The sequence below is a fragment of the Anomaloglossus baeobatrachus genome (assembly GCF_048569485.1).
Source record: "Anomaloglossus baeobatrachus isolate aAnoBae1 chromosome 5 unlocalized genomic scaffold, aAnoBae1.hap1 SUPER_5_unloc_21, whole genome shotgun sequence".
Taxonomy (NCBI): domain Eukaryota; kingdom Metazoa; phylum Chordata; class Amphibia; order Anura; family Aromobatidae; genus Anomaloglossus; species Anomaloglossus baeobatrachus.
In genome coordinates, this window is record NW_027441797.1 from 323340 (window position 1) to 395428 (window position 72089).

At 46.5% G+C, this 72089-nt stretch overlaps 2 protein-coding genes across 2 annotated transcripts; both read left to right on the forward strand.

Moving 5' to 3' along the window:
- Window positions 1–26921: 26921 nt before the first annotated feature.
- On the forward strand, window positions 26922–35189 carry LOC142259001 (gastrula zinc finger protein XlCGF66.1-like). Its single transcript, XM_075331540.1, has 5 exons — window positions 26922–27061; window positions 27191–27370; window positions 27452–27575; window positions 27659–27756; window positions 35163–35189. Exons 1-5 carry the CDS (start codon window positions 26984–26986, stop codon window positions 35187–35189), a joined length of 507 nt encoding a protein of 168 aa, XP_075187655.1. The 5' UTR covers window positions 26922–26983.
- LOC142259002 (uncharacterized) lies at window positions 34988–59260 on the forward strand. Its single transcript, XM_075331541.1, is given in 7 exon segments — window positions 34988–36326; window positions 43488–43565; window positions 49592–49686; window positions 49828–49995; window positions 50078–50201; window positions 51449–51562; window positions 55075–59260. Coding segments are annotated over 7 exon segments (3747 nt in total). The 5' UTR covers window positions 34988–35461; the 3' UTR covers window positions 57378–59260.
- The last annotated feature ends 12829 nt before the right edge of the window (window positions 59261–72089 follow it).

The following is a 72089-nucleotide window of genomic DNA, read 5'->3' on the forward strand; positions in this document are numbered from 1 at the left end:
CGCACCTATCAGGGACTTCCTAGCAGGGACTTCCTTAGACTGGGGAGCGGTGTCTGCTCTGGCCTTGCAGGCCGGGGTAAACAATGGTACGTCTGTCTTTTCTTGGCGGGCCGCGCCCTGCATGGCGGCGGCCTGGTCTTGGCGGGCCGCGCCTTGCATGGCGGCGGCCTGGATCAGCGTCGCTGTTGCAGCTGGCGTCTTAGCGGGCTTCGCTACTATGGCCGGTTCTTGGCGGGCCGGGCTGGGCGTTGCTGCCGTGGTCTGGGCTTGGCGGGCCGGGCCTAGCATGGCGGCGGCCTGGGTCAGCGTCACACCTGCGGCGTGGATAAGGGTCGCGGCGGCAGCCGGATCTTTGCGGGCCGGACTGGGCGTTGCTGCAGGGACCGGGTCTCGGTGGGCCGAGCAGGGCATCGCTGCGGCGGCCTGGGCTTGGCGGGCTGCACCTGGCGTGGCTGCGGCCTGCTTCAGCGTCGCCGCGCCGGACGCCTCTTCAGGGACCGCGGGCATGGCAGCAGGGATCGGGGCACTCACGCTGGCAGGGGCAACACTGGACTCACCCATCGTTGGCAGCATCGGGGTCTGAGTCGTCACCGCCCGGTCTGGCACTCGGCGCGCGGCTCTCCCCTCATAGGCCTGAACCGCCGCGGCCATTTCCAGAAACTCCGTACGTCCCTCTCTGATCTGCCTTCCGACCCTGGCCTCCAGTTGATCGCAAAACTCGGCCAGCTCCCGACACCACCAGGCAGTGGAGCCTGGCTCTGGGTCTCTGTGTTCAGACGCCATTTCCTCTAACAGCAGGCTTCTGGCTCCCTTTCTGTCCCGACGTCTCTGAACGCCTCCGCTCTCTTCACTTGCGAGGTCAGGACTCTGCAGGGGATCTCTGGGTAGCCACACCTCTTCGTGGGCGGTAACTTCTCCCAGCGCGGGCTGCTGTTGTTTTTCAGCGCGCTTTTCATGGTGGCAATATGGCGGCGCTTCCAATTTTTCAAGCGGACCGCCCAGGCACATGGTCACCTGTCTGAACAGGTCTAGTCCTTATCCTGTTCGTGACGCCAGATGTGAAGCCCCTCCAGTGTTGTGTCGGTGCATTACCTTCAGGGACTCCACTCGGCTGGATCTTTGTCACAGGTAGGAAATCTTCTATTTGTCGTGACGCCACTCTCAGAATTGCGGTCAGTGGGGACCGCCACTGCAGATTAAGGGATGCCTGGGGCTGATGGTGGGTGCAGTCGGTTGTAGTAGCCTCCTGAGAGTGAGGCAAGCCCCAGGGCCCTGTGTAGGTGTGTAGAACCACAAGGCGCAGAATAACTCCACACAAGCAGAATGTCTTTCAGGGGTTTTACTCACAGAAGGTGGCAGAGTGAGTAACCCGGGCGTAGCTGGGATGAACCAGGCTGGAACCAGGTATCCTTCAGGCTGACTGATGAGGGTGACTACCGACTCGCCTTCCTTAGCCCTTTGCGTTTTGGGGTAACCCCGACTTTTAGTCCCTATGGGGGTCACCCAGGGAAGTTGCTGAAGCCTCTCTCCCCTTCGTTTTGTCCGTTTGCTTGTAGCCTGGACCAGGACACTCCGGCTGCTTGCCTCCTGTGAACTATGGGCCCTAACTGTGGCGACGTGGCTGCGGACTTTTTAGTGTGTTCTTGGGGGTGTGAAATGCCCCCTCAAGCAGGTTTGGCAAGGAAAGGTGGATCTATCCCTGCACTGGGACCTACTACCCATTTGGGCCTGGTAACTCCCTAGCAGTCTCCTTACTTCCCACTCCGTTGCTCTCTCTATAGCTGGGTGTGGATTTCGGGTAGCACTACTAGGTGACCGTTCTCCCCCGTCGGTAGCCACTGCGCGGACGCTGTCAGACTGCAACAGCCCCAGGGGTCTGCTCCTGACGTCTGCTCCCCCTGAACTGCACACTGAACCGGCTCACTGCTCCTCCTCTCCTGTTCTTGCCTACGCCACCTAGCAACCAGGCTCTCCACCACACCCCTTGAGTGGAGATGGAGGCTTTTTACCCCCTCCACTATTCCAGTGGAGGTGAAGGCTTTGCCCCCTCCTGGGATCCCCAGGGGTCCTCCCAAAGGTACATGTGTGAGACCTGATCACTATGCGCCTGTGTAGTCACACCTCGGTCAGCCTTCTGGATTACCTGTATTGTACTGTCCCCAGCATGGGTGCAGTACTCAGTGGTGCCTGACCAGGTCAGGGGCGCCACACAGGCAGTTAAAGATAGTAGCTCCACGCTCCCTGTATAGAGAGGGCGTGGCAATCGCTCGTGATTGATGGTGGGCGGGGCCAGAATGGAGCTACCAGAGCCCGGCCGATGGTTCAGTGCACAGTTACTAGGGCATAGAAAGAATGGTGGAGGCGATGCTACTGCCCTCTGTGACTGACGGAGGAGCAGCCAGAGCAGACTATCAAGGCTGGGGAGGAGGAGGAGGGGGGTGAGTGAGGAGGTGCGCGCTGCTTCCACTGGGCCTTAAGCTGGTGTCACACACAGCGACAACGACAACGACGTCGCTGCTACGTCACCATTTTCTGTGACGTTGCAGCGACGTCCCGTCGCTGTCGCTGTGTGTGACATCCAGCAACGACCTGGCCCCTGCTGTGAGGTCGCCGGTCGTTGCTGAATGTCCAGCTTCATTTTTTGGTCGTCACTCTCCCGCTGTGACACACACATCGCTGTGTGTGACAGCGAGAGAGCGACGAAATGAAGCGAGCAGGAGCCGGCACTGGCAGCTGTGGTAAGCTGTAACCAGCGTAAACATCGGGTAACCAAGGGAAGACCTTTCCCTGGTTACCCGATGTTTACGCTGGTTACCAGCCTCCGCTCTTGCTGCCAGCGCCGGCTCCTGCACTGTGACATGTGGCTGCAGTATGCATCGGGTAATTAACCCAATGTATACTGTAGCAAGGAGAGCAAGGAGCCAGCGCTAAGCAGTGCGCGCGGCTCCTTGCTCTCTGCACTGTGACATGTAGCTGCAGCACACATCAGGTTAATTAACCCGATGTGTGCTGCAGGAGAGCAAGGAGCCAGCGCTAAGCGCGGCACCCTGCTCTCTGCACATGTAGCGACGTTATGATCGCTGCTTCTGCTGTGTTTGACAGCTAAGCAGCGATCATAACAGCGACTTACAAGGTCGCTCTTACGTCACCGAAAATGGTGACGTAACAGCGACGTCGTTGTCGCTGTCGTTTAGTGTGAACCCAGCTTTAGATGCAGGCAGGCACGCTGACCTCCTGCTGGCATGAATGGGAGCAGGAACAGGAGGTGAACCATCAGGAGGGACGGGACACCGGCCAGAGATCTGGGATGACAGCCATGCTTCCTCATCCCTCCTGATAGTCCGGGATGGCAGCGGTTAGATCGACTGCCTACTCACTCTCTCCAGGTGCACAGCAGGGACAGCTGCCTCCGGGTCCCACAGAGTGGGGAGAGATCGGAAAAGGCAGGGAATGAGATTATCAAGGGGAAAAGCAGGAGGAGGAGAGAAGAATTATTGGATGCAACAAACGGGGAGGAGACAGAAAATTACATGGGACGACCAGATTAACCCCTTATTACCGGGCACAGCAGTCAAGGGGCACCCAGTCAAATACTGGAATGCTCCACATATCCAAAACACATTCTCACTTCATGGAAAACTTCAGAATGTGACATGAGGTGTGAAACTGGCTTCAGCAGCGTCACTATGTGCAGAATATCCGATATGCCACATTCATTGCAGGCAATGGACGGGGGAATTCCGCAGCAGATTCCTTCTCTAAATCCGCCTGGTGCAGAGGCCACATCTGACGCTGCAGATTTGCTGCAGACTGTTTGCAGCAGACACAGCCCACAGCGAACTCGCCAAGTGTGAATGGGGCTCTACAATGTGGCGCTGACAATTAGGATCTTGTTGCTATTTTGCATGTTCATTTTGTGTTTGTTAAAGTTTTTACAGCAAATAATATAAAATCCGGATATTCTGGAAACTATTCTGTTTTATGTCATAAATTGGCACATGTGTAGATTTTTACTAAAAGGTACAATCATGGGTGAAAACATACCAGAATTTGGCTTCAAATTTAAAGCCAAAGGTAATAGGAAATGAAGAGCCGTTTTCGGAGCCAAAAGACACCAACCCCGAGTTAGCCCCCCCTTATTAAGAATTTGGGTAAAAAATGATTCCATTCGTTAGATCTTTGTTAGATCCGGTTTGATCAACCAAAACTAACGTTAGATCTCCTCTACAAAATTAGATATTTACGATCTTTTTCAGGGGGGGCTAACCCGTAGCTAGCCCCCCCTCTTTTGAAATTGTCCGTTTTTTGGATGGATTCTGATAGATATTCGTTAGATCCGGTTTGATCAGCAAAAATTAACGTTAGATCTCCTTTCGTTCCCGAGATATTGGGGGTGTCAGGTGGGGGGTTAGCTACGGGTTAGCCCCCCCTCTTTTGAAATTGGCCGTTTTTTGGATGGATTCTGATAGATATTCGTTAGATCCGGTTTGATCAGCAAAAATTAACGTTAGATCTCCTTTCGTTCCCGAGATATTGGGGGTGTCAGGTGGGGGGTTAGCTACGGGTTAGCCCCCCCTCTTTTGAAATTGGCCGTTTTTTGGATGGATTCTGATAGATATTCGTTAGATCCGGTTTGATCAGCAAAAATTAACGTTAGATCTCCTTTCGTTCCCGAGATATTGGGGGTGTCAGGTGGGGGGTTAGCTACGGGTTAGCCCCCCCTCTTTTGAAATTGGCCGTTTTTTGGATGGATTCTGATAGATATTCGTTAGATCCGGTTTGATCAGCAAAAATTAACGTTAGATCTCCTTTCGTTCCCGAGATATTGGGGGTGTCAGGTGGGGGGTTAGCTACGGGTTAGCCCCCCCTCTTTTGAAATTGGCCGTTTTTTGGATGGATTCTGATAGATATTCGTTAGATCCGGTTTGATCAGCAAAAATTAACGTTAGATCTCCTTTCGTTCCCGAGATATTGGGGGTGTCAGGTGGGGGGTTAGCTACGGGTTAGCCCCCCCTCTTTTGAAATTGGCCGTTTTTTGGATGGATTCTGATAGATATTCGTTAGATCCGGTTTGATCAGCAAAAATTAACGTTAGATCTCCTTTCGTTCCCGAGATATTGGGGGTGTCAGGTGGGGGGTTAGCTACGGGTTAGCCCCCCCCTCTTTTGAAATTGGCCGTTTTTTGGATGGATTCTGATAGATATTCGTTAGATCCGGTTTGATCAGCAAAAATTAACGTTAGATCTCCTTTCGTTCCCGAGATATTGGGGGTGTCAGGTGGGGGGTTAGCTGTGGGTTAGCCCCCCCTCTTTTGAAATTGGCCGTTTTTTGGATGGATTCTGATAGATATTCGTTAGATCCGGTTTGATCAGCAAAAATTAACCTTAGATCTCCTTTCGTTCCCGAGATATTGGGGGTGTCAGGTGGGGGGTTAGCTACGGGTTAGCCCCCCCTCTTTTGAAATTGGCCGTTTTTTGGATGGATTCTGATAGATATTCGTTAGATCCGGTTTGATCAGCAAAAATTAACGTTAGATCTCCTTTCTTTCCCGAGATATTGGGGGTGTCAGGTGGGGGGTTAGCTACGGGTTAGCCCCCCCTCTTTTGAAATTGGCCGTTTTTTGGATGGATTCTGATAGATATTCGTTAGATCCGGTTTGATCAGCAAAAATTAACGTTAGATCTCCTTTCGTTCCCGAGATATTGGGGGTGTCAGGTGGGGGGTTAGCTACGGGTTAGCCCCCCCCTCTTTTGAAATTGGCCGTTTTTTGGATGGATTCTGATAGATATTCGTTAGATCCGGTTTGATCAGCAAAAATTAACGTTAGATCTCCTTTCGTTCCCGAGATATTGGGGGTGTCAGGTGGGGGGTTAGCTGTGGGTTAGCCCCCCCTCTTTTGAAATTGGCCGTTTTTTGGATGGATTCTGATAGATATTCGTTAGATCCGGTTTGATCAGCAAAAATTAACCTTAGATCTCCTTTCGTTCCCGAGATATTGGGGGTGTCAGGTGGGGGGTTAGCTACGGGTTAGCCCCCCCTCTTTTGAAATTGGCCGTTTTTTGGATGGATTCTGATAGATATTCGTTAGATCCGGTTTGATCAGCAAAAATTAACCTTAGATCTCCTTTCTTTCCCGAGATATTGGGGGTGTCAGGTGGGGGGTTAGCTACGGGTTAGCCCCCCCTCTTTTGAAATTGGCCGTTTTTTGGATGGATTCTGATAGATATTCGTTAGATCCGTTTGAGCAACGGTCCTGAGGTGTAGATGGAGAAGAGGAGGGGTCCAAGGACAGAGCATTGGGGGACACCAACAGAGAGAGTGAAGTGAGGAGGTGGCGAGTGAGTGGGACATTCTAAAAGTTCGGTCAGTGAGTCATTCTCGTCCCCCGTGATGCCTACAGGCCCTCCTCTTCACAATCATCGCAGCACACTGCCCCCCTTCCCCCGCCACGACATATCGCCAATGAAGTCCTGATGCTGCCCACAATTCGCCCACGCCGAAGTCGCCGCTGCTCAAACGGATCTAGCGAATATCTGAATCCTTAAAAAAAAAGGCACATTTCAAAGTGGGGGGGCTTGTTTTTTGCATAGCAAGTTGTATTTTTCCTTTGCACCACTTTGGGTGCATATAATGTTTTGTATAACTTTTATCCTGTAGACTGTGAGCCCTCGCGGGCAGGGTCCTCTCTCCTCCTATACCAGTCTGTCTTGTACTGTTAATGATTGTTGTACGTATACCCTCTTTCACTTGTAAAGCGCCATGGAATAAATGGCGCTATAATAATAAATAATAATAATAAATAATATTTATTTTCAGGAGAGGGAAAATTAAAAAAAAATTAATTACGGTAATGTTTTTAAGTTTTATTATTAGTTAATTTCCTGTGCGGTAAAAGTAACAGAATACCTTTATTCTCCGGGTCAGGTCGGACACACCGATACAAAATTTATGACTTTTTTTTACTACTTTTAAAAAGTAAAACTTTTTTTAAATAATGAGAGAGGATTTTGCCTCGCCGCATGTGCAGCCCCGTAGCGCTTTTATTTTTCTGACTACGGAGCAGTGGGATGCCTCATTTTTTGCTGGAAGAGTTGTAGTTTTTATTCAGACCATTTTGGGGCATATTCGATTTTTTGATCGCGTTTTATGACTTCTTTTTGTGACACAAACAGTGAAACAAATAGAAATTCTGGCTTTTTTTATTTTTTTATAACGTTTACCCTGTGGAATAAATACTAAACTATTTAATTTTTGGAGGTTGGGATCCCAGCTGATGGTAGGACAGCTGGGATCTCACGATTGCTGACAGGGCTAGCCGAGGCTGCCATTCCCCCGCCCGACGTGAAAACTATGGCAGAGGAATAAGGCCCGACTAACTCCGTCGTCAAAAGTCAATGATCGGTCGTCAAGGGGTTAAAAATTCCTGTACATAGACTCTCATTTTTAGGTCCCATTTTTAATCAATTTAATTATCAAAACAATAAATCTTACTTATTAGTACAGTGAAAAACACAAGTAACAGTAATACCTTCCAGAAATAGAGATTTAACAATGGAAACCTGAACGTTTAGGACGCAAAATCCCTGGAATAGAAATAGGACACGTACATTGTAACATCTAGACGGAGGTCCTGAGTTATCGGTGTTTGACTTATACAAAAAAGAGAGAAAATTACTAATGTGACTAGATATAAATGTATTCCAATGATTAATATCATAGAATACCAATAATAATTTACAAAAAATATTCACGAAAGATGAAGGCTGTATCTAAAAAATAGGAGGACTGAAAACTCCCATGAGTGCAAAGCAACTCAAACAAAAGAAAGAAGAAGAACAGTAACACCCCAACACCGATCAGTAAGACCCCAACACCGATCAGTAACACCCCAACACCGATCAGTAACACCCCAACACCGATCAGTAACACCCCAACACCGATCAGTAAGACCCCAACACCGATCAGTAAGACCCCAACACCAATCAGTAACACCCCAACACCGATCAGTAACACCCCAACACCGATCAGTAACACCCCAACACCGATCAGTAAGACCCCAACACCAATCAGTAAGACCCCAACACCGATCAGTAACACCCCAACACCGATCAGTAACACCCCAACACCGGTGTAACACTCAACCATAAAACCCAACACTGGGGTGTTACTGTTCTTCTTTCCTTTGTTTGAGTTACTTTGAGTCACTCATGGGAATTTTCAGTCTTTCTATTCTTTAGATACAGCCTTCATCTTTCGTGAATATTTATTGTAAATTATTATTTGTATTCTATGATATTAAACATATTTGAATAAATTAATCTCCATTTCCCTAGTTTTTCTCCACTCATACAAAACCCTACTTATGAATGGAGGAACTGTCTTTGGATAGAATTGCGTGGCGGTCAGAGCGCTCCGAGGCTGGCTTAGCTGCTAGTAGATGCTGTAGCTGTGCTCAGCCTGTGAGGAGCTTGGCAAGCGCTGCTGTGTGTCACTGCCTCCTAAGCGTCCTGACCCAGACTGCAGATGTGGGATCAGTTTAGACAGCAGCAGCCCTCCTGTAGGTGAGCGGAGTGATGAGGGATCAGTTTAGACAGCAGCAGCCCTCCTGTAGGTGAGCGGAGTGATGAGGGATCAGTTCAGACAGCAGCAGCCCTCCTGTAGGTGAGCGGAATGATGAGCTCCTGCTGCCATGTGAGTCATATTGCTGTGCAGCAGGTGGTGAGCAGTGGGACTCAAGACACACAGGAGAGCAAAACAAATGCAACATTACTGACTTTGGGGGCATTATTGCTTAAGATGGGGGTATGTGAGGGTTATTATTTGTATTACATCTATTGTCATTTCGAAATCCATGCACATTTAATTTTTTTTGTTTCTTCTTGGTTGGTATAGTGTGGCAGTGAAAGCCACTGAGATTTGCATACTAACCTGTACTGTATTTATATGCAGAGTCTATAGACTATTGTAAGTGCCTTCAAATTGCCCCTTACAATTGCCACAGCTGTCCACTAGATTTCGTTTTCTTCCATGATCCGTGTGATATCACGGGCATGGCTAGCACTGCGGCCAAACTCCTGATAGAGCTAGCAGCCAGCCAATTAGGAGCACGGTCACATTGCTCTCCCCTTTTCTCCCTAATGCCAGTGAGCCAGATTAAGCGGAAGAAATAAAAATCCAGTGGATGGTTGTCGGGATAACTTGGGGGCACATACAGAATCTGTAGACCCTGCATCTTTATACAAGTAAATATATATGCACCCTCCCTGCCCACTTATGAAATAGAAAAGTTAAGTTACTCTTTGAGAATTAATTGATATTCCTCTTTTTTTTTCCTTATTGCTTTTGACATAGAACTAATTTTGAAATGTAGTTTGGTTTCAGTTACAGTATATGAGAATGGTCTGTAAATGCACTTAGTGTAGGTTGAGTTCACAAGGGCATCGTATAGTTATATTCAGCTTCTCTGTCCAAAGGAGAGGCTGGACAGAACCAAATAGAATAGTTTCCTTCCCTGTTTCCTTGAACGGGGCCAGTAACTTACTGAACTGCTAGTGCTCAAATATTAGCACGTTTTTTCATACCCGCAGGCCTTTTTCCCCCCTGTTTTAAAGCAGCCTTAACATTTATAGTGCGAGCAGTTCAGAAGGCTTGTATCCTTATTCAAGTTATCGGGGAAGCAAAAGTCTTTGTTTTGTTGTATTCAGCTTCTTATTTGTGACAGAGGAGCTGAATGAAACCCCCTGACCCCCAGCCTTAGCTTTATAAGAAGTGCTGTAAAGAATAGCTAAACTTTCAAACCAGTTTAACTCTATTGGCTTCCCCACCCTCATTATAACTTACCTTAGTCCTGCCAGTTGTGTGCTCCTGGACTGTGCTATCACCCATGGTTCTTGCCTTTCACACCCGCTCTGTCTCCCTGACATCCACCCAACATTTTCTCTGGCAAGTGTTTACATGTGTACTTACCCAAGATGGCATCAGCCCCAATCGGAGACTTCCTTTCCTCTGAAATCTGATTAGCAATAAGGAAAGGAAGCCTCTGATCCCTTCTGGTGCAATCTTGGGTGACTACATACAGTCTGTAGTCACCAGTAAGAGGAAATATCTGGTGGACATTGGGGAGACAGAGTGCGATGCAGCGGCCAGGAGCGCTGTACTGCTGCAGGACTAAGTAAAGTTATAACAACAATAACAACAAGGCCCAAGGAGACAATAGAGGTAAACTTGCTTAAGAGTTTAGCTACTCTTTACAGAGCGATTGTCTTTACTCATTTGTTATACCTGTAAACAGGAAAAACTACATTTTAACATATATTACAACTTCTGAATTCCCACATAGTTTGTTTGGGTCTACCGTTTTTACAGAGTAGCTCATGTCGTCATAAACTTCCCAACAACTGTCCTTTCTTCTACAATATGAAATGTAATGGTTTCCTTGAACATGCATTATAATGGCTCCTAATGTGTACCGTATATGTGATATGATCACTTGAGTGGGGAATTCAGAGATCCGTCGCTTTATCGGTAAACCAACACGTGGCTCTATTATAAGATGTGGTCCTGGTTTGTAGATAATTGTAGTACGTTCACTGCAGTTGGGTGTACATGGTTTATTAATGAGCTTAGATGAAATTTGCATAGCACGCTCAAAACCATGTTTTACATCATTAGTGTTGATTGGCCAAAAGATATTGCATCGTTCTTTGTTGTTTTTACATGTCACATTTTGACATGTAGATATTTCTGTTAAACTGGGGATGTCTTTTAAAAGCACTTCTACTGTATGGCCAATGTAATCTTCTGCATCCAAACTTGTAATTCCACCTAGAAGTGTGTAGCTTCTGTAATTTTCCAGTATCAACTGAGCTCTCTTTCTGTACATGTTTTGATTTGACCCAAATTCCACAAAATACTTAACAGCACCCAAAAATGGGTTTTCTGAGTTAGTTATGAAGTTTCTGTATGAGTCATAATCAACAAACATGGTTGACAAACTATGCAGCAGTGAGTCAAATGGGCAAGTATTATTGACCTTATAAACATTATTATTTATATTAATGGTGTTCAAGAGATTCCCATTGCGCAGGATACCTAAAGGTTTTCGTGTACAAGGATCATCAATTATTTGACATATATTTGGATACAGCGTTAAATATGTTGGTCTCTTCTTGAAAGGTATGTTCAGTGGGGAAAGTAAATCCTTGGACTTCAACGACTTGTTATCACCTTCATTTTGTGCTATGGGAGTATGTACAATTTTCAGTTGAGAGTTGGTTTTACCCCGCCAACATTCTTCTTCCCTAAGCTCTACCACACTCTGTTCTGTGTTCCTACTTTCAAAAACACTCGTGTCTTTCATAGCTTGTTGAAGGGGCAGGAGAGTGTCTGTCAGCTCCTTTATGTGTTCACTAACCACTTCTTTTTCATGACTTTTTTCCTGCTGCCCATGTTTGTCTTTGGCAGATTCATCGATGACCTCTTCCTTTTCCAATGTTACTAAACTGCTACTTTCTGTGACATGTACAGCAGCTGCTATTTTTGAGCGCCCACACAGAGCACTTAAATGCAATGCAACAAATTTGTCAACTCGCATTGGAGTTTGAATATGCTGAAGAATGGAGTTCTTCAAAAGGCCAAAATCTCCCTCAACTGATGCAGAAGAGGCTGTTTTATTTGGTGATTGAAAAACTGGTTGCATCACAGATGTCCAAATAGGAAAATACCTCAGAAGGTGAAGTAGTTTATGAGAAAAATCTGGACAGAAGTAAGGGTTTGGCTGTTCCCCCTGTTCTAGACTTGCAGTTTCTGCTTCTTGCACAATGTCATTTAGCCAACCTGACAGTGGCTCACTATAGCTCTTTTCATTTTCATCACTCAGCATTTCAGTCTCCTGACAATTCTCCATATACTCATCAATAATTCTCAAATTCCCAGTCTCTATGCAATGGCAAAGGTATGCCTTTGATGATTTATATTTTGATGTTTCACGATCACTGACGTTACCTGTTGTCTCAGATACACAAAGAATAAAGGTACTGAGAACAAGCTGTTTAAGAATGTCAAATGATTCACACTTCACCAGAAGTCCAACACATCGTATATAGAACTTCCTCACAAGTTTTGCATTTTTTGGAAAGCACTTCCACCGACATACAGTTTTAATCAGGTGGGCAACATCTCCTCGTATATAGCATTTTGGTTTTTCACTTTTATTGCCAAGTAGGAGGAACAAGCAAGTCCTCAAGTATGTGTTAAGGCTACAGTCATTTAGAGCTTGTGACAATGCACCAAGTAATGCATGAGAAAAGTCGCAGACACATTCTTTAGGCAATGTCTGTACATCCTTGATCCATTTTTCCAGCCAAAAAGTTATAGTTGGAGTATCTTGAGTTTCACTCAACATTTGAGATACACTCATTTGTGTATTCCCAAAGTTAATAACAATCTCATATAAAAAATATGAGCAGACAATTTATTTTCTCGTTTTATTTTGAATACCAAACTCCCTGTGGCATCTACTTGAACGCGAGGGAAGCAATGCTTTGAACCATACTTCTTAAAAATATATATTTGTTCCTTTGACCAATAATGAACAAAAAAATCCATCATATGAGATAGTATGAATATCTCCTGCATACTTATGAGTACTCTTCATCTGAGACAGTGATAAAACTGGATCTTTCAACTTTGGTGTACCAAACATCCTATCCATAGCTTCTTGCCTAGCATCTTGACAAATTCTTAGTGATGGTATGGTTGGTGGTTCCTTTTCTCCAAATGCTATTTCGGAATCAATTGTTTCTCGTCTCCAATTGTAGGGTAAAGTTTTTAACATTTCTTCTCCAAGTTTCCTTCTCTTCTCACCTCTCAACTGATTTTTTTTTGGAATGTGGTATGGGTCTTGTGTCAGGTGCTCGAACATGAAGAATTAAAGGGATTCCCAGATCAGGTTCCTCTTCTGCATAAATATGCACTGCTGCTTTGCACTCTGTGCAATGCCCATCTGCAGTTAAGAACTTTATTGCTTTGTTTTCACCCACACAAACTTTGTTCCTCTTAAAGGAGAAGGTTCATGGGAGTCCATGCTGTTTATAAAGAACCTCTGTGATAATAGAAGTCCATTCATGTTTTTTGACCACCATGCGCCTCTTTTTGCTGTCACCCTCATTATAGAACACAGTTTTGGGCTTGATCTCTAAAGGGGGCTTTACACGCTACGACATCGCTAATGCGAACTCGTTGGGGTCACGGAATTGGTGACGCACATCCGGCCGCATTAGCGATGCCGTTGCGTGTGACACCGATGAGTGATTTTGCATCGTTGCAAAAACGTGCAAAATCGCTCATCGGTGACATGGGGGTCCATTCTCAAAAATCGTTACTGCAGCAGTAACGAGGTTGTTCCTCGTTCCTGCGGCAGCACACATCGCTCCGTGTGACACCGCAGGAACGAGGAAGCTCTCCTTACCTGCCTTCCGGCCGCTATGCGGAAGGAAGGAGGTGGGCGGGATGTTAGGTCACGCTCAGATCCGCCCCTCCGCTGCTATTGGGCGGCCGCTCAGTGACGTCGCTGTGACACCGCACGGATCGCCCCCTTAGAAAGGAGGCAGTTCGCCGGTCACAGCGACGTCACCGGGCAGGTAAGTATGTGTGACGGGTCTGGGCGATGTTGTGCGGCACGGGCAGCGATTTGCCCATGTCGCGCAACAGATGGGGGCGGGTACCCACACTAGCGATATCGGGACCGATATCGCAGTGTGTAAAGCCTGCTTAAGTATTGGTTATAAGGGATTAATACATGCCATAGAAGTGTTGGTTCTTGTCCCTGTGTGCGCACAAAGCCCCCCTTTGAAGAGTGTTCCTCTGGAGAGTTTTCATCAGATGTGCTTGTGTCAGGCCACAACTCCTTAATTTCTGTATCTTTTGATTGAGGCAAGATGTTATGTTCCATACGTAAGTACATCTGCAAATCATACCTATTTTGAAATACATAGTCATGTATCTGTTTGGGTTTAATACTAGAACTACTGAACTCGTGACACCTATATAGAAATACATGGTGCAAAGTAGTCAAAATGACTACCTCAGTAGTTCTAGTGTTAAATATAGCCTGGGAAGTTTCTGATTCTTCCATCAAGGAGCTATATTTCTGCAAGGCGGGGTGAGAACATACTTCCCTCCAGATAGGATCAGAGGCTGACTTTAACTGTCCATTAGCATTGAAAATGCCAGGATAACATTTTAATGTTTTTTTTAATGTCTGACTATCAATAGAGGGTTTTCGTGGCATCTAAAAAAAAAAATAGGTAAACATTAGAATGGATAAGCTACTATGTTTTTTTATTGTCACTAATCAGATATTACAACCTATATGTCTAGTTTCAAATAAACATTACTGCATGTAACATGGAAAGTGATCCTCGCCAATACACCATGGACATCTCAGTGTTTTGGTTGGAATTTCATTGTAGTTTGAACTGTCATCAAAAAATAGATTTTGTTTAACAGGTACCGCAACCTTTTTTTTAATTAATTTATGTTGTTTAAATTCTGTCATGCTGTGCCTGCTGGCCACAGCATGACAGTAACGTATGTGTGGCAGTGCGGCGTGACATCTGTTCCCCAACGCCACTTGGCACATTTTCCTATTGTGCACTTATGTTCTTAAGGGCTAGAACACACAAATGAGTTTTGATGGGCGAATTCGTCCGTCAAAATTCGTTCTAAATTCGCCTGCAATGCTGCCCTATGGGGCAGCACACACGGCCGAATGTAAGCGGGCGTCACACACGGCGATATCGTGTTCAATATCGCCGCTATTTGGCCGTAGTGGCGATATTGCACGGCAATCGCCGCATGTGACATCCCGACGCCGACCGTCGCAAGGTTTTGGAAGTTCCAAAACCTTGCGAATGCGAGCGGGGCAAACCGCCGCATTGCCGCGTATGACGTGGCGATGCGACGGCAGCAGAGACTCCTCTGAGCTATTCCTATGGAGCTGAAGCTTCGAGGAGTCTCAGCCCCCATCGCGTGACGTCACACACGACCAGCCCGCCTCCATCTCCTCACCGTCGGCTTGCAAGGTGTCAGTGTGTGACACCTCGCAGCCGTCGGCGGGCCGATGCACGCGGCCGCGGCATCGCCTGCGATGCTGCGGTCGCGTCGCTATGTGTGACGCCCGCTTTAATTCTCGTCGGCACCCGACGAGGCGCCAACGAGAATTAAATCAGTTGCATGCAGCTGATTTCTCAGTTTGCCCAGCGCTGTGATTCAAAGTGCCGGGAGGCTCAGAAACGGCACCGGCAAAACGCCCGGCATGAGTGTCTGTGTTCGTCCAGCGTACTCGCCGGGTGAGTACGCTGGAAGAACACATACGCTCGTGTGTTCGAGCCCTTAGGTGGGATTTAATTTCCTAACACACAGCTCTCTACATCCATTCTCCTGCTGCCATCCATATCTGCATACATTGATCAACAGATCCATACACACTCATGCAGATAAAGATAGGACAATTACACACAGTAGATCAGACCTTCCTGAATAGAAATATGCCACACATAGGAAATCAATACCTACCTTCACATTTAGTGAACACACTTGTACCAGGATGTGTTTCTCTGCCTGCTCTTATGACTGAAGTGAAAATGAACATCCAAAGAAAAGGTCACACACAGGGTCAAAAAGAGGGTGGGATCAAAATCACTCAAAAGTTGATACATTGTGTTGATAAAACTACATGCACATGTAAAAGGAGCTAAGTGGGTTTTCAAGCCTTTGCCCCACCTGGTTTTTCCACATGTGGTTTTCAATGGCATCATGCAGTGCTTAGGCCATGTTCACACTTGTCGGATTTGATCCGGATTGCTCCGTCGGATTTTTCAGTCGGATTGTACCGTCACTGCTTTTAAACCCAGGATTAACCCATAGGCAGCAATGTTAAAGCAATGTTAAATTGTAAAATCCCTGTGCACACTTGCAAGCGGGATTTTCTGTCCGGATTTGGCCGCTTGGACGGATTTTTCATTCCGCTGCATGATCTTGATTTTTTCATATCCGTCGCGGAACTCCATTGGGGTCAATGTTAGGTCAAACTGCCACTCTCAAATTCATCCAAAAAACGGCCAATTTCAAAAGAGGGGGGCTAACCCGTAGCTAACCCCCCACCTGACACCCCCAATATCTCGGGAACGAAAGGAGATCGAACGTTACTTTTTGCTCATCAAACCGGATCTAACGAATATCTATTAGAATCCATCCAAAAAACGGCCAATTTCAAAAGAGGGGGGGCTAACCCGTAGCTAACCCGCCACCTGACACCCCCAATATCTCGGGAACGAAAGGAGATCTAACGTTAATTTTTGCTGATCAAACCGGATCTAACGAATATCTATCAGAATCCATCCAAAAAACGGCCAATTTCAAAAAAGGGGGAGCTAGCTACGGGTTAGCCCCCCCAGAAAAAGATCGTAAATATCTCATTTTTTAGAGGAGATCTAACGTTAGTTTTGGTTGATCAAACCGGATCTAACAAAGATCTAACGAATGGAATAATTTTTTACCCAAATTCTTAATAAGGGGGACCTAACTCGGGGTTGGTCACAGCCATTCACAGATACACACAGCCGATCACAGATACACACACACAGCAGATCGCAGATATACACAGCAGATCACACACAGCAGATCTCAGGCACGCACAGCCATCACAGATAGACACATCCGATCGCAGACACACACAGCCGATCACAGATACACACAGCAGATCACACACAGCAGATCGCAGGCACACACAGCCGATCACAGATACACACAACCGATCACAGATACACACAGCCGATCACAGATACACACAACCGATCACAGATACACACAGCCGATCACAGATACACACATCCTATCATAGGCACACATAGCCGATCACAGATACACACAGCCGATCAGAGATGCACACACAGCAGATCGCAGATATACACAGCAGATCACACACAGCCATCACAGATACACACATCCGATTGCAGACACACACAGCCGATCACAGATACACACAGCCGATCACAGATACACACAGCCGATCACAGATACACACACAGCAGATCGCAGATATACACAGCAGATCACACACAGCCATCACAGATACACACATCCGATCGCAGACACACACAGCCGATCACAGATACACACAGCAGATCGCAGGCACGCACACACAGCAGATCGCAGATATACACAGCAGATCACACACAGCCATCACAGATAGACACATCCGACCGCAGGCACGCACAGCCATCACAGATAGACACATCCGACCGCAGGCACACACAGCCGATCACAGATACACACATCCGAACGCAGACACACACAGCCGATCGCAGAAAAACACAGCCGATCGCAGACACACACACAGCCAATTGCAGACACACACACACACATCACATCACATCCAGTACTTACGGCAGCAGAGAATGAGAGCAAGTCACGTGTCCGGCCGCAGGTCCTGTTCGTCGCGCTGCACCGCACTGCCTCTCAGGATTCTCCCGGCGAGAAGAGATCGGTGTCACTGGATGAGGTGAGTGTGTATGCGATCCGATGTGTGTGCGATCCGATGTGTGTGCGATCCGATGTTTGTGTGTGTGTGTGTGTGTGTGATTTGTTGTTTGCGTGTGAGCCGATGTTTGTGTGTGCGATCTGACTGTGTGTGCGATTTGATGTTTGTTTGTGAGATCTGGTGTGTGTGTGAGATCTGATGTGTGCGGGTGTGTGATCACTGCAGGTCCTGCCGCTCAGTGTCGGGTGAGTGTAATCGCCGGGTGCCGCTGTCTATAATGAAGTGTCCTGCAGTATCTGTATCTTTTTTAGCTGCACGGACACTTCATTATTGATCCGGGACTAGGGCTTATTTTCGGGGGAGGGCTTATATTTAAGCCTTTCTCCGAAAATGCTAAAAATCCCTGCTAGGGCTTATTTTTGGGTGAGGTCTTATTTTTGGAAAAACACGGAATACCCCCAGAGTTGTATGTCCCCTCCACCCCGGTGATGTATACCCCCCCAGAGCTGTATGTCCCCCCCACCCCGATGCTGTATACCCCCTCAGAGCTGTATCTCCCCCCACCCCGGTGCTGTATACCCCCCAAAGCTGTATGTCCCCCCCCACCCCAGAGCTGTATACCCCAAGAGCTGCATGTCACACCCCACCTCAGAGCTGTTTGTCCCCCCACCTCAGAGCCACTGCCCCCCTCTAGAGCTGTATGCCCCCATTGCTGTATACCCTTTTCCTCAGTAATATGTATTCCCCTCAGTAATGTGTATGTCCCCAGCCTCTCTTGTGATGTATATACAGCAGTGTTAGTGTGCTCTATATGTGGCCATGTCTGTAAGTGACTGCCACCAAGGAGTGTGGTACAGACACATGCCCAGGAGGAGCTGGATGGAGACAAGCGGGGAGGTGAATAAGGCTGTTGCCGGCTTCCCAATATTAAAAATATACATAAAAATGTATCAGTGTGTGCATGTATGATCTGTATCTATGTATGTTAGTGTATATGACTGTGTCTAGATTTATGTCTGTTTATGTGTGTTTTTGTGAATTTCTCTTTAAATATACAGTATGTGTACGTATGCCTGTATGTGTGTGAATTTGTGCATCTCTATGTGTGGATGGGGCCCACTGAGACTCTTTCGCCCAGGACCCACAAAAACCTGGAACCGGCCTTGCATGTACCAGTCATGTATTCTCGTGTTCACTGTACAGGGACGTACCTCTGGGGGGCATGCGGCATATTTTCTCCTGCACAACAATCGGGGGCACCATTGGAAAGTGTGAGGCAGCAGTATGGTGGGAGAAAATTGTAAGTGGACAGTATTGGGAAAGTCTGCAGAGATGAGCTGTGGAAGTGAAAAGTCATCATGACGTCTGGACAAGATGGAGAAGAAAGAATAAGATGACTCCGATCAGAGAAGATGTCACCTGCAAGGTACCTGGATGTACAGTTAGGTCCAGAAATATTTGGACAGTGACACAATTTTCGCGAGTTGGGCTCTGCATGCCACCACATTGGATTTGAAATGAAACCTCTACAACAGAATTCAAGTGCAGATTGTAACGTTTAATTTGAAGGTTTGAACAAAAATATCTGATAGAAATTGTAGGAATTGTACACATTTCTTTACAAACACTCCACATTTTAGGAGGTCAAAAGTAATTGGACAAATAAACCAAACCCAAACAAAATATTTTTATTTTCAATATTTTGTTGCGAATCCTTTGGAGGCAATCACTGCCTTAAGTCTGGAACCCATGGACATCACCAAACGCTGGGTTTCCTCCTTCTTAATGCTTTGCCAGGCCTTTACAGCCGCAGCCTTCAGGTCTTGCTTGTTTGTGGATCTTTCCGTCTTAAGTCTGGATTTGAGCAAGTGAAATGCATGCTCAATTGGGTTAAGATCTGGTGATTGACTTGGCCATTGCAGAATGTTCCACTTTTTTGCACTCATGAACTCCTGGGTAGCTTTGGCTGTATGCTTGGGGTCATTGTCCATTTGTACTATGAAGCGCCGTCCGATCAACTTTGCGGCATTTGGCTGAATCTGGGCTGAAAGTATATCCCAGTACACTTCAGAATTCATCCGGCTACTCTTGTCTGCTGTTATGTCATCAATAAACACAAGTGACCCAGTGCCATTGAAAGCCATGCATGCCCATGCCATCACATTGCCTCCACCATGTTTTACAGAGGATGTGGTGTGCCTTGGATCATGTGCCGTTCCCTTTCTTCTCCAAACTTTTTTCTTCCCATCATTCTGGTACAGGTTGATCTTTGTCTCATCTGTCCATAGAATACTTTTCCAGAACTGAGCTGGCTTCATGAGGTGTTTTTCAGCAAATTTAACTCTGGCCTGTCTATTTTTGGAATTGATGAATGGTTTGCATCTAGATGTGAACCCTTTGTATTTACTTTCATGGAGTCTTCTCTTTACTGTTGACTTAGAGACAGATACACCTACTTCACTGAGAGTGTTCTGGACTTCAGTTGATGTTGTGAATGGGTTCTTCTTCACCAAAGAAAGTATACGGCGATCATCCACCACTGTTGTCATCCGTGGACGCCCAGGCCTTTTTGAGTTCCCAAGCTCACCAGTCAATTCCTTTTTTCTCAGAATGTACCCGACTGTTGATTTTGCTACTCCAAGCATGTCTGCTATCTCTCTGATGGATTTTTTCTTTTTTTTCAGCCTCAGGATGTTCTGCTTCACCTCAATTGAGAGTTCCTTAGACCGCATGTTGTCTGGTCACAGCAACAGCTTCCAAATGCAAAACCACACACCTGTAATCAACCCCAGACCTTTTAACTACTTCATTGATTACAGGTTAACGAGGGAGACGCCTTCAGAGTTAATTGCAGCCCTTAGAGTCCCTTGTCCAATTACTTTTGGTCCCTTGAAAAAGAGGAGGCTATGCATTACAGAGCTATGATTCCTAAACCCTTTCTCCGATTTGGATGTGAAAACTCTCATATTGCAGCTGGGAGTGTGCACTTTCAGCCCATATTATATATATAATTGTATTTCTGAACATGTTTTTGTAAACAGCTAAAATAACAAAACTTGTGTCACTGTCCAAATATTTCTGGCCCTGACTGTAAATGTATGTTTGTGATACTCAATGCTTCTCATTAGTACTGTGGTTCCTGTATGGTCAAAAAGTCTGATAAATACTAATAACAACTCCCAGCATTTTCTTACAATTGTTAAGGACTTACTGGGAGTTGTTAATGCATGTGATACAAATGTATATGTGGATATGACATTACAATATATTGTTGTAGTAAACTTGGTGCTGTAGTCATATATTGGTGGTTCTGGTGATATATTGCTTTACTGATGAGGGTGCTAGTGATGTATTACTGTACTGCTGGTGGTTCTGGTGATGTATTTATAAACCGTTTACTGATTCTGATCCTGTACACATGTAGCAAGCCATAATTTGTAAAATTACATGACCACAAGGGTTTCTATATCAGTATTTATGTTAATAGCATTAAAGGGGTTGTCCAGGTTTGTGATGAAAGTCTCTGTGACTGCAGACTTCTGAATCCTCACACGGCACACTGTCAGGACTCTCAGATGCCAGCAGTGAGAGCTTCAAAGCACTAACCACAAGTATAATCACAATTCACTTATATTGAGTGAGGCTGCACACGTCTAATTTGAATGTGGCCAGAAGTAGGCAAATCACATACTTGCGGTCCTCTGAATACTTGCTCATGGCATGGGAAAATCATGACAGCGTGCAGTCCTCAAGCTGTGAGAATTCAGTCTGAAGTCATATAGAATAACTGCAAATTTTTATTGTGGACCTGGACAACCCTTTTAATAATAAAATTAAGCCCTGTAGCATGCCCAATCCTAACAACCTGTAATATACTCAATGTAAGGATTTAGCTCTGCTTGCCAATTCCAGAAGTGGTCAAATGACCACTTGCAGGTAATTTTCATACTTCCAGTCACAATTAGCTTCTCTTTATGGGCTGTAGTATTTCACTGAACATTGAGAGAATCAGGAAGAGCAACTCATCGGCATGTGGCAAGTGTGAAAATGGAGTATGAGCGGTCACATGACGACTACTCAAACCGCATAAGCCGTGTATAGGAGGGGGCGCCAAACTGAATGATCCACCTCTGATACTGTATATGGTATACTGCACAGACATCAGCTGTTATGTACTACTCCGGAGATAATACAATAGAGAACACATTGTTATTTTTAGCAACCATTGCTGCCAGTGAGAACTTTCCCTTTCTGCATTTTTACTATTTCTTGACTGTTTTAACATTAGGATCAATAAAAAATGTCAGTAACTCTACTTTCTGTGTATATGTGACGGCTGTGAGTGATCCTGGACTGTGTGTGTATTGTAGTACTGTAAATATGAATGTGGCAGAACAGGATACGATCCATGCTCTCTGGATTTATATCTAAATGCTACAGTTCGCGCTCTACTGTTATGGCTAAAAATGTTAACGTTATTGGGCCCCCACCAGATTTTCTGCCCAGGGGCCCCCACCAACCTTAATCTGGCCCTGCGTACATAACGTACTAGAAGGAGTTCATATAAGCACACTTGGAGTATTGTGTGCAATTTTGGGCGCCGGTGCTGAAGAAAGACATTACTGAACTTGAAAGGGTTCAGAGGCGGGCTACTAAAATAATAAATGGAGTGGGTGCATTACAATACACGGAAAGGTTATCAAAATTAGGTCTATTTACTCTAGAAAAGAGAAGACTTAGGGGAGACCTAATAAATATGTACAAATATATCAGAGGGCCATATAGAGATCTCTCCCATGATCTGTTTGTACCAAGGACTATGACAAGAACAAGGGGGCATTCTCTTTGATTGGAGGAAAGAAAATTCCTACATCAGCATAGAAGAGGGTTCTTCACGGTAAGAGCAGTGAGGCTCTGGAACTCTCTTCCTGAGGAAGTGGTGATGGCCAACTCACTGAATGAATTTAAGAGAGGAATGGATGCTTTTCTTGATAGCAAAAGTATAGAAGGTTATAAATAGCATAATCTTACAGGTAGATAGAAGAGCGACCAAGATTATTAAAGGAATGGGTGGGCTGCAATACCAAGACAGGTTATTAAACTAATCACAATGTATAAATATATGAGGGGACAGTACAGAGACCTTTCCAAAGATCTCTTTACACCTAGGCCTGCGACTGGAACACGGGGGCATCCGCTACGTCTTGAGGAAAGAAGGTTTAATCATAATCACAGACGAGGATTCTTTACTGTACGAGCAGTGAGACTATGGAACTCTCTGCCGCATGATGTTGTAATGAGTGATTCCCTACTAACATTTAAGCAGAGCCTGGACGCCTTTCTTGAAAAATATAATATTACCAGTTATGTATATTAGATTTTATGACAGGGTGTTGATCCAGGGAACTAATCTGATTGCCGGATGTGGAGTCAGGAAGGAAATTTTTTTCCCATTGGAGCTTATTTGACACATTGGGTTTTTTTTGCCTTCCTCTGGATCAACATGTTAGGCTACGGGTTGAACTAGATGGACTTAAGGCTGCTTTACACGGTACGACCGATTGTGCGATTTCACAATCGATCGTACCCGCCCCCGTCCTTTTTGCGTCACGGGCAAATCGCTGCCCGTGTCGCACAAAGTTAGTAACCCCCGTCACACATACTTACCTCTCGTGCGACCTCGCTGTGGGCGGCGAACGTCCACTTCCTGGAGTGGGAGGGACGTTCGGCGTCACAGCGACGTCACACGGCTGCCGGCCAATAGAAGCGGAGGGGCGGAGATGAATGGGACGTAAACATCCCGCCCACCTCCTTCCTTCCACATAGAGCCGGCGGCGGCCGCGGGAGGCAGGTGAGCTGCTCATCGTTCCCGTGGTGTCACACGGAGCGGCGTGTGCTACCACGGAAACGATGGTCAACTAAATTAAACGATATTATGGAACCTAGCGAGCAGTACCCGACTCACGATTTGTGAGCGATACTGCGTCGCTAGGAGGTGTCACACAGGCCGGCATCGCCAGCGATGCCGGATGTGCGTCACAAAAACCGTGACCCCGACGATCTATCGCACGATAGATTGTCTGGTGTAAAGCAGCCTTTAGAGTCTCCCTTCAACCTTAAAACTATGAAACTATGAAGCACAAAAAGCAATATGGGTGAACATTAAAATTTCTTTTTGTATAAGGGCCCTAAACAGACCCAGTTAGAACCCACGGAGGTGGGGGTCCGCCTGCGGGTTTTAATGTTGTGTAAATACAGATGAAGCTGCTCAGGAAGCAATGAAGTAAAATCCATGGAGGAAAGTAATTAATGAACATTTCTTCAGTTTTAAAAACAAAAAGGAATGTTGAAATAATTAATTTTATTAGAATTAAATAATATTAGTTATTGGTGGGGAGTGTTGATGTGCACCATATATTTGTGTTCCTTAGTATAGTGATTCTAGCTGTGAAGGTTCAGAAAGCGAGTGCCAGAGCAAAGCAGGAGTGCGCATGCGTGAGGGGTAACAGGAGTTCAGGTCCGTGGGAGAGAACCACACCGCGCATGCGTGGGGGTTAAAAGAGTTCAGACCGTGGTAATTACCTCACTGCGTCTGTGCAGTTTATGGAAAGTTCACAAGCTTCAAACAAGAAGCCCTCCTGCATGACTACAGTGCGAAGGACAGTGCCGGAATAACCACACACAGGACCCCATAATCACGCACCCCTTCCCTCAATTAGAAACAGGAGTCATTAACATCAATCATATACAATTTATAGTTATATAAATGTATAAATATAAACATTATTAAAATGAAACATATTTAAAAGTCGGGACCTGAATTAAGATAATATAAAATTAATATAATATAAATACGATAATATAAAACCAAGAAATCTATTAAATTGAATACAAATATATTGATAAAATGATATTTATAAAACAGATCTGTCACCTCATTTAAACCTATAGGCTTCAAAGTGTTTAATTTGTATATCCAGAATGTTTCTTTTGTATTTAATACCTCCAATCTATTAGGGGTATTAGGAGGGATCTGTTCGATGGGGTCACCCTTAAAGCCATATTTTTATTATGCACTACCGTACAATGCCTAGAGAGTCCATGTAGTAAAAAAAAACTTGCCTGTGGGAATGAAGTCTGTTGTGGAGTGTCTGAGAGCTCCTGCCCACATACTGTTTATTACACTCGCATGGAGTGTTCGAGAGGTCCTGCCCACATACTGTTTATTACACTCACATTCTATCAGGTATACAATAAAATCAGACTGGCATCTGAGATGGCCCTTTATCAGAAAATCTTCCAAACTAGAGGAAGAGCAGAAGGATTTCCTCTTATGTTGGATGTTGGATTGACTTACAGCATAAGCAGTTTTTTTTCAAAGCATCAATATGAGCTGCTTGCAACACAGAGTTCATTGTACCCGTGGGACTTCTCAACTTGCTGGGGGCTACAATATTTCTCAGGGTAGGGGCCCTTCTAAAAGTGATACCCAGATGAGTAGGCATAACGTCCTTTAAAATAGTATCATTTGATAATATGTTCCAATATTTTTCCAAAACTTTTCTAATAAAAACACTGTCATTACTGTATGTGGTAATGAAATTAGGCGTGAAATCATGCGAATTACTGGATTCAAAAGTAGCAGTTCTGGATTTAAATTACCTTGGCTTATCTGTTACCTTACCTGGTAAGACCCTATTCTGCGCTTCTATCCACAGTATTTCCTACGTACACTGTGATGGTCAGGCACAGACTGAGTGAGTCGTGTGATGAGCTGTGAATGAACTGAGGTGAGATCACTGAAGTCACCTGAGGTCAAGTTACCTGCGGTCAAAAGTGGAGGACCATGGGAACCTCCAGCTGTGGCAGCAACTAACCTAATTGACGTAACCACTGATCTCTGCTCAGTGTCTGCCTGAATCTCAAAGCAGGTAGTCATGTGCCATGATCACTCGCTGTGACTTTACATGTAGCAGAGCTGGAATCGTTGTCTGACCTTGTCTGGATTATGTTGGACTTGCACAGGTGTTTTGGGGATTAATAAAGTAGTAAAAAGAGGGTAAAAGAGGGTATCCACTACATACACATCATGCACCCACGGCTCCGCTACATAGATATCATATATACACAGCTCTGCTACGTAGACGTTGTACATACATAGCACTGTTCCATACACATCATAAACATACGGCTCTGCTCCATATACGTCATACACACATTTTCAGCAACTTGTGATCAAGATCGATCAGGTCAAAATGTCTTTATTTTAAAGTTGTTCAACAAATCTTCTCCTCACCTGAACTTATCAATAAAGAATTCAATTAAGCAAAGATTGAAATAAGAGTGTGAACGGGTCACATACATACACAACAGGGGTCACATACATACGCAACAATGGTTTACTAAAACCATCCACTGACACCGCGCCTCAGTGTGTGCGCGCCAAAATAGGACTACACTGAGGAGCTGATCATGTGACCCCTGACTCCTCCCCTCCATGTGACATCATCACAGGTCCTGTAAGCACAGAGCAGCCATATATCTAGTGTGTGACTCTGCAGGTGGAGGTGTGTGGAGATTCCCCATTACTGGGGCAGGCGGCATTAACCCCTTCAGCCTTGAGACTTTCTTGGTGTTTTTCTCTCGCTGACTTCTATGAATCGTGAGGTTTTTATTCCTTTTCCTCTGATAGATACAGACGCCCCAACTATGAGAGGCCGGAAGTGAGGAAACCCGTCTGCCCTCAGTCCTCGGCCCCTTTCTGCCCTCAGTCCTCGGCCCCTTTCTACCCTCAGTCCTCGGCCCCTTTCTGCCCTCAGTCCTCGGCCCCTTTCTGCCCTCAGTCCTCGGCCCCTTTCTACCCTCAGTCCTCGGCCCCTTTCTGCCCTCAGTCCTCGGCCCCTTTCTACCCTCAGTCCTCGGCCCCTTTCTACCCTCAGTCCTCGGCCCCTTTCTGCCCTCAGTCCTCGGCCCCTTTCTGCCTTCAGTCCTCGGCCCCTTTCTGCCCTCAGCCCCTTTCTGCCCTCAGTCCTCAGCATCTTTCTGCCCTCAGTCCTTGGCCCCTTTCTACCCTCAGTCCTCGGCTTCTTTCTGCCCTCAGTCCTTGGCCCCTTTCTTCCCTCGGTCCCTTTCTGCCTTCTGTTCTCAGACCCTTTCTGCCTTCTGTTCTCAGACCCTTTCTGCCTTCTGTCCTTGGACCCTTTCTGCCCTCGGTCCTCGGCCCCTTTCTGCCCTCGGACCCTTTCTGCCCCCACATAGTATAATGTTCCCCCAGAATGTTCTCATTATGTTTCCCCTTATTATCTCCAGTAATTGTATTATTACAGTGGATTCTTTCTGATGTTACATCGTCATCTTCTCCCCATTCAGGTCCCTACAATATCGGATCCTCTCAGTGGAGATCTTATATATAAGAGAATTCTCCTGATTGCACCGTGAAGGATGGATATGGACAGGGACAAGATGGCTGAGAGGATATTACACCTCACCCTAGAGATCCTCTTCCGGCTTACTGGAGAGGTGAGAGATTCTGATGACGTCACATTACATCATTCTTATCTATGGGAATAACAGATGGACAGAACTGGAGAGGTGAGGACTCTGGAAATGTCTGGAGTGAGATTTATTACTGTGTCTCTCCATAACCAGGATTACACAGTAGTGAAGAAGACCTCTACTGAGCCCTGTCAGGACCCTGTGTCTGAGGGATGGAGAAGACCCCTGAGCCCAATCACGGGGCCTCCACCTCACCCCCCGATACATGAGGACATCAATGACCAGAAGATCCTAGAACTCACCTACAAGATGATTGAGCTGCTGACTGGAGAGGTGACACTGCTGGGAATGCTGGGACATTATACAGTAACGCTATGAAGGGATCGGGGGTGACGGTATCATTGTATGTGTCAGGTTCCTATAAGGTGTCAGGACGTCACCGTCTATTTCTCCATGGAGGAGTGGGAGTATTTAGAAGTACACAAAGATCTGTACAAGGACGTCATGATGGAGGTTCCCCGGTCCCTCACATCACCAGGTAATAGACAGGACTAAATACAAACGGCCTATAATTATCTGTATGTAAGGAATGAATTCAGTCCCTGTATGTGTCTCCTCCAGGTCTATCCAGTAAGAGGACAACACCAGAGAGATGTCCCCGTCCTCTTCTCCCACAGGACTGTAAACAAGAAGACCCCGATGTTCCTCAGGATCATCAGGTAGATGGAGAGAAGGTGCCATGAAATCTCCCTATGATGTGTAGACGGCTGTGAAGGTCTTGTGCTCAGTCTTGTTTTATCCTCCAGTATTATATGTGTTACTAGATGGTGGCCCGATTCTAACGCATCGGGTATTCTAGAATTTATTGTGTAGTTAATATATGATTTTTGTTATATATATAGATGTTGTGTGTAGTTGCCAAGTGTTTATGTAGGGCGCTGTAAATGTTCTGGGTGTTGCCTGGGTGTGGGGGGGTGTGAGAGCGGTGTTTGTGTGTTGCGTTGTTTGTGGAGCGCTGTGTGTCTGCAGCGTTGTGAAAGTGGTGCTGTGTGTGTTGGGCGGTTTGTGTGTGGGTGTTTGTGGGGTGTATGTGTGTGTTTTGGGGTGAGGTATGTTTTGTGCATTGTGTATGTGTTGCGCAGTGTGTGTGTATATTTGTCTTTGTGTGTCGCGGTGTTTATGTGTGCGTGGTGTTTTATGTGTTGGATGTTGTGTATGTGCGGCGTTGTCTGTGTGTGTGGGTGTGGTGTGTTGTGCGGTGCGTGTGTGGCGGTGTGTGTGTGTGTTTTGGGGTAGGTGTGCACCCCCATCGTGCTCCATCCCCCATGCTGCGCACCCCCCATCGTGCTCCATCCCCCATGCTATGCACCCCTCAGAGAGGAGTATAATAGGAGGAGTATAATAGGAGGAGTATAATAGGAGTAGTCCTGGGGGGAGAGGAGGATAATAGGAGGAGTAGTCCTGGAGGTGAGGGGAGAGGAGTATAATACAGGAGGAGTAGTCCTGGAGGTGAGGGGAGAGGAGTATAATACAGGAGGAGTAGTCCTGGAGGTGAGGAGTATAATAGGAGGAGTAGTTCTGGGGGTAGAGGAGTATGATAGGAGGAGTAGTCCTGGGGGGAGAGGAGTATAATAGGAGGAGTAGTCCTGGAGGTGAGGGGAGAGGAGTATAATAGGAGGAGTAGTCCTGGGTGAGAGGAGTATAATAGGAGGAGGAGTCCTGGAGGTGAGGGGAGAGGAGTATAATAGGAGTAGTAGTCCTGGGTGAGAGGAGTATAATAGGAGGAGGAGTCCTGGAGGTGAGGGGAGAGGAGTATAATAGGAGTAGTCCTGGAGGTGAGGGGAGAGGAGTATAATAGGAGGAGTAGTCCAGGGGAGAGAGGAGTATAATAGGAGGAGTAGTCCTGGGGGGAGAGGAGTATAATAGGAGGAGTAGACCTGGGGGGAGAGGAGTATAATAGGAGGAGGAGTTCTGGGAGAGAGGATTATAATAGGTGGAGTAGTCCTGGGGGGAGGTGTATAGGTGCCCAATGTATGTGGGGGGCTGAGCCGAGCGGCCAATGTGTGCGGGGGGCTGAGCCGAGTGGCCAATGTATTCGGGGGGGGCTCCATGTGGCATCCTCTCCCCTGCAGCGTCCATGTGGCCTCCTCTCCCCTGCAGCATCCATGTGGCCTCCTCTCCCCTGCAGCGTCCATGTGGCCTCCTCTCCCCTGCAGCGTCCATGTGGCCTCCTCTCCCCTGCAGCATCCATGTGGCCTCCTCTCCCCTGCAGCGTCCATGTGGCCTCCTCTCCCCTGCAGCGTCAATGTGGCCTCCTCTCCCCTGCAGCGTCCATGTGGCCTCCTCCTAGCCTGCAGGGTCCATGTGGCCTCCTCCTGGCCTGCAGGGTCCATGTGGCCTCTTCCTGTCCTGCAGGGTCCATGTGGCCTCTTCCTGGCCTGCAGGGTCCATGTGGCCTCCTCTCCCCTGCAGCGTCCATGTGGCCTCCTCTCCCCTGCAGCGTCCATGTGGCCTCCTCCTAGCCTGCAGGCTCCATGTGGCCTCCTCCTGGCCTGCAGGGTCCATGTGGCCTCTTCCTGTCCTGCAGGGTCCATGTGGCCTCTTCCTGTCCTGCAGGGTCCATGTGGCCTCTTCCTGGCCTGCAGGGTCCATGTGGCCTCCTTCTGGCCTGCAGGGTCCATGTGGCCTCCTCCTGGCCTGCAGGGTCCATGTGGCCTCTTCCTGTCCTGCAGGGTCCATGTGGCCTCTTCCTGGCCTGCAGGGTCCATGTGGCCTCCTTCTGGCCTGCAGGGTCCATGTGGCCTCCTCCTGGCCTGCAGGGTCCATGTGGCCTCCTCCTGGCCTGCAGGGTCCATGTGGCCTCCTCCTGGCCTGCAGGGTCCATGTGGCCTCCTCCTGGCCTGCAGGGTCCATGTGGCCTCCTCCTGGCCTGCAGGGTCCATGTGGCCTCCTCCTGGCCTGCAGGGTCCATGTGGCCTCCTCCTGGCCTGCAGGGTCCATGTGGCCTCCTCCTGGCCTGCAGGGTCCATGTGGCCTCCTCCTGGCCTGCAGGGTCCATGTGGCCTCCTCCTGGCCTGCAGGGTCCATGTGGCCTCCTCCTGGCCTGCAGGGTCCATGTGGCCTCCTCCTGGCCTGCAGGGTCCATGGGGCCTCCTCCTGGCCTGCAGGGTCCATGGGGCCTCCTCCTGCCCTGCATAGTCGCATCTTCGGCTCACAGAGCGCTTACCCGCTCCAAGTGCCGGCAGCCTCTTCTCCGTCTTCCTCCGCGGCACTCTGCACACTGACAGGCGGCAATATTTTGAGGTAATCTCACCATGCTCCCGTGACCTCTGCAGTGTCATCACGCCGCCAGATGCCGGGTCAGAGAGAAAACTGGCTCCACTGAACCTGGAAGTGTGGCTTGCACGGAGGTACGGGGATTCATTTGTATCGGCATCTTAAAGACGCCGATACAAATGAATACAGGGAACTGGATCGCCGACGCTGATTGTTGCCGGTTCGGCGCACCGGTTGTTATTTTAACAACCGGTTTGCCCGAACCAGACAGAACCAGCTGAATCCCACCCCTGGGCTGAGGCGAGCGGCCAATGTATGTGGGGGGCGGGGCTGAGGCAAGCGGCCAATGTGTGCTGAGGGCGGGGCTGAGGCAAGCGGCCAATGTGAGCGGGGGGCAGGGCTTAGCCGAGCGGCCAATGTGTGTGGGGAGCTGAGGCGAGCGGCCAATGCGCCGGTTGTCACTGTAATGATGTCATTTTGGAGCAAGACAGACAGAATAAAGGCTACTTTACACACTGCGATATCAGTCCCGATATCGCTAGTGTGGGTACCCGCCCCCATCTGTTGCGCGACACGGGCATATCGCTGCCCGTGCCGCACAACATCGCCCAGAGCCGTCACACATACTTACCTGTCCGGCGACGTCGCTGTGACGGGCGAACCGCCTCCTTTCTAAGGGGGCGGTCCATGCGGCGTCACAGCGACGTCACTGAAGCGTCACTGAACCGCCGCCCAATCGCAGCGGAGGGGCGGAGATGAGCGGGACGTAACATCCCGCCCACCTCCTTCCTTCCTCATAGCGGCCGGGAGGCAGGTAGGGAGAGCTTCCTCGCTCCTGCGGCATCACACGCAGCGATGTGTGCTGCCGCAGGAACGAGGAACAACCTCGTTACTGCTGAAGTAACGATAATTGGGAATGGACCCCCGTGTCGCCGATTAGCGATTTTTCACTGTTTTGCAACGATGCAAAATCGCTAATCGATGTCACACGCAACGGCATCGCTAATGCGGCCGGATGTGCGTCACGAATTCCGTGACCCCAACGACTCCGCATTAGCGATGTCGTAGCGTGTAAAGCCCGCTTTAGGCAATTATATATATAGATACTTGTGTAATGAGAGCGGTGGAGGTGGCAGGATTAGAGCTGATCATAGATGGGACTTCTCCATCTGTCTGTGACTTTTTTACAATATTTGTTTCAGGGTGAAGATCTGCCCCATATTAATACTACAGAGACATATGTGAGGGGTGATGAGCGGAGTAAAGAGGAGATTCCTACAGATAACCGCCCAGGTGAGTAGTGACCACTAAATGCAGAGAAGTCACAGATTCTTCTCAGTCACCGGCTGTGGCTGCTTTTTCAGGGTTGTAGTCCGGCCATATCAAATGGTCACCATTCTGCTGCTAGACCACCACATGTTCCTCCACCCAAAACTGCCCCCATTATTTTGAGCATTGGACGACCTTCTGTTGGAGTGAGACTTGTATCAGCCAGATCTTACAGGTAGAATCCACCCTATCCCCTGAAATTAGTGTACCGCCCCGCGCTCGGCTGCAGCCGAGCCGCTCGGATCCGGGCTCGTTGGTGGGTGGCTCAAGCGCCTCCGGACCCGGGGGTCACTTCGCTCTGAAAGTGTGCTGGCGCTACTTAGGGGGGAGGTAGGTAGGTGCACGGCCGGAGCCGTGTTTAAGTTCGTGACGCCACCCACGGGTTGTGGTGAAGGTGGACACCACCACTGCAGTTACGGGGCACCCGGGGGAGATGGTTATGCAGCAAGATGTTAACCCCTCCGTGGACAGGGATGATGGCCCCGGGACCCGTTGGGGGAGAGTAGCTGGGCGGTGCAGGGCGGTGCGCAGCCGGATGGCACTGTTGTACTCACTGTTATTGACACACACAAGTCTCTGATGAACAAAGTTGATGGTGGTCGGTGCCCGCAGCCAGCTGCGTCTGGTCCCCCATCCGGTTTGGTGGTCTTTGCCTTTCTCCTGCACCATGTAGTGTATGTGTAGACTGCCTGTGCTTCAGCAACGGGAGTCCGCTCCCCGGCTTTGTATATGTCAGAGGAGCCCGTTTGCCCGCAGACGCTGGCCCGTGGGATCTCTCTGCCTGTGCGGTGGCTTTCTATCCCCCTCGGTGGGCTGTTGTCTTCAGTCGGGACTTGGGTGGGAAAGGACCTAAGGTGCAGACCGCAATCAGTTGATTAACTCGGTCCAGTGGCTTCTGGACCTCGTTTCAGGGTCTGAGTAACCCCCTTTGTGCTCCGGTTTCCGAGTCGGTTCCCCGGGTCGATACCGGCGGGCCACTACCCTGTCCCGGCCCACCATGGTTCCACCGAGCCGTCTTCCCGGCTCCTGCAGGCTAGGCCACCATCTGCCTCCTAGCCAAAGGTGCCCGGGCTCCAACCCCGGCACCTGTCAGACTTCTTCACTCCTCACTCCACTCACAACTGAACTCAACTTGAACTCACTCTATTTTCCTGCCTCAGGCCCTCGGTGGGCGTGGTCAACCGCCTGGCTCCGCCTCCCTGGTTTGTCCATAAAGCTCTGCGGGAGGTGACTAGGGTTTATGGTTTGGCTGGTATTACCTTATTGGGGGACAGGTGTAATGCGGGGGTCTACCTGTGACTACCTGGCTAGTCCAGGGCGTCACATTAGAAAATCATGGCAAGAAAAATCTAATCTGTATGGTGGACCCCTAAGAGAAAGTGGAGGGTAATGATGCTGGTGACGTCCTAGATTGTTAGTTTGGTGCCGTATTCTCCAGGTGAATATAGATTGATTGCTCTCAGTGGGAGAAACAAAATAATAATCTTGTAGTTGATGAAGAGACCTCAGTAGTCTGGAAAGCTTGCTTTGTAACAGCATTTATATTAATTTTGTTCTCCATTAATAAGTATCATAACTACAAGATTCTTATTGTTTCTCCCACTGAGAGCAATGACTCCATCTTCCTAGAATCTCAGCATCTTATTGATGGATCTTCCTTCTCTCCCTTCTGATGAATGTGGTGATAGGGGCGTTTTTATCGAAAGTTGGGCACAGGGTAACTGTAACATATGTAGGGGGTTAGGATTATCCCACAGTGGGTACATAGAGGCCGGGCAGCCCACCCACATGATTTCCAACATTTAACCTCTTCACGCCATCTTCACATATTTTTCCTTTTTCCCTCCTTTTCTTCCAAGAAGCATAACTTTTTTATTTTTCAGTCAACATAGGCATATCATGGATTATATTTTTTGCGGGATGAGTTGTACTTTTAAATGGTACTATTCATTTTATCATATAATGTACTGAAAAATGGGAAAAAAATCCCAAGTTCAGTGAAATTGCAAAAAAGTGCAATTACACTTTGTTTTTTATTTACCATGTTCACTATGTGTTCCCATGTTCAGCCTCTGATGGTGAGGATAGGCTTGTGCTGGGAGGTAGCTGCCAGATGATATGCCAGGGAGTCTTTGTACTGTGATAGCTGACCGCAGGGATCGGTGATTGGAGACTGAGAGTCACTGATGTGGTTGGGTGCAGACAGGACGGCTGGTGTAAGCAAGTGTAGCGGATATGGCAGGCGCAGCTGGTATAGATAGATACAGCATGTACAGTGGATACTAGAAAACAGACACGTGTTAACATACACAGCATAAGACTCAGCAAGTGGCATGGTAACTGACAACTAGCAACGCGTCTCTAAGGATTGACCACGTTGCCCAGGCACCTCCCATAGGGGGAGGATTACTTAAATACCTATTGCCTCTCAGCCATAGGTTGTGAGGAACTTACGGATTAGGTGCACGCAGGCCCTTTAAGAATATATGAGCATGAACTAAACTCACTCCAGGGAGACCTGCACCAAGGAAAGGGTGCTGGACAGTGCGAAGATGCTGGTTACAGCGTTACAAGCTATTTTATAAATTATATCTTTAATATATAAAGCCTAGTGTATGTTTGTGTGTATGTCCGCTAAAGGAATCCGCACCGTTGCATTTACAATCACAAAATTTTGCACAGCCACCTAATTTGATTCAGGGAACGTCATAGACTATATTTTGAGAGGAAAATTTAACACCACGCTTTACAGTTATTGGCCAAACAAACCCTTCTTACATTAAAGTCAATGGAGCTCAGAGCTGCAGGTCATTAATAGGAGCTGTGATTGGTTGCTATAGGCAACAAAGGACATTCTTAGTATAAGAGTTTGTGTGAGATAATGATTAGTATAAGCAGCTTATGTGTGAGGTAATATGATATTGGCAGAGACACGCACAGACACATACACAGAGACACACAAACACAGAGACAGACAGAGACACACAGAAACTGAGACACAGACACATAGAGACTGATACAGAGACACAGAGACTGATACAGAGACACAGAGAGAGAGAGAGAGACAGAGACACACAGAGCCAGAGACAAAAACAGACAGAGACACAAAGACTCACACACAGAGACAGACAGACAGAGAGACAGAGATACAGAGACACACAGAGATACAGAGACAGACCGAGACACCCACAGACACCGAGACACACCCACAGACACCGAGACACACCCACAGACACCGAGACACACCCACAGACACACACACACAGAGACACACCCAGAGACTGATAGAGACACACGCCCAGAGACAGAGAGACACACTCAGACACACACACATAGAAACAGACATACAGAGACACACACAGACATAGAGAAAGACACACGCAGACACAGAGAAACTTTCCTGGGCAACCGCGGGTACTACAGCTAGTTTATATATATTATTGAAAATAATTTTTATTCTTGGCAGAGGACTGTACCAGGAGATTTGAGGCACAACTGACATCTTCGATTTTTAAAACAGATAACCTTGATATCACACAAAATTTAACTGAAGTGAATGCCTCTGTTCCAGATATACCATCATCTCTTCAAAGCAAAGATCTATCATCTGATTCTCTTAAACAAGTCCTACCTTCTGATTCATCACAGACTATTAAGAAAAATAAATGTCACAAAAGCAGCATTAAAAATCGAAGTGCTCTTGCAGCAAAGAAGCCATTTTCAACTTCAGAATATCAAAAAATTAATAAAAAAATTCACCCAGGGCAGAAAAGATTTTCTTCAGAATCTGTTAGTTACGAGAAAGGCCACACAGGGGAGATGCCAATTTCATGTTCAGAATGTGAGAAATGCTTTAACAAAAAATCACATCTTGTTGAACATCAGAGAACTCACACGGGGGAGAAGCCTTTCACATGTTCAGAATGTGAGAAATGCTTTAGCAAAAAATCATATCTTGTTTTACATCAGAGAACTCACACGGGGGAGAAGCCATATTCATGTTCAGAATGTGGAAAATGCTTTAACCAAAAATCAAGTCTTGTTACACATCAGAGAACTCACAAAGAGGAGAAGCCTTTTTCATGTTCAGAATGTGGGAGATGTTTTAACCAAAAATCACATCTTGTTACACACCAGACAATTCACACAGGGGAGAAGCCTTTTTCATGTTCAGAATGTGGGAAATGTTTTTCCAATCAATCATGTGTTGTTAGACATCAGAGAACTCACACAGGAGAGAAGCCTTTTTCATGTTCAGAATGTGGGAGATGTTTTAACCAAAAAAAAACTCTTGTTACACACCAGAGAACTCACACAGGGGAGAAGCCTTTTTCATGTTCAGAATGTGGGAAATGTTTTGCAGCTCAATCATATCTTGTTAAACATCAGAGAACTCACACAGGGGAGAAACCTTTTTCATGTTCAGAATGTGACAGATGTTTTAACCGAAAATCACATCATGTTACACATCAGAGAACTCACACAGGGGAGAAGCCTTTTTCATGTTCAGAATGTGGGAAATGTTTTACAGATCAATCATGTCTTGTTAGACATCAGATAATTCACACAGGGGAGAAACCTTTTTCATGTTCAGAATGTGAGAGATGTTTTAACCGAAAATCAAATCTTGCAAAACACCAAAGAATTCACACAGGGGAAAAACCCTTGACATGTTCAGAATGAGGGAAATATTAGACACACAAATGGATTATTTTTAAACATCACAAATCTTACAATGGTAAAAATAATTATCTGACCTAGAAGGTGAGAAATGTTATACTTAAAAATTATAATTTGTTGACCACTGATAAAATATTCACATGGGATACTAGAAGCCTTTTGGAAGTAGACATTAAACCATCTAATGCAATTTTTGACCTCCCTACCATCTTCTCTCTTTTGTATTGGTTGAGGAGGTGGGGTGAAGGGGATCTCTCTTTTATTTTATTTGATATTTCTATTAGATCCTTAGAAACCCTTACCCCTTATTTAAGCCTTGCTGATTGGGAAGAGTGTGGCATTTCTAAATCGGTGGCTATTTATAGAGATTCTTAGTTAAAGTCCTTTTTGTAGATGGTTGAGAAATTTCGATTACATAGAAACTGTCTTTATTAATAGCTCCAAGTGAGACATCTCCTTAGTGCTAGATCTGACTTTGAGTACAATTCACCTCCTCTCTCTCTACATAGACTTTATCAAAAAGGGAAATATAATATTAAAGGGGTCTCAATTTTATATAGTTTTCTAAACTCCTCGTTGGAAGATGTGAAGTTGTCATACATAATAAAATGGGAACAAAAGTTATCTTTTACATTCTTCCCTCAACAATGGTGGGCCGCCTCGGAATGGACTTATAGGATATCAGCTTGTATAATTCACCTAGAACAAATGAAATACATTTATAGTGGTATCTGTTTCCAGGCAAATTGGCTCACATGTTCCCTGATTATTTCCCTTTCTGTTGGACAGCCTGTCTTCAGAAAGGCACGGTGGGGCATGAATGGTTGTCCTGTCCTAAAGCTATGATATTTTGGGAGCAGGTGTTTGATCTAATTTCATCTGTAACTAGTCTTCGTGTAATTATGGATGATGCACTGGCAATCCTGAATATAGGACTCGATAACTTCCCTGAAAATGTGAAACCTGTTATTGCTGATATACTTACCTTGGCCAGACGATGTCAGGCTATAAAGTGGAAACTCCCTTCAGTTCCCTCGGTTGAGGAGCTTGTCAGGAAAATTAATACTCATTATGAATTTGCCCTTGTCCATAATATAGAGAGGAGAAAACAAATTCAGAAAAATTGGGGTATTTCCTTCATGGGCTATTTATCCTATGGGGCTTTGATCTCTATATATGTTTTTGTTATTGATTCCTACATATAGAATAGACCGGATTTGTGTTCTTCCCCATCCTCCTTTTTTTTTACTTCTTTTTCTTTATTTTGCTTAGTGGTGGTTGTTAATATTATCGTAGTGTTACGCCGATTGTGATTTGTATTGATTGTTGTTATGTGAAAAATTGAAATAAAATACAGTTAGGTCCAGAAATATTTGGACAGTGACACAAGTTTTGTTATTTTAGCTGTTTACAAAAACATGTTCAGAAATACAATTATATATATAATATGGGCTAAAAGTGCACACTCCCAGCTGCAATATGAGAGTTTTCACATCCAAATCGGAGAAAGGGTTTAGGAATCATAGCTCTGTAATGCATAGCCTCCTCTTTTTCAAGGGACCAAAAGTAATTGGACAAGGGACTCTAAGGGCTGCAATTAACTCTGAAGGCGTCTCCCTCGTTAACCTGTAATCAATGAAGTAGTTAAAAGGTCTGGGGTTGATTACAGGTGTGTGGTTTTGCATTTGGAAGCTGTTGCTGTGACCAGACAACATGCGGTCTAAGGAACTCTCAATTGAGGTGAAGCAGAACATCCTGAGGCTGAAAAAAAAGAAAAAATCCATCAGAGAGATAGCAGACATGCTTGGAGTAGCAAAATCAACAGTCGGGTACATTCTGAGAAAAAAGGAATTGACTGGTGAGCTTGGGAACTCAAAAAGGCCTGGGCGTCCACGGATGACAACAGTGGTGGATGATCGCCGCATACTTTCTTTGGTGAAGAAGAACCCGTTCACAACATCAACTGAAGTCCAGAACACTCTCAGTGAAATAGGTGTATCTGTCTCTAAGTCAACAGTAAAGAGAAGACTCCATGAAAGTAAATACAAAGGGTTCACATCTAGATGCAAACCATTCATCAATTCCAAAAATAGACAGGCCAGAGTTAAATTTGCTGAAAAACACCTCATGAAGCCAGCTCAGTTCTGGAAAAGTATTCTATGGACAGATGAGACAAAGATCAACCTGTACCAGAATGATGGGAAGAAAAAAGTTTGGAGAATAAAGGGAACGGCACATGATCCAAGGCACACCACATCCTCTGTAAAACATGGTGGAGGCAACGTGATGGCATGGGCATGCATGGCTTTCAATGGCACTGGGTCACTTGTGTTTATTGATGACATAACAGCAGACAAGAGTAGCCGGATGAATTCTGAAGTGTACCGGGATATACTTTCAGCCCAGATTCAGCCAAATGCCGCAAAGTTGATCGGACGGCGCTTCATAGTACAGATGGACAATGACCCCAAGCATACAGCCAAAGCTACCCAGGAGTTCATGAGTGCAAAAAAGTGGAACATTCTGCAATGGCCAAGTCAATCACCAGATCTTAACCCAATTGAGCATGCATTTCACTTGCTCAAATCCAGACTTAAGACGGAAAGACCCACAAACAAGCAAGACCTGAAGGCTGCGGCTGTAAAGGTCTGGCAAAGCATTAAGAAGGAGGAAACCCAGCGTTTGGTGATGTCCATGGGTTCCAGACTTAAGGCAGTGATTGCCTCCAAAGGATTCGCAACAAAATATTGAAAATAAAAATATTTTGTTTGGGTTTGGTTTATTTGTCCAATTACTTTTGACCTCCTAAAATGTGGAGTGTTTGTAAAGAAATGTGTGCAATTCCTACAATTTCTATCAGATATTTTTGTTCAAACCTTCAAATTAAACGTTACAATCTGCACTTGAATTCTGTTGTAGAGGTTTCATTTCAAATCCAATGTGGTGGCATGCAGAGCCCAACTCGCGAAAATTGTGTCACTGTCCAAATATTTCTGGACCTAACTGTATATATTGTAAAAACAATTTACATGTGGAGAAAATATAAATTTGAAAAAATTGAACAAGAAAACAAAAAAGAGACCGTGACAGTAAAGGCAAGTAAGTAAAGAAGAAAGGAAAGCAAGTTAGACGTTACATTAGAATTATAATATATACAGTTACTAATAGACGTCTATTTTCTAAAAATCAAATAAAAAGCAATATTCCATGTGCAGCTAACTTTTCCCATTGTTAGATATTTATATATTCATTATATTGACAAGAGTATTGCAATGTCCCCCCAAAAATACCCAACATTCCTCCTCCCTCTTCTTCCTAACTCCCAATCTCAGCGATCTGCCATTCATTACAGTTACTTTCAGAGCACAATCTCCATGTCTGATCAATGTCTGTAACTTCTCTATACTACAATAATAACCATGCTCATATTACACATTACTATTTCCATCTACGACCCATTCCTTCTTTGTGGGAACATCTGCTGTGATTGAGTGTCTAAAATAATCCATGATTATCTATACAGAGACGTCATGTACAGAAATATTAGGGCTACAGCAACATCACATATGTTATACAGAAGAATAGTGCTGCCTCTATAGCTCTTTATACAATGACTTCTAGATCAGACAAGTGTTGAGGGCGGGGGCCGCTGCCGCTTCTCTCTCTCGGGGGCCTGTTCGTATCCAGGTTTCTGCTACAGCTCGAGTGGTGACCGGACCCGGAAGGGGGTATTTACAGGGGAGTTGTTGTGTCTGTGACGCCACCCGTGGGTTGCGGTGAGGGATGGTGGCACCGCCGCTTCCTGGTGATGGGGCGCCCGGGGCTGTTAGAGCGGGGAAGCAAGGTGGCATCCCCTTCTCGGGGAGGTGGTCTGTGTTTGCATTGACAATATTTAATTATATATACAGTACAGACCAAAAGTTTGGACACACCTCCTCATTCAAAGAGTTTTCTTTATTTTCATGACTTTAAAAATTGTAGATTCACATTGAAGGCATCAAAACTGTGAATTAAAACATGTGGAATGAAATACTTAACAAAGTGTGAAACAACTGAAAATATGTCTTATATTCTAGGTTCTTCAAAGTAGCCACCTTTTGCTTTCATTACTACTTTGCACACTCTTGGTATTCTCTTGATGGGCTTCAAGAGGTAGTCACCGGAAATGGTTTTCCAACAGTCTTGAAGGAGTTCCCAGAGATGCTTAGCACTTGTTGGCCCTTTTGCCTTCACTCTGCGGTCCAGCTCACCCCAAACTATCTTGATTGGGTTCAGGTCTGGTGACTGTGGAGACCAGGTCATCTGGCGTAGCACCCCATCACTCTCCTTCTTAGTCAAATAGCCCTTGCACAGCCTGGAGGTGTGTTTGGGGTCATTGTCCTGTTGAAAACTAAATTATGGTCCAACTAAACGCAAACCGGATGGAATAGCATGCCGCTGCAAGATGCTGTGGCAGCTATGCTGGTTCAGTATGCTTTCAATTTTGAATAAATCCCCAACAGTGTCAGCAGCAAAGCAACCCCACACCATCACACCTCCTCCTCCATGCTGCAAGGTGGGAACCAGGCATGTAGAGTCCATCTGTTCACCTTTTCTACAAAGTCACGGTGGTTGGATCCAAAGATCTCAAATTTGGACTCATCAGACCAAAGCACAGATTTCCACTGGTCTAATATCCATTCCTTGTGTTCTTTAGCCCAAACAAGTCTCTTCTGCTTGTTGCCTGTCCTTAGCAGTGGATTCCTAGCAGCGATTTTACCATGAAGGCCTGCTGCACAAAGTCTCCTCTTTTTTTTTTTTTAAATTCTTTATTTTCCACACTTTTTAAATTTTTTAAAGGGAACCAGCATCATAACTAAGTACATTTGTTAGGACCATATCGGCCTTTTTGCAAATACATTCCATATGCCTTGGGTATAAAGCAAAATTTACATATTCATATATTATCAGGCAGTATTCCCGCAAATACCCTCACTTAGGCGTCCAAGACTTCGGGTTCCACTGAACTGTTTCATAAATAAGTAAATATTAAACAAATAACCATAAGTAATCAGCAAGAGTGCTTAGTAAGAGGAAGGGAAAGAGAGCAGAGGAAGAAGGAGCAAGCTAGTTTGAAAGAATAGAGAGGAATGAATACCAGGGAAAAAGGGGGGGGTGGAGGGGAGTGGGGGAGGTGAAGGGGGTGGGGGGGAAGGAATGGGGTGGGGAGGGAGGTAGGGGGTGCGGCTATGTGTTGCCTTCTGCGGTTCCCTCAGCGCCCATTGCGCCCCCCACTAGAACATCATAGTCCTCGGAATGCTGGAAATCCAGCCATTCCCGCCACGTAGCCCAGAATTTCTCATATGAATCGTGCAATGATGAGGTTAAATCCTCCATGAGCATGAGGTCATTGACCTTATTGATCCATTGAACTAATGTGGGAGATGACGTACTCCTCCATTTTTCTGGTATGCATACTCTCGCTGCCGTAATGAGGAATTTCCTCAGGGAATTCTTATATGTTTTTTCACGAATCCCGCAGTGATGCAACAGGGCCTCCGCCGGCCCCAATTCCTCATCCTTGTCAGTAACCTGTCAGATAGTGTCGGACACTCCCTTCCAGAAGGGCTGGATCATTTCACACCCCCAGAACACATGTGGAATGTTGCCCTCTGCCTTACCACACCTCCAACATATAGGGTCTATTGACGGAAACATGACATGTAGCTTGGAGGGAACTCTGTACCATCTAGATAAAAGTTTGTAGCTAGCCTCCTGGAACCTGGAACTAATGGAAGACGTGTGGGCCAATCTGAAGATTCTTTCCCATTGTGCTGGTGTCAACTGAATTCCCAAATCCCTTTCCCACTGTGTAGCGAAGGGGGGTAGTTGTTGATCTGAAGGTGAAGATAAAAGCGAATATACCGCCGACAGTGAGTGATGTATTATGCCTGATCCCATACATAATTGTTCAAACTGTGTCTTAGGTCGCTGAAAGTAGGACCTGGTGGGAAGACTACTGAAAAAGTGCGCCAATTGTAGGCATCTCCACTGGCCAAGCGGGGTAGGATCTTGTCTAACTGCCAAACTAGCTGCCGAAGGCCAGGATCCCCAGTCTCCAAACTCCTCCACTCGATCCATCCCGCCTCTAATCCACATCCGGAAGATCGGATCCACCCTACCAGGTTCAAAGGCAGGATGGCTCAAGATAGGCATTAGGCTGGAGTTCCTGGGAATCATTTCTAACTGTACTCTCCCGATGTTGCAATATGTCACGGTTGGGCCGATGGTTGGATGTGTTTTCAATCCTGCAGGGACCTCCGAGAGCACCTACGGCAATTTATTAAGGGGTATTGGGGGGAAGGACTGCTCAATTTGTATCCACTTCTTCTGAGACCCATTCCGGCACCAATCAATCTTTCTAGTAAGATGTCCCGCCAAATGATATCTTCTCAAGTCTGGCAGCCCAATCCCCCCCCACCTTTGGTCCTGTGCAAGATGGCTCTTTTTATACGTGCCGATTTACCTGCCCAGACGAACGAGGACTGAATTGATTCTAGGGATTTGAAAAATCCCGAAGGTATTTTAATTGGGAGCGCCTGTAACAAATACAGGATTCTGGTCATTAGCATATGCCGCTATTTTATGCGTGTCTTGAAGCACTCCTATACCTGCAATATCTGGGTTGGCTCGTACGTGTCTGAGGAAGGGCTCAAGCGTCAGGATGAAGATTAAGGGTGATAGTGGGCAACCTTGACGGGTGCCATTAGATATTTTAAATGGGTCCGACAGGATCCCATTCACTCGGACCCTAGCCGAGGGTACCGAGTACAGAGACATAATCCGACCCATCATTTCGTGTCCCAACCCCAGACACCCGAGCGTGGCTTCCATGAAAGTCCATCCCACTCTATCGAACGCCTTCTCGGCGTCTGTTGACAGCAGCATGGATGGATGGTATGCCCCCAGTTTTGGCTTTATGTATTATGTATTAAATTAATGGCCTTAACTGTATTATCCCGTGCCTCACGACCCACCATAAAGCCCGTCTGGTCTGGATGAATTATTCGTGAAAGTAGAGGTGCCAGCCTATTTGCTAGAATTTTAGCAAATAGCTTTGTGTCCACATTTAACAAGGAGATCGGGCGGTAGCTCGCACATTGTGTTGGATCTTTCCCTGATTTAGGTATGACTGTAATGTGCGCTCTCAACGAGTCTGCATTAGAGTTCGGGGTTCCTGACGCCCTGGAGTTGAATGCTGACAGTAGGTGCGGGGATAATATTTCTTTAAGTTTTTTATAATATACAAGGGGGAAACCATCTGGCCCAGGTGCCTTTCCTGTTTTGGACGACCCAATTGCATCAACTAGTTCTTGAATTAAAATTTGAGTTTCCAGTGCTGCTATCTCAGAGTCCTCCAACCTTGGCATTTTTGCTTCTCTGATATATTCTAAGATTTTCCTTTTTAGGGATGATTTTGGTGTTTGGGGATTATTTGTTTCTAAGTTATATAATGATTCATAAAATTTTTGGAACGTCTCAGCAATTTCTGTCGAAGAGTGAAGTATGGAGCCCCGAGAATGTGCAGGAGATATTTTTGGTATAAAAGTTGTCGCCTGCTGCTGCCTGAGTGCTCTTGCTAACATCTTACTACACTTGTTCCCGTGTTCGTAAAAATGTCTACGGCATCTATTAAGAACCCCTTTTGCCTTACTATTCAGTAATTTCCGTAATTCGTCCCGAACTTTGAATAGGGTACCCCCCAACTCCGCTGAGGGCATCTGCTTATGCCGTGTCTCCAAGTCTCTGAGTTGTGTTAGTAACCTGGTAACCTCCATTTCCCTTTCCCTCTTTCGTCTTGCCCCTGCTGTATGAAAACCCCTCTGATGACACACTTATGAGCCTCCCAGACCGTTGTTGGAGTAGTGTCTCCAGTCCCGTTTACTGTAAAATATTCTGTCAGGGAATTCTGTACTATTTGCAGGCTTCCGGGGTCCTCCAACAGAGAAGTGTTCATTTTCCACTGCCACTGCTGTGGGATCGGAGACTGCAATACCATGGACACCGTACAGAGTGCGTGGTCAGAGAAAGTTATGCTATCTATCTGAGCTTGTGCGATCCTCTCAAGATCTTTATGTTGTACAAAAAAGTAGTCCAGTCTAGAATATACTCCATGTGCATTTGAGTAGAATGAGTAATCCTTGTCAGACGGGTGCAGTAGCCTCCATGTGTCCACAAGCTGCTGCTCATGTAATATGCACCGCAGCTTGCGGAGAGCTGACCTGGGATGTACTGAAGCCCCTGATGAGGTGTCCTGAGCCGGGTTCACAGCGATATTAAGATCCCCCTCTAAGATGAGTGTCCCCTCCGAAAAGTCTTCTATCCTTTCCAAAAAGCCCGACAGGGCATCAATTTGCCCTACATTAGGGAGGTATATGGATACCAGCGTATAGATATGTGTGGCGATCCTGCCCTTCACCATCAATAGTCTACATGTGTCATCACTGCGAGAGTCCATGAACTCCCAAGGGATTGAGCGCGAGATGAGGACGCTAGTTCCTTGGGATTTCGAGTCAGGTGAGAAGCTATGGTATGCCTCCGGGAACCAACGTGAAGTCAATTTGAACAATTTGCCTTTGCTCAAATGCGTTTCTTGCAGAAAAGCAATTTGGACCCCAGCTTTTTTTAATGTGTTTGACAGGATAGACCTCTTACCCGGACTATGTAAGCCTTTTACATTTAACGTCCCACATTTCACCTCCGAGACCCCTGAATTATGCATGTTGAGCCCAAGACCGTTATTAACCCCCTACCAAGGAGAACGGGGTAAAGGAAAAAAGGTTAGGGACTAGGTGGATAAAAGAGGTTAAGAGTGCCAAGAAAAAGAGAGACGGCACAGTCTTTTAGAGCGAAAATCGGGTAGGTAGAAAAGAGCAGTAGAAAAGGATGAAATCAGCTGAGGAAGTGAGTTAGAAAAGGGATACAGAAAGTATTCGACAAGAAGGGAAAGTAAACAAACCAGCTGGCCTAAAAGAACGACCAGTAAATAACACACTATAAAACTTTACAGTCTCACGAAATTTGGAGACCTGGTGACCTTCAATCAGGAGAACCACCCTTGGGGTGCGTGGAAAACCAAGGGTGACAGCTGAGCAAGCTATAGGCATTAATGACATTATCCTACTAGGCTAAAAACTCACATCTCACCCCCCGATCTGAGACCGAACGGTGAGAGGCACAATTCTTAAACTTGTATGTCAAACTATCAACACAGTAACACAGTATTAAGGGACCCTGTGACTACCCAGAAAGGAAGAAGAGGAGAAGAGAGAGAGAGGGAAAAAAAAGGGGGGGGGGAAGAGGGGAAACAGACCCCCCCTGTCAGTGAGGAGAAAGACATAGATATAACCCACATCAGTGACCCATCATAATAGTGTCCTTCTCAAGTCCAATAATCCTACAGGGACTGCCAGATCTTCCTCCTCGACCCGCACCTCCCACCTCTGAATAAGGAACCACCTCCGATCTCGCGTCATCAGTCTGGCTCCTCCCGGGAGAACTCTCCCATTGGCCTGGAATCCTTGGAGCTCCTCTGGGGTCTTGCAAATCCGCGCCTATTTCCTCTTTGTCTTTGGGGTAATCCATCGGATCTGTCCAGATGTAGCCAGTTAGGGATTGCTACTGCAGGGGTTTCAAGGAACTGGAAAAGACCCTCCACCTCCTCCGGGCATTTCAGCAGGTATTGGACCCCATTATGCCAGACTATAAGGTGAAATGGGTGTCCCCATCTGTATGACGCACCTTTTTCCTTGATTTTTTGCAGTAAAGGCATAAGTTGGCGTCTCATGTAGAGGGTTCTAGAAGAAACATCAGGAAAAAGCTTAACTTCAGACCCTTCATATGTGACAGTCCCGTGGGTCCATGCATTTCGCAGCATGGCTTCTTTATCAGTATAATAGTGCAGTCTGCATAGGACATCTCTCGGCTGAGCATTATCCCCAGGGCCCTGGCGATATACTCTGTGGACTCTGTCAATCACAAAAGTGGTGTCATCAGCAGCTCCCATCACCTTGTTAAAGATTGAGGTTACAGTTTTAAGAAGAGCTGTAGCAGCGATCTTTTCTGAAATGCCTTTCAGGCGTATATTATTTCTCCTTCCCCTATTCTCTTGATCGTTTAACAGGATGGCGACATTTTGCAGATGTGTTCTGGAGTTGGATAGATCTTGCTCCAGTGTGTTAACTCTTTCAAATAGTGTAAGTACATCCTTCTCCACTGCTATAGTGCGTGTATCAAGAGCCTCTATATCCCCTCTCACAATGGACAGAGCCCTCTCATGTGCCGCCTCCATTTTGGTGACTAAATTGTCCAGGTCATTTTTAGTGAGGAGTGCAGACAGCAATTGCAAAATACGGTCTGTGTCCACAATAGCACCCGCAGGGTTAACTCCATGTGCACTCTGGCTTCCAATTTGTTTCCCCTGGCTGTTAGGGGGATGGTGACCATGAATCCCTGCAAGCCCCTGCTCCACCAAGGACACTCTGTTTTTATTGCCTCCAGGGTTAAGCCCATCCATGTCAGGACCACCGCTCTCTTCACTAACCTGACACCTCATGGTCTGCTGTGTGGATGGGACACTGCCACTGCCATCTTCCGGTGTACTCTGCTTCTCAGATCCTGTTCCTGTACACTCCTGCACTGCCAGCGTCTGAGATATTATCAGGGACCTGCTCTGGAGCAGTAGCACTCTGTTTCTGGCTCCCACGTGTCGCCTCTGCTTGTTTTTCAGCACCTCTGCTGTCCTTTGCAGCTGCAGCAGGTGCCTGCCTCATGACAACCGTCGCCATTACAGGAGGAGGCCTAGAGACTGGGGATAGTTTACCTCCCTGAAACAGGCGATCCACCGCCGCTCTGCTACTTCTCAGGGCCGGGGGTCCGCTCTGTGGTCCTGTGCTCCTCTTCCCTGGCATATTTGGGTGTGCCAGGTGAGTTTAAAGCTATGTTTTGTCGCCTCAGCCTACAGAGCTTTCAGTATGTACTTATGCCTGCCACCAGGGCCGGCTCCAGGTTTTTGTGGGCCCCGGGCGGAAGAGTCCCAGTGGGCCCCATCCACACACAGACACCGATACGAACATATACATATTTAAAGACAAACTCACAAAAATACATATAAACAGACAAATATATACAGTCATATACACTTACAGACACACACACACACACACACACAAGTCTGCTGCATACAGACAGACACACACAACTCTGCTACATACAAACACATACAGCTCTGCTACATACAGACAAACACACACACAAACTCTGCTACATACAGACAAACACATACAACTCTGCTACATACAGACAAACACATACAACTCTGCTACATACAGACAAACACATACAAGTCTGCTACATACAGACAAACACATACAAGTCTGCTACATACAGACAAACACATACAACTCTGCTACATACAGACAAACACATACAACTCTGCTACATACAGACAAACACATACAACTCTGCTACATACAGACAAACACATACAACTCTGCTACATACAGACAAACACACACAACTCTGCTACATACAGACAAACACATACAACTCTGCTACATACAGACAAACACATACAACTCTGCTACATACAAACACATACAACTCTGCTACATACAGACAAACACATACAACTCTGCTACATACAGACAAACACATACAACTCTGCTACATACAGACAAACACACACAACTCTGCTACATACAGACAAACACACACAACTCTGCTACATACAGACAAACACATACAACTCTGCTACATACAAACACATACAACTCTGCTACATACAGACAAACACATACAACTCTGCTACATACAGACAAACACATACAACTCTGCTACATACAGACAAACACACACAACTCTGCTACATACAGACAAACACACACAACTCTGCTACATACAGACAAACACATACAACTCTGCTACATACAGACAAACACATACAACTCTGCTACATACAGACAAACACATACAACTCTGCTACATACAAACACATACAACTCTGCTACATACAGACAAACACACACAACTCTGCTACATGCAGACAAACACACACAACTCTGCTACATACATACAAACACATACAACTCTGCTACATGCAGACAAACACACACAACTCTGCTACATACATACAAACACATACAACTCTGCTACATGCAGACAAACACACACAACTCTGCTACATACAGACAAACACATACAACTCTGCTACATGCAGACAAACACACACAACTCTGCTACATACATACAAACACATACAACTCTGCTACATGCAAACACACACAACTCTGCTACATACAGACAAACACATACAACTCTGCTACATTCAGACAAACACATACAACTCTGCTACATTCAGACAAATGCACACAACTCTGCTGCTCTGTGGGGCCCACACCCGCGGCTTGGCGGGGACAGCACCAGCGGCACTGGCAGCACCCGCGGCTCGGCAGGGCCCACACCCGCGGCTCGGCGGGGCCCGCACCAGCGGCTCGGCGGGGCCAGCACCAGCGGCTCGGCGGGGCCAGCACCAGCGGCTCGGCGGGGCCAGCACCAGCGGCTCGGCGGGGCCAGCACCAGCGGCTCGGCGGGGCCCACACCCGCGGAATCGGCGGGTGGGGGCATTGGCAGGGGCCAGGGCATACATCCAGGGGGTAGAAGCAGCTCACCGGGGCCTATAATGGGGAGGCGGGGAGGGCACTTACCCGATTAGGTCACGGTGGAGAGGGGGCCCACACAGCGCCGGACAGAAGCTCGCCTCCTTCATCTGTGGGACTGAGAAGGCGGTAGCTCCGCCCACAGATGAAATTCAAACGAGGATGTCTGCGCGCCTTAAAGTGACGGCGCCGCAGATTGCTGCCGAGGACTGCGGTCCCCGGAACTCGGCCGGGGACCGCAGAACTGTAAAGGCGAGTGGGCCCCGGCCAAGGGACAGGAGAACTGACGAGGCCGAGTGGGCCCCCCCGGCTCTCCAGGGCCCCGGCATTTGCCCGGGTTTGCCGGGTGCTGACGCCGGCCCTGCCTGCCACCATGCTCAAGCCACGCCCCAGGTGCAATACTTTTATGGGTCGGTTTTGCTACTTCATTCATGTTGACATTTTTTTTTTTTTCTTACCCAAATGATATGTTTCCTCTATTATCATCTCCATTAATTTTACATATCGGCTCATCTCCTTATCATTTTGGTCCTCATAATATCGGATTCTTTCAGTGGTTTTATTCTGTTTTCAGAAAATATCCTGTCCAGGATGGATATGGACAGGGACAAGATGGCGGCGAGGATATTACACCTTACCCTAGAGATCCTTTTCCGGCTTACTGGAGAGGTGAGAGATTCTAATGACGTCACATTACATCATTCTTATCTATGGGAATAACAGATGGACAGAACTGGAGAGGTGAGGACTCTGGAAATATCTGGAGTGAGATTTATTACTGTGTCTCTCCATAACCAGGATTACACAGTAGTGAAGAAGACCTCTAGTGAGCGCTGTCAGGCCCCTGTGTCTGAGGGATGGGGAAGACCCCTGAGCCCAATCACGGGGCCTCCACCTCACCCCCCGATACATGAGGTCATCAATGACCAGAAGATCCTAGAACTCACCTACAAGATGATTGAGCTGCTGACTGGAGAGGTGACACTGCTGGGAATGCTGGGACATTATACAGTAACGCTATGAAGGGGTCAGGGGATGACGATATCATTGTATGTGTCAGGTTCCTATAAGGTGTCAGGACGTCACCGTCTATTTCTCCATGGAGGAGTGGGAGTATTTAGAAGGACACAAAGATCTGTACAAGAACGTCATGATGGAGGTTCCCCAGTCCCTCACATCACCAGGTAATAGATATGGCAGGGGCCACAGAGAACAACACCAACACACCCCACACTCCCGGTCAGGCACACCTAAGTCAGACAAAACCCTTGTTGCCTTCCTCCAGGGGCTGATTATCACACCAGGGGGTGGGCCAGGCGGTTGGTCCCGCCCACCAAGGAGTTCACAGTCCTGGAGGTGGGAAAAGAGGAGAGATGAGTTTGAGAGTTGAAAGTGGAAGGAAGGAAAGTGGTAGTAGAGCAGACTGAAGTGGGTCCGGGTGTGTGGCCCGGACGGATCAGCAAGGTTGGCAGGCGGTGGTGACCGTCTGCAGGAGAGGCCTATCGGAGCTAACCGTAAGGACCGTGGACGGGCGGTGGCCCGGCGGTACCGGACCGGTACGCAAAGAGAAGCCAGCACCATCCGGCAGGGGCTTACGGACCCCGGCAAGGCTAGGAGTCGCCGTGAATTTGCCAAATCCGTTAGCGAAGGGAACCTCCTGGGTTTCCCAGCAGCCAAGTCCTGACAGAAGGCAACAGTCCAACCGAGACAGGGAAACACAGTCACCGCCAAGGCTAAAGTTCCCAGGGCCAGAGCCTGCGGGCAAAAGGGGCTCCTTCAGCAACCTTCAAGCTGGGGAGCGGGTTACCGGTGGGAACCCATTGGGACCGTTACACTACATAGGTGCAGGGAAAGACAGTCACCATCAACCGGCCGGGAGAAACAACACCGCAGCCGTCTGTGGGACCCGTCCATCCAGCCGTGTGTTTTACCGAGAACTGTGTCCTCATCATTGGCTGAGTACCACCGTGCCGTGCAGCACAGCGCTGCCCCCGCGACCCTGCACCTCACCAGGCCCCGTAACCCGCCTGCCATCCATCCCTACTCCATCACCGGGCCCCGGGACAACCAACCCCCTACCCACGGAGGGGAGAACTAACATCAAAGCTGCTCCCTGTCACCGCTCCCGGGATCCCCGTCCAGAGCAGCGGTGGTGTCACAACTTCACCACAACCGTCGGTGGCGTCACGGACAATATCAAATCCCCACAAACAATCCCCCCTTTCACTCACGGGTGAGGAACGCCGCTCGAGTCCCCGGGATCCGACCCACCGCTCGAGCCACCACCGAGCAGCAGCAGCAGCCGGACCCGAGCAGTGGGAGAGCGCAGCGTCCCCTCCTCCGCCCGCGACATAGACAGCACTAAATACACACGGCCTATAATTATCTGCATGTAAGGAATGAATTCAGTCCCTGTATGTGTCTCCTCCAGTTCTATCCAGCAAGAGGACAACACAAGAGAGATGTCCCCGTCCTCTTCTCCCACAGAACTGTAAACAAGAAGATCCCAATGTTCCTCAGGATGTGTTTCCTCCAGCTCTATCCTGTAAGAAATATCGACTCATTTTCTTTCTGCACTAATTTTGTGTTTACATCTTTAGGCTTTCTATTCTGTTTTTGTTTTCAAATGTATTGTCTTTCCTTCTGTTTGTTTCTAGTGCCTTCTCTATGTTGTTATGATGGCAACTCAAAGACCTGCAGAGGGTTCATAAATACCGTTTCCCTGAAAATTAAACATAGTCCAAATATAACACTTAGCACAATTTTATGTGATTGTTGAAGAATGCTTGAAATTTAAGTCCTACTCCATAAATAAGCCCTAGTTACAGTCAGGGCCAGCTTTAGGAGGAGTCAAACTGCGCAAATTCTCAAGACCCCACTCTCTTAAAGACCCCGTCAGTTTTATTCTGAGGTTGATTGTTTAAGGACCTTTGATGGCTTCAAAGTCATGTGACATGATGTAACCAAAGGTCTCTTAATTGCAGGAGTCTAAAAGAACTGAACAGAGGACAGGCTGGCATGCAGGACTGGCATTAGGGGAAAAGGAGAGCAAACTGGGCAATTGTGTACCGCCCTGAGAGGGGCCTGGCCGCTTCCTCCGCTTGCTCGGGCCGAGCCGCTCGAGGTCCGGGCTCGGGTTCTCGGTGGCACGAGTGCCTCCGGACCTTGGGCCACGTCGCTCTTGTTAAGGGGAGGCGGTGGGGGGGGGGTGGGTGGTTGTGTAATGGGTCGTGACGCCACCCACGGGTCGTGGTGATGGGGGATGCACCACCGCTGTGGCTGAAGTGATGGCGGGCTTGTCCGGGATCGGTGTTGCGGCCGCAGCTGAGATGTTTGCCCCTCCGTAGGTAGGGGCGGTGTGTCCCGGGGCCCCGGTGGGGGGATACGGACTGTAAGGGATGATGTTGTCGTCGGGGTGCAGGGCGCCGTGCCGCGGTGTAGCGTCGTGCCCGGATGGCACTGGTGTACTCACGATTGATTCACACTCAGAGTCACTGGTAAACCAAAGTTCAGTAGTGGTCGGTCCCCGCAGCCAGTTGCTGATGTCCCCTGTGGGGTTGATGGTGGCCCCTTTTCCTGTGCACCTCTGAATGTTTGTGTTTCGGCCCCCCTGCCTAAGCAGTGGTAGCCTGCTCCCCGGCGTTGAGCTGCCGGAGGAGCCCTCGGTTGCCCGCAGGCGCTGGCCTGCCGGGTGTTTGGCACTCACCCGGTCTCGGTGGGCTTTTGCCTTCTTTCGGGACATTGGGTGTGGATGAACCCGTGAGGTCCGGCCAACAATCAGTCAATTTGCCTATAATCAGTGGCTTCTAAGCTAGGACGGGGTCTGAGTACCCTCCTGTTGGTGCTCCGGTACACGGTTGACTCCCCGGTTTGGGACCGGCGGGCTCCAACCCAGGCCCGGTCCGTACGGTTCCGCCGGTTGCTGTACCGGTACTCCTGCAGACGGCCACTACCGTCTGCCTGCCTGACGTTCTCTAAGGGGCTCAGGCTCCTACCTGGGTCCCTGACAGCTACTCCTCTACCACTCACTGTCAACTCCAAAACTCAACTTGTTCTGTTTGAACTTCCTGCCTCAGGACAGTAGTCTCCTCGGTAGGCGTGTCTTTCCACCTGACTCCGCCCACCTGGTGTGCTCTACTCGCCCTGAGGGAGGCATCAGGTCTCCCTTTCGGGCGACATGTGTGTGACCTCACAGGGGATGGGGGGGGGTGTATGTGGTAGATGTTATTACCAGTGACCCCTGGGGTCCAGGGCGTCACAATTGCACAGGTCCCTTTCTCCCAGGGGCCCCAGTGTTTATATACCAATTATAGGACTGCTTAAGGACCATTTTGACATCACGTCATGTGACCAAACGTGTCAATTGGAGAAGTCTAAAGCTGAAAAGGAGACAGGCTGGTGTGTCTGTGTCTGTTCACGACAATTTTAACCAGCTTTGCCAAAATGGGCAGAGCTTGGCGAACAATGGTGTGATGCCACCGCTTCTCTAATTCATAACAAACTGCAATGTTCCCTATGCCAGAAATCTCACTCCAGTCCCTGACGTCATTTTTCAGTGTACATCACCGGTTTTGATGAATTTGAACCCTAATGTTTATCTGTACAGGCTGCAAGACCCTGCTACCTGCTTTGGTTACAAAGCCTAAGGATAGGCCATCAGCGTTACAGTCCCAGACAACCCAGTTGAATTTTCAGCATCTGTCTTTATTTTATTTTCGGCTTTAAAAAAACCTCTTTGAAATTGTCTATGTTGTGGATCAATGTTTCAAGCAGATGTTTGCAGGTTTTGCAAACCGTCATGGCAGCGTCAGGATCTGTTGAGATGATAGACTTTGGTACTTTGCATGTTAATTTCTCTGCTGTCTCTGAGCAGCGCAGGGAGACGCAAGCATCAAACTACAGGCTAGTAAGAGTTATTCTCTGCTGGGCTGCTTGTTAATGTCTGTGATCACATACTGTAGAGGAGAATGTATTGTTTGCTCCCGTTCTGTATATGCTGGCTGGACTATTTCATTAATGCCAGATATAGTTTACCTATACTGATCTGGTGAGGTGTTGTGATCCATGTTTATGGGTGTTTTTTGTGCATTATTACTGTTAGCTGTTGTGGTGTTAACCCTTGTTGTCATTTTTGTTGCTGCCGTCCTGCTCTTTCTTTTCTCCTTAGCCTCTTACTGTTTATTTTTGTGAGTTTGCAATGTGTCCCGTCTGTCTTTATCTGTATTTCCATCATAATCCTGCCCCTTCCTTCCCTAGGGGATCACAGATTAGATCTAGTCAGGAGACTAGTAATGCACGAGACTCCGGCATCTCCATCTTCAGGGGTAATCCAGAGGTTAGGAATAGCTTAGGGTCCCCTAGTGTGAGGGACAGTATAGGAGCCCCCTTTCCCTCATTATCCTGCAGTCACATTGTGACAATCAATCAGATTATTTACTGTAGCACATTCCAGAGAACTGGTGCTAGGAATGGGAGAGACGAATTAGAAAAGATGTAACTCTTAAGGCTGCTTTACACACGATATCGCTAGCGATCTTGTTAGCGATGTGACACGCCCAGATCATTGCTACGATTTGCCGAGATCGCTCATAGGTCATTTTGTAGCGGTCACATGTACTCATCTCACAAACGACACTACATCGTTCAGCGAGATATTATTTGACCAAGGCGGTCATGTGGATGTTGTTCGTCGTTGGCAGGGTGTTAAACGTAGCAATATATCTGCTGCATTCCAAACGACGAACAATATTTTGAAACTGAAAGTCATGTCAACGATCAACGATTTTCGCTATTTTTAAGATCGTTCTGAGTCGCACGTAGGTGTCACACGCAACGACGTCGTCAACAACGACAGAAGTGCGTCGTGAAAACCATGACCCTGACGACATATCGTCAGTTAAATCGTAGCGTGTAAAGGGGCCTTTAGATCTCGATATTGGACAACAGATTCAAAATAATTTTTTCCCTAATTTAATTTCTGATATTATGGTTTAAAAAAAATAAATGTACTTTCAAGATAATATCATTAAAAATTAATAACTTTGTGTTTATTTTTAGCAGATGACTGTATTGGGAGTTCAGATGGAAATCTAATATCTTCAGAATTTATAACAGATGATGAAAGTATCCAACATGATACATATGAAGAGCATGCTGTTGTCCCAGATATAAATCCAGTCCTTCCAAGTTACAGAAGGGATGTGGAATATGAAACGGATGAAACGGTTCCTACAAGGAAGAAGCCATTTTCATGTTTAAAATGTAGGAAATGTTTTGCCAGGAAATCATATCTTGTTGACCATCAAAAATATCACACTGGGAAGAAGCCATTTTCATGTCAAGAATGTGGGAAATGTTTTATTCAGAAATCCTATCTTTTTAAACACCAAAGATCTCACACAGGGGAGAAGCCATTTTTAAGCCCAGAATGTGAAAAATGTTTTATTCCAAGAATAAACCTTGCTAACGATCAAAAAATTAACTCTAGGAAGAACCCATTTTCATGTTCAGAATGTGGGAAATGTTTTATTCAGAAATCATGCCTTGTCAGACATCAGAAAATTCACACAGGGGAGAAGCCATTTTCATGTTCAGAATGTGGAAAATGTTTTTTTCAGAAATCATGCCTTGTTCGACATCAGAAACTTCACACAGGGGAGAAACCATTTTCATGTTCAGAGTGTGGGAAATGTTTTATTCGGAAATCAAAACTTGTTGAGCATCAAAGATCTCACACAGGAGAGAAGCCATTTTCATGTTCAGAATGTGGAAAATGTTTTATCCAGAAATCAGCTTTTGTTACGCATCAAAGATCTCACACAGGGGAGAAGCCATTTTCATGTTCGGAATGTGAAAAATGTTTTAGTCAGATGTCACATCTTGTTAGACATCATAAAATTCACACAGGGGACAAGCCATTTTCATGTTCAGAGTGTGGGAAATGTTTTAGTCAGAATTCAGAATTTGTTAGACATCAGAAAATTCACACAGGGGAGAACGTATTTTCATGTTTAGAATGTGGGAAATGTTTTATTGCGAAATCAGCTTTTGTTATGCATCAAAGATCTCACACAGGGGAGAAGCCATTTTCATGTTCAGAATGTGGGAAATGTTTTATTTCAAAATCAGAGCTTGTTATGCATCAAAGATCTCATACAGGGGAGAAGCCATTTTTATGTTCAGACTGTGGGCAATGTTTTACTAGTAAATCAAATCTTGTTGTGCATCAAAGGTCTCACAAAGGGGAGAAGCCATTTTCATGTTCAGAATGTGGGAATTGTTTTATTAAGAAATATGATCTTGTTGTGCATCAAAGGTCTCACACAGGGGAGAAGCCATTTTCATGTTCAGAATGTGGGAAATGTTATATTCAGAAAGCACATCTTGTTAGGCATCAAAGATCTCACACAGGGGAGAAGCCATTTTCATGTTCAGAATGTGGAAAATGTTTTTTTCAGAAATCATGCCTTGTTCGACATCAGAAACTTCACACAGGGGAGAAACCATTTTCATGTTCAGAGTGTGGGAAATGTTTTATTCGGAAATCAAAACTTGTTGAGCATCAAAGATCTCACACAGGAGAGAAGCCATTTTCATGTTCAGAATGTGGAAAATGTTTTATCCAGAAATCAGCTTTTGTTACGCATCAAAGATCTCACACAGGGGAGAAGCCATTTTCATGTTCGGAATGTGAAAAATGTTTTAGTCAGATGTCACATCTTGTTAGACATCATAAAATTCACACAGGGGACAAGCCATTTTCATGTTCAGAGTGTGGGAAATGTTTTAGTCAGAATTCAGAATTTGTTAGACATCAGAAAATTCACACAGGGGAGAACGTATTTTCATGTTTAGAATGTGGGAAATGTTTTATTGCGAAATCAGCTTTTGTTATGCATCAAAGATCTCACACAGGGGAGAAGCCATTTTCATGTTCAGAATGTGGGAAATGTTTTATTTCAAAATCAGAGCTTGTTATGCATCAAAGATCTCATACAGGGGAGAAGCCATTTTTATGTTCAGACTGTGGGCAATGTTTTACTAGTAAATCAAATCTTGTTGTGCATCAAAGGTCTCACAAAGGGGAGAAGCCATTTTCATGTTCAGAATGTGGGAATTGTTTTATTAAGAAATATGTTCTTGTTGTGCATCAAAGGTCTCACACAGGGGAGAAGCCATTTTCATGTTCAGAATGTGGGAAATGTTATATTCAGAAAGCACATCTTGTTAGGCATCAAAGATCTCACACAGGGGAGAAGCCATTTTCATGTTCAGAATGTGGGCAATGTTTTACTAGGAAATCAGGTCTTGTTAAACATGTGAAGAAGCCGCACAGGGAAGGAACCTTTTACATGTTGTGATTAATTTAAATGTTTAACTGGTAAATCAAGTCTTGCCGACCATCAGAAAACCAACAGAGTGGAGCAGCCATTCATGCTTTCAGAATTTGCCAATTTTTTTAAGACTAATCAGATCCTGTTGTCCAATGAGTCACACAGGAGAAGCCATCATGATGTACTATAATTCAAAGGGTTTTATAAAAAGATTGGCTACAATTGCTCAAGTAAGAATTTGTGAGAAAAAGAACCATTTTATTTATTTTTAAATTTATTGTATTTTTTGGACCATAAGACACACCTAGGTTTTGAAGGAGGAATATAGGGAAAAAGATTGACACAAAACATGTGGTCATGATACACTGTTATGGGGAAGGGGGGATCTGCTGCTGACACTGTTACTGGGATAAAATCCCCCAATTCTGTACTGATGTCACCCATCCTGGGCCCCTTCCAGGTACTGTTGATGTGTCTCCCATCCATTTGTATACTTTATATCCATCCTGGTATATATGTTGCCCATCTTTATCCCATCCTGGTATATATGGTTCTTGTACTATTATATATGTCCCCATTCTTGTAAATATAGCCCTCATCTTGGGCCCATTTTGGTATATATTTCCCCATCACGCTGCACAGCACACATAAGAAAAGAAAATATACTCCCCATCCCTCTGCTCTCCCGGTGCACGGTGTTCTCTTCTGATGCTGGCAAGTGACTTCACCATGTAAGCGGCGCAGCGCATGACATTACTGCCATGTGCCCCCAGTTACACGCAGAAGTAAGTGTTAGAGAATAGTCAGCCATAATGTGCTGAGCAGCCATGTTGTATCTAACAGCCATTTTGGGAAGACTTGAGCAAACTAACTTTGCAGCTAATGAGATGCAGTGGCTAGAGTTCTCCCCCCAGAGAGGAGATAGAGATGACAACAGTGTAATTAGCAAGTATAAGAAAAGGTCCAAAAAAGGTTAAATCGAATAGAAGAATACAATTGCGTCAGTTGATAGATGGTGATGTGTAGTCATGAATAGCAGGTGTATTGAATTGATAAAGAAATTAAGTTATCAATAGAGTTGTCAATGTGTGACGAGTTATGTGAAGTAGAGGCGCCTTCAGGGATCAGAAATGTCAGCAATGACGACATGGCTGAACTAGTGAAAAGTATCATGGAGGCCCATAGGAATCCAATACGTTTATACCGCAATGCTCGTAAATAATGTCATGATATATCATTATATTCTTTGTTCTCCAACGTATACGCCTTTCTCTGCAGTATGAGCTTTCCTTTGTGAAACATGTATAAGAGCCCCACACGCCTTTCGGCGGACACTTCTTCTTCATCTGTTGCTAATTCTGCTGTTCTGCCAGACACCTGCGTGTGTCATCCTGCCGCATAACCTGTCTTATCTGCTCTGTTGCTATCTCGGAATAATCTTCAGTCTTTGCTTGGAACAGATTGTCTAAAATGGCTTCTTAGCTCTCAAGTTCTATGGACATTTTCTTTCAGTAAGCTGCCAGAATATTCACTGCTCCCCACAGCCGGGATTATGGGTTTGGGGAGCAGTGAATATTCAATGTCTAATAGTAGACACACGTGATCGCCCAGTCATAGCAGTAATCGGGAGGCTTAGTAATCATGTGTACCCGATATTAAAGAGAATGAATATTCGCTGCTCCCCATGCTAATAATACCGCCTACTTCTTGGTTGGGGCTGGCTTCATTGCCTAGAGGTGGGCGGGATTATGGTGTGGGGAGCAGTGAATATTTTTAGCTGGCACACTGTTAGCCTTTTTGAGAGCCTTTAGGAACATTTGTGAAAGGTTTTGATACTGGATTATATTTAGATAATTCACTAATCTCAGGTTGCCCACTGCTTTATTTACTAAAAAGCACAGTCCCAGATTGGAGATAGGAACTCTGAAGTATATCACATTGTATATAATTGCATTTCAAATCTTGTTGTTTTGTTAATAAATGCTTGTAAATATATATTCTTCATGCCTGTCTTTCTCTATTGTCTAGATGTGATGAGTTTGCCTCAGAACCTCTGGAGTTGGCGCAGACCTGTAGGCATTTCACACAAATATAGTGAGGGGAGAATTGAATCACACTGCATCCTAGATATGTGGAAGTTGTTAAGACGCTCTGGTCCCAAATTATCAAAGCTTTTACGCCAAAAAAACTCACAAAAATTTGGAAAGTTGTGCCAAGATTTGGCATTTTCACTCTAAAATTGGCAGAGCTTGGGTGGGACGGGGGCGTGAAAGCACAGCTCCTTTAACCCCTTCACGACCTTGGACGGATCTATCCGTCATGGAGCGTGTGAGGTTAAGCCCCGCACCCTGCTTGCGGCTATCGGCGCACATATCAGCTGTTTTTAAGAGCTGACATGTGTGCCTGCATGTTCCGAGTGGAATCGCATTCCACCCGGAACATTTAACCCCTTACATCTCACTGCCAAAAATATGTGAATAACTAGGTCCATATCAGCATAATAATCCCATGAAGAATTACCAAAACCAGATTCTATACCTACAAAAAGACCTTCATATTCAATAGTATAAATATTCAAAGACTATAATGATTCAAATGCAATATATATTTTATTTATTTATACAAAAATGGGTCTAGAATTTCAAAGAGGACAGAAAAAGACACAGACCGTGCACATAAAAAACTAAAAACCGCAGTGGGGTGTGTGTACAAGATGTATGGTCTGAGCATCACATGATTATACAGATATATACATGAGCAACATGATTACATATAAAAAAAAGTCTGGCAGTGAGATGTATATGCGCGCGGCCATGATTTTTACTTAACGCCACCCCCACCGGAAGTCACGTGCGCGAGCACGTGACTTTCGGTGGTTGCCATGGTAGCACAGGGTCAGGTGATGACGCCTGTAGCTATCATGACTCATTTCCTTTCAATGCCGGAATACAGCCGGCATTGAAAGTAAAGCACCGTATCTGCAGTTCTCAGCTGTGTAGCTGAGATCTGCAGATAGATCAGAGCGATCGGATTGCTGATCGCTATAGCCCCCTAGGGGGACTAGTAAAATAAAAAATATAGTAAAAAAAAAAGTTTAAAAAAAATAAAAAAAAAAAACCTAAAAGTTCAAATCACCCCCCTTTCCCTCATTGAAAATTAAAGGGTTAAAAAATAAAAAATATACACATATTTGGTATTGCCGCGTTCAGAAATGCCCGATCTATCAATATAAAAATCAATTAATCTGATCAGTAAACGGTGTAGCGGCAAAAAAATTCCAAAATTCCAAACACCAAAATTACATTTTTTGGTCGCCGCAAGTTTTGCGCAAAATTCAATAACAAGCGATCAAAACGTAGCATCTGCACAAAAATGGAAAATGGTACCATTAGAAACGTCAGCTCAAGACGCAAAAAATAAGCCGTCACTGACCATAGATCCCAAAAAATGAGAACGTTACGAGTTTTGGAAAATGGCGCAAAACGTGCGCCAATTTTTTTTACAAGCTTGTCAATTTATTTAACCCCTTAAATACAAGTAAACCTATACATGTTTGGTGTCTACAAACTCGCACTGACCTGAGGCATCCCACTGACACATCAGTTTTACCATATAGTGAACACGGTGAATAAAATATCCCAAAAACTATTGTACGATCACACTTTTTTTGCAATTTTTCCGCACTTGGAATTTTTTTGCCGTTTTCCAGTACACTATATGGTAAAACTTATGGTTTCATTTAAAAGTACAACTCGTCCCGCAAAAAACAAGCCCTCATATGGCAAGATTGACAGAAAAATAAAAAAGTTACGGCTCTCGGAAGAAGGGGAGCAAAAAACAAAAACCCAAAAACGGAAAGTGTCCAGGGGCTGAAGGGGTTAATTCATGACGAGCTGTGGTGTTCCCTATGCCAGAAATCTCACTCCAGTCCCTGATGGGAGTAATATTTCTAGCATGGCACAAGGAGGCACATTCCACTTGTCAAACGCTCCAGATTCATGAGGAGGCATTTACCTCTTCATGAATCAGGAGCGGCCCCCGCAGAAATGAGGCTTTTTATGTTATAAAACTCATTCCTTTAAAAAGGATAATTGTTGTAATAAAAAAAACTAAAGGATTTTATCTGTCTGATATCCAAGAGATTATTTTTTTTGTGGGGCTACCCACAAATAGAGATGAGTGGACCCGTTGAAGTTCGGGTTCAGCTTTTTCAGTCGGACGTTCGATAAAGTTCAGTTCGGGAACCGGACTGGTCCTGAACCCTGCTGGAAGTCACTGATTGGGCAGTTCGGGTCTCCGCCCACATGCATCCAGCCATAAACAGAGCATTTATTACCGAGGGAGGGAGGGCGGGTTTTTTCCTTGTACACAATACATCCTATAATGATGTTTTTACCTCCCCGTGAAAGCCATTCACACACTGCAAGCGGCTCGCACTGGGCCGAGCACTGAGTGTATCCGAGCACTGCAATGCTAGATCGAGTGGTTAGGATACATAAAGCACCCGAACGCCGAACTCTTAACACTGATTTTTTTTTATAAAGTCTGTATTCAGTACAAAAACCGAACTTTACTATTCAGGTTCACTCGTCTCTGTCCACAAACCTTTATTACAGTTTAGATTATGGGTGTAGAAGAGACCAGAACTGAAAGGGGCCTATCTCTTTGTGAAAAGCAAGTAACATTTATGATGCTGGGGTTTTGTGAATTTAATGGGATTCGGTCAATAAGTGTTTACCTCTTAATTAAAAATCAGAATAATATAAAGACAGTGTCATATTAGGTACGGGGAAAGGGAAACTCTGTGTGTAACAAAGTGGGAGATGGTGACCTCTGTCCAAGCCGACCGCTGGGCCCTGGGTTCCCTCACTGCCTTAGATAGGTTCCACATCTAAGGCAGTGAGGGAGCCAGAGCCGGATACCTGACCCAAGACTGACCATGATCTGGGCCCTAGGTAGGGAGCGGATGGGATGAGCTCTTCGTCAACCCCACTAGGCACTAAAGGACACACAGAGATAACAAACAAGGGCAAACAATATACAAGTTATCTCTAGACGACTCAGTAAGAAGTTTGGTAAAGAGCAACAATGATCCTACTGGTGTGTGCAAGCCGCCTGCTTGCATCCAGAGCTTGTGAAAGAACTGAATATCACCTGCCCAAGTCTAGGGAAAATGATAGTATTTAAACCCAATGGGAAATAAAGAATATTAGTAGCTGAAGGGAAGAGGAGCTCCCCTGGATCCTAAAGAAAAAAGGATGAAAAACCAGCAGAGGAGATACCAGTACACTGAATACTAACAGCAGAAATAATAGAATGTGAGGGAGTATTTTGCACAGCCAAATGCTGTGACCTTCTATTGTCGGACATCGCAGGATTTTCTGTTACCCGTGACAGCCAGTGACTTTGGTTCCAATGATGTAATTTACTGCTTGCTGTAGTTTTGATAAAATTACTGTATTATCACTAGGGGATTATCACTACAGAGCTAGTAAAAATGCTGCCATGTACCCTCCATCTCCATTAGCTGTGTATAACCCCGCCCTCACCTCATTGGCAGCTTTCTGTCTATGCTCATTATACACAGCTGTCAATCAGTGATGTGGGTGGGTTTATACACAGTGGAGCATTTCGAGAACTGCTAGATCTTAAGCAGATAAAACGGTTTATCAAAACTTCAGAAAGCAGCCAAGTAAGTGACACATCGCTGGAATCAGGGTCTTTTGCTTATACAGGTCGATTGGACACATGTTAGAGTTGGCTTTATTCCTCCTAATCTATAAACCACATCCCGAAACTATGCGCTATTAAATTTTATATATTTAATCTGAAAAGTAGGCAGTGTTTATAAACATACAGTATATAAAAGATGTTTCAAAGGGAAACAAAACAATAAAGCATATAAAATTACATAAAATAAAAGGGAATAATGAGGGAAAATAAATGAACCTGGATCACAAACATAGATTCAGATTTATAGAGGGAAGGACGCCAATGGAACGTGGAACAATCCTATACAGCAATGTTGAATGAGAATTATAATTGGCATTAGCATTTTATTAACACAATTTACCCCCACATACTTCCACTCTGGTGACACATAACAGGGCTGGACTTCAGATAACTACAGAATGTGTCTAAAGGCCCTGTCACACACACAGATAAATCTGTGGCAGATCTGTGGCAGATCTGTGCCAGATCTGTGCCAGATCTGTGCCAGATCTGTGCCAGATCTGTTGCTGCAGTGAAATTGTGGACAATCAGTGCCAGGTTTGTGGCTGTGTACAAATGGAACAATATGTCCATGATTTCACTGCAACCACAGATCTTCCAAAGATTTATCTGTGTGTGTGACAGGGCCTTTAGGGGTACTTTGCACACTACGACATCGCAGGTGCGATGTCGGTGGGGTCATGTCGAAAGTGACGCACTTCATGCGTCGCTCTCGACATTGTAGTGTGTAAAGCCTAGATTATACGATTAACGAGCGCAAAAGCGTCGTAATCGTATCATCGTTGTAGCGTCGGCGAAAACCATAATTACCTTGCTGCGACAGTCCGATGTTGTTCCTCGTTCCTGCGGCAGCACACATCGCTATGTGTGAAGTCGCAGGAGCGAGGAACATCACCTTACCTGCTTCACCGCGGCTCCTGTCGGCTATGCGGAAGGAAGGTGGTGGGCGGGATGTTTACGTCCCGCTCATCTCCGCCCCTCCGCTTCTATTGGCCGCTGCCGTGTGACTTCGCTATGATGCCGCACGGCCCGCCCCCTTAATAAGGAGGCAGGTCGCCGGCCAGAGCAACGTCGCAGGGCAAGGTGAGTGCATGTGAAGCTGGCGTAGTGATAATGTTCGCTACGCCAGCTATCACCACATATCGCTGCTGTGACAGGGGCGGGGACTATCGCACTCGGCATCGCAGCATCGGCTTGCGATGTTGCAGTGTGCAAAGTACCCCTTAGTCTTAGAAAATTATGAGATTCCCAACTTTTACAATGTTCTTGCCCCTGGATATCCCAGACAGAAGATATTACTGTCATCTTTCCTCTCATGATTTTATCTGTTCATAGATAGGAAACATTGCATAGATATTTTCATCTCCCTGGCCAATATCCATTTGGTGAGACCCTGGCCATCACCCAATGATGCAGAACAATGCTTTGCATTCTCCGTTTTATCACAAATTCGAAAATATCACTTTTCTAATATATCAATGCAGTTCATAAAACCTCAATTCATATTTTCTATAACGGGAAACAAAGGATTTGAATTTATCTGCTATTTTTCTGTTTAACTGGTGCTCTTATCTCTACCGGTCATAAATCTGTCCTTTTCTGCATTCTTGTGCATTCAAGTTGAGATTGGCCTCACATCTGCTAGAGCATTCTTTTTAGTTACTTGTTTCCAAAGGAGGGGGTCAGCTACATAGGGGTCTTGTTGCGTCTTTATGGATTTTATAATTTCTATACGACACAGGACTACATATTAATGCATCTTTTTCCAAAATTGAGCTTTTCACCCCTTGAAAGCCAGGGTCATTTTTGGGACACTTTCCTGGACTTGGTGCTTAAAAGGTTTAATAAAATCAGAAATATTACTGTAATGATTCTCATATGACTTTGCTTGTGGAGATCCATTGTATGTGTTTGGTTTCCTGTTGTCTGCATTCTTCAGGGTTAGGTCCAATAGGAGGAGCCTATTCTGTCATGCCTCGTTCCGGAGGTCACGCTGCCTTATCTTGGAACTGTTTTCCTTGGTACGCCACGAGTGAATAGTTCCTGCTCTGCAGTGTGTGTTTCTGGTTCTTGTGAGTCTATTCTGATGCTGCTAGCTACCTAGTACTCGTTTCCCTGACCTCCGTCCTTCCTGTCTTGTCTTACCTCTCTGTCCCCCTAACCCGTTCTCTGCTTTGTTATCCTGTCTCCACTCCCTCTATACTTACTTGTACTCTCGCTTTAAGACCCAGGCTTGCTATCTGACTACAGCTCTGCTCCCCTCCGGCCCCTGACGATACCTCCTGTCTTTCCGACCCTCGGCTCTCACTTGACTCCAGCTCCACTTATCCTTCTGTACCTACGTGACTTCCTGGTACTGAATTACGGCTTGATCGACCATTCTATTGCAGCCTTCTGCGGATGCTAGTGACCTCTAGTGGGCTTCAAATATAAAAAATAAATTAATCCTGCACCACCAGGGTTTAGCTTCACAGTTTAGTGGCTGAAGGAAAGCTGCTCCAGTCCTTGAAAAATAACGAGCCACGAGGAGCACACTCAGATGAGAAATAAAATGTCTCAAAGGATTATTCACAGAAGAAGAAAAAGTGTCTCTACTCCAAGGTCCATAAAAATGGATTTATTAATACAAAAAGATGTATACAAAATAAAACAGTGGTGGAACTGGGTGCAAGCTCCTCCTGGGAGTAGGTAGCATATTGGCCTCTATACCTATCTTGGCTTTGAGCAGTTTGTGGCTTTCTGGATCTCGCTATGTTCGGGGTCCACCTTGATTTAGGATAAATGGCAGCCTGGATTTTTCCTTTCCACAGAGAGTTTACTTCTCCTTACCAGACACCATTGCTAGAGGATAGAAGTGACTGGAAGTAGCCCCACCGCCTCCAGCATTCATACACCTCTCCCACCAATACTTAGTCTTCACCTCCTGGGTCCTCAGACACAGACATCTTTCTCTATTTTTCCTGTCAGAAAAGGACCCGGAAATGTCCTCACTGCTGCGTCACTTCCTTTTACTATATAAGGCAAAGGTAGTTTTGAGAACGGCCAGCAGCGGTCAGTGTAGATGCTACAACTCTCAGAGCAAGGCTTCAGAAGGCACAGATAATGCGCAACATTATAAAGCAGGGGCGGGGAACCTCCGGCCCACGGGCCCCATGCGGCCCGCCATGACCTTTTAAGCGGCCCCCGGGCAGATTACCGGGGGCTGCAGTGCTGGGGCCGCCGGCACTTTAAATGACCACATGCACTGTTTGGGCGAAACAATGGGCTCTCCTGCTGTCCAGTGTTAGCGTGATCAGCGGTGTGTGCCCGTCCCTCTGCTCTTCGGAGCGATGTGCCCGCACCTCTGTCCTTTCGTGCTGTGTGCCCGCCACTCTGCCCTCCAGAGCGATCTGCCCGCCCCTCTTTCTTCTCGTGGGGTGTGCCCGCCCCTCTGCCCTCCGGAGCGATCTGCCCCCTCTGCCCCCTTCGGAGCGATGTGCCCGCCCCTATGTCCTCTCGTGTGGTGTAACTGCACCTTTGAACTCCGGAGCAATCTGCCCGCCCCTCTGTCTCGTGTGGTGTGCCCGCCCCTCTGTCCTCCGGAGCGGTGTGTCCGCTCCTCTGCCCTCCCTCCGGTGCTATGTGTGTGCGCGCCTGCACTCTGCTCCCCGTCCAGTACTTTGTGTACCATCCGCCCAGAGTTAAGTGCAATGAGCAGTGCTGTGTCCCTCACCCCATGCTGTGTATCAGCTCAGGTTTGTGGCTCCCCAGTAATGTCAGGGCTCTGCAGGTGCTGTGTGCAGAGCGCCCTGACATTACTGGTGGGCAGTGCTGTGTGCCCTCCCAATGCTGTGTATCACCCCCAGTGTTGTGTTCCCCCAGTGATGTCTGTACCCCCCTCACTGATGTCTTTGCCCCCAGCCCTTCTTGTGATGTTTGTGCCCCCAGCCCCTCTTGCGTTGTGTATGCCCCCCAGCATCTCCTATTATGTGTATGGCCCCCAGCCCCTCTTGTGTTGTTTGCCTTCAGCGTCTCCTGTGACTTATACATCACATTGGAGACACTGGGGACATACACAACACAGGAGGGGCTGTGGGCATTTACATCACAGTAGGGGCTGTGGGCATTTACATCACAGGAGGGGCTGGGAACATATATATGTCCCCAGCTCCTCATGTGATGTATGTGCCTCCAGTGTCTCCTGTGATGTGTACAGTTAGGTCCAGAAATATTTGGACAGTGACACAATTTTCGCGAGTTGGGCTCTGCATGCCACCACATTGGATTTGAAATGAAACCTCTACAACAGAATTCAAGTGCAGATTGTAACATTTAATTTGAAGGTTTGAACAAAAATATCTGATAGAAATTGTAGGAATTGTACACATTTCTTTACAAACACTCCACATTTTAGGAGGTCAAAAGTAATTGGACAAATAAACCAAACCCAAACAAAATATTTTTATTTTCAATATTTTGTTGCGAATCCTTTGGAGGCAATCACTGCCTTAAGTCTGGAACCCATGGACATCACCAAACGCTGGGTTTCCTCCTTCTTAATGCTTTGCCAGGCCTTTACAGCCGCAGCCTTCAGGTCTTGCTTGTTTGTGGGTCTTTCCATCTTGTCTGGATTTGAGCAAGTGAAATGCATGCTCAATTGGGTTAAGATCTGGTGATTGACTTGGCCATTGCAGAATGTTCCACTTTTTTGCACTCATGAACTCCTGGGTAGCTTTGGCTGTATGCTTGGGGTCATTGTCCATCTGTACTATGAAGTGGCTTTGAGCAGTTTGTGGCTTTCTGGATCTCGCTATGTTCGGGGTCCACCTTGATTTAGGATAAATGGCAGCCTGGATTTTTCCTTTCCACAGAGAGTTTACTTCTCCTTACCAGACACCATTGCTAAAGGATAGAAGTGACTGGAAGTAGCCCCACCGCCTCCAGCATTCATACACCTCTCCCACCAATACTTAGTCTTCACCTCCTGGGTCCTCAGACACAGACATCTTTCTCTATTTTTCCTGTCCGAAAAGGACCCGGAAATGTCCTCACTGCTGCGTCACTTCCTTTTACTATATAAGGCAAAGGTAGTTTTGAGAACGGCCAGCAGCGGTCAGTGTAGATGCTACAACTCTCAGAGCAAGGCTTCAGAAGGCACAGATAATGCGCAACATTATAGAGCAGGGGCGGGGAACCTCCGGCCCACGGGCCCCATGCGGCCCGCCATGACCTTTTAAGCGGCCCCCGGGCAGATTACCGGGGGCTGCAGTGCTGGGGCCGCCGGCACTTTAAATGACCACATGCACTGTTTGGGCGAACCAATGGGCTCTCCTGCTGTCCAGTGTTAGCGTGATCAGCGGTGTGTGCCCGTCCCTCTGCTCTTCGGAGCGATGTGCCCGCACCTCTGTCCTTTCGTGCTGTGTGCCCGCCACTCTGCCCTCCAGAGCGATCTGCCCGCCCCTCTTTCCTCTCGTGGGGTGTGCCCGCCCCTCTGCCCTCCAGAGCGATCTGCCCGCCCCTCTTTTCTCTCGTGCGGTGTGCTCGCCCCTCTGTCCTCTCTTGCGGTGTGCCCGCCCCTCTGCCCTCCGGAGCGATCTGCCCCCTCTGCCGCCCTTCGAAGCGATGTGCCTGCCCCTCTGTCCTCCGGAGCGGTGTGTCCGCTCCTCTGCCCTCCCTCCGGTGCTATGTGTGTGCGCGCCTGCACTCTGCTCCCCGTCCAGTACTTTGTGTACCATCCCCCCAGAGTTGAGTGCAATGAGCAGTGCTGTGTCCCTCACCCCATGCTGTGTATCAGCTCAGGTTTGTGGCTCCCCAGTAATGTCAGGGCTCTGCAGGTGCTGTGTGCAGAGCGCCCTGACATTACTGGTGGGCAGTGCTGTGTGCCCTCCCAATGCTGTGTATTACCCCCAGTGTTGTGTTCCCCCAGTGATGTCTGTACCCCCCTCACTGATGTCTTTGCCCCCAGCCCTTCTTGTGATGTTTGTGCCCCCAGCCCCTCTTGCGTTGTGTATGCCCTCCAGCATCTCCTGTTATGTGTATGGCCCCCAGCCCCTCTTGTGTTGTTTGCCTTCAGCGTCTCCTGTGACTTATACATCACATTGGAGACACTGGGGACATACACAACACAGGAGGGGCTGTGGGCATTTACATCACAGTAGGGGCTGTGGGCATTTACATCACAGGAGGGGCTGGGAACATATATATGTCCCCAGCTCCTCATGTGATGTATGTGCCTCCAGTGTCTCCTGTGATGTGTACAGTTAGGTCCAGAAATATTTGGACAGTGACACAATTTTCGCGAGTTGGGCTCTGCATGCCACCACATTGGATTTGAAATGAAACCTCTACAACAGAATTCAAGTGCAGATTGTAACATTTAATTTGAAGGTTTGAACAAAAATATCTGATAGAAATTGTAGGAATTGTACACATTTCTTTACAAACACTCCATATTTTAAGAGGTCAACATTAATTGGACAAATAAACCAAACCCAAACAAAATATTTTTATTTTCAATATTTTGTTGCGAATCCTTTGGAGGCAATCACTGCCTTAAGTCTGGAACCCATGGACATCACCAAACGCTGGGTTTCCTCCTTCTTAATGCTTTGCCAGGCCTTTACAGCCGCAGCCTTCAGGTCTTGCTTGTTTGTGGGTCTTTCCATCTTGTCTGGATTTGAGCAAGTGAAATGCATGCTCAATTGGGTTAAGATCTGGTGATTGACTTGGCCATTGCAGAATGTTCCACTTTTTTGCACTCATGAACTCCTGGGTAGCTTTGGCTGTATGCTTGGGGTCATTGTCCATCTGTACTATGAAGCGCCGTCCGATCAACTTTGCGGCATTTGGCTGAATCTGGGCTGAAAGTATATCCCTGTACACTTCAGAATTCATCCGGCTACTCTTGTCTGCTGTTATGTCATCAATAAACACAAGTGACCCAGTGCCATTGAAAGCCATGCATGCCCATGCCATCACGTTGCCTCCACCATGTTTTACAGAGGATGTGGTGTGCCTTGGATCATGTGCCGTTCCCTTTCTTCTCCAAACTTTTTTCTTCCCATCATTCTGGTACAGGTTGATCTTTGTCTCATCTGTCCATAGAATACTTTTCCAGAACTGAGCTGGCTTCATGAGGTGTTTTTCAGCAAATTTAACTCTGGCCTGTCTATTTTTGGAATTGATGAACGGTTTGCATCTAGATGTGAACCCTTTGTATTTACTTTCATGGAGTCTTCTCTCTTTACTGTTGACTTAGAGACAGATACACCTACTTCACTGAGAGTTTTCTGGACTTCAGTTGATGTTGTGAACGGGTTCTTCTTCACCAAAGAAAGTATGCGGCGATCATCCACCACTGTTGTCATCCGTGGACGCCCAGGCCTTTTTGAGTTCCCAAGCTCACCAGTCAATTCCTTTTTTCTCAGAATGTACCCGACTGTTGATTTTGCTACTCCAAGCATGTCTGCTATCTCTCTGATAGATTTTTTCTTTTTTTTCTGCCTCAGGATGTTCTGCTTCACCTCAATTGAGAGTTCCTTAGACCGCATGTTGTCTGGTCACAGCAACAGCTTCCAAATGCAAAACCACACATCTGTAATCAACCCCAGACCTTTTAACTACTTCATTGATTACAGGTTAACGAGGGAGACGCCTTCAGAGTTAATTGCAGCCCTTAGAGTCCCTTGTCCAATTTCTTTTGGTCCCTTGAAAAAGAGGAGGCTATGCATTACAGAGCTATGATTCCTAAACCCTTTCTCCGATTTGGATGTGAAAACTCTCATATTGCAGCTGGGAGTGTGCACTTTCAGCCCATATTATATATATAATTGTATTTCTGAACATGTTTTTGTAAACAGCTAAAATAACAAAACTTGTGTCACTGTCCAAATATTTCTGGCCCTGACTGTATATACAGCAATCCCAGCGTTTCCTTTGTGTTGTGTATACGTCAGTCCCAGCGTTTTCAATGTGATGTATATGCCCTCAGCCCCTCCAGTGATGTATGTGCCTTCAGTGACTCCTGTAATGTATATAGAACAGTCCCAGTGTCTCCTATGTGTTATAGGTGCCTCTAGCGTCTTTTGTGATGTATATGATTTACCAAATATTATTATGACAAAGAGTTGACTGCGCTTTAGACCGAGACAAACCTAGAAAAGTAATTGTGAGAAGCAACATGATTAGTATTGTGACGCCCTGGGCAAGCCAGGGGTCACAGGTCATAACACCACCACACCCTACACCCCAGATAGGTACACCAAAGCTACACAAAAATACTTGTTGCCTTCCTCCAGGGGCTGATGTCCACACCAGGGGGTGGGCCAGGCGGTTGGCTCCGCCCACCGAGGAGTTCACAGCCCTGGAGGTGGGAAACCAGGCAGTTCAAGCTAAGGGAGTGAAGTAGAAGGAAGTGGTAGAGGAGGACAGTGAGAGTGGTGACAGAAAAAGTAACAGTTAAGAAAGCCTGAAGTTGGTCCGGGTGTGTGCCCCGGACTGAGATAGCAAGGTCAGCAGACGGCGGTGACTGTCTGCAGGAGAGGCTGCTTGGAGGTTGCCGGAAGGACCGTGGACGGGTGGTGGCCCGGCGGTACCGGAGCGGTATACGAAGAGCACTCAGCACCATTGGCAGGGGCCTTTCGGATCCCGGCAAGGCTAGGAGTCGCCGTGAATTTGCCAAATCCGTCAGTGAAGGGGACCTCTGGGTCTCCCAACAACCAAGTCCCGATTGAAGGCAACAGTCCAACCGTTAGAGAGAGACACCGCCACCGCCAGGGCACCAGTTTCTCAGGGCCAGCGCCTGCGGGCAAAGTAGGGCTCCTCCGGCCCATAACCAAGTCGGGGAGCGGGTTACCGGTGGGAACCCATCGCTACCATCATCATCTTAGGTGCAGGAAAAGGGACCGTCACCGTCAACTACTGGGGAAAAGCAACTGCAGCCGTCCGTGGGAACCGTCTTTCCAGCCGTGTGTTTTACCGAGAACTGTGTCCCCGTCTCAGGCTGAGTGAGTACCACAGTGCCGTGAG

Excerpts from the sequence above, each read along its gene's own strand:
- LOC142259001 (XM_075331540.1), top strand. The coding sequence starts at position 26,984 with ATGGATATGGACAGGGACAAGATGGCTGAGAGGATATTACACCTCACC. Across the intron at positions 27,062-27,190 it reads TCTTCCGGCTTACTGGAGAG|GATTACACAGTAGTGAAGAA; the intron begins GTGAGAGATTCT and ends CTCCATAACCAG. Across the intron at positions 27,576-27,658 it reads CCGGTCCCTCACATCACCAG|GTCTATCCAGTAAGAGGACA; the intron begins GTAATAGACAGG and ends TGTCTCCTCCAG.